The sequence below is a fragment of the Dermochelys coriacea genome, chromosome 8 (genome assembly GCF_009764565.3).
Source record: "Dermochelys coriacea isolate rDerCor1 chromosome 8, rDerCor1.pri.v4, whole genome shotgun sequence".
Lineage (NCBI taxonomy): Eukaryota > Metazoa > Chordata > Testudines > Dermochelyidae > Dermochelys > Dermochelys coriacea.
The window spans coordinates 79,675,738-79,730,104 of NC_050075.1; the positions used below are offsets into that span (position 1 = coordinate 79,675,738).

A 54,367-nucleotide genomic window follows, 5' to 3' on the forward strand; every position below is an offset into this window, starting at 1 on the left:
ATGCACAAAGTCAGTCATCCATCTTACCACTGTCATTAATATATGTACTCTGTACAATCCTGCTTTGGAAGAAGCTAGAATCAACCACATCTCAGCAAATAAAGACTCTGTAGTCTAAAGTCCAAAGTCTTTACAGTGCATCTGATTCATTAAGACATGTCTTTCTGTATTATGAGGAATGATGGACAGGTTCCAAACACCTTTTAAAAAGTGCATGTATGTTTTTTTTTTTCAAGAACATCTACCACTAGTGTCAGTATGTCTGCAAGATCTACACAAAATCAGGGTTACACTTTCTCCCTGGGAAAAATTAACTCCATTTACTAACCTTGCAAAATTATACTTGTCCATTTCCGTGGAGCAAATAACTGTTCTTTGACAAACAAGAAAAATATCTTGAGCTTTTCATCTTGATGGTAATGGGCAAAATTTGTGTCTGGGAGACTTAGGTTTTCATGACAATTTTGTAAAGCTGATCTTGACCTTATCCATGGTTTTGCCATTCTCCAACTGATATTTGAGTATGCTTTATTGAACTAAAAAGGGAATCCAAACACTGTACGTATAGTGGATCACAGATGTGATAGAGTGTAGTACAGCAAAATCTGCGGCAGGAAAACTAAGACGACTCATTTTCTTCAGGGATTCCTTCCTTCCTGACTGTAGAGCCTCACCCTGCCCTCTCTGAATAAATAATCTCCAATGTTGTACAGATTTTTGCTGAAAATGCTGGTGTATAAACAGCTGGTCTATAAAAGAAGCATGTTGCCACCACCTTTATTAGAAACACAGAAAAAGAGCCAGTGTTTGCCAAACTGGGAGAATAACCCCTAATTTACAGACTTGTAAAAGGACATTGTGAGCAAAGAAGTATAAGCTACTCAGTATTAATCTTTTTAATTTTATTTTATGCTGTTGCTTTCACATCTTTGATGCCAAAGTTTTCCTAGTGGTATGATCAATCCTGTACACCATATATTAAGCCTATTTTTTCCTCTCAAAATTGACTCCTCCTGTACCCACCTCTTGTACACTAGCTTTTGACTAATTGGTTAGACTCCTCCCCATCAACCTATCCCTTTATTTAATTAATTAATTAATTTGATTTTGATTATTTTGAGCCCATGACTATTTGTGCATGATCCTTTGACAGAAATACCTTCTCCAAAAGCCGTAAAGGGAGTCCTGAACACAGTAGGTATTGTTTAAGGATAGAAGATTTAAATTGCCAAAGACAAAGTTTAAGAGTAACTCGAAATTAAGATGTCTGCCTGAAAGAGATAAAGAGAGGGTAAATTAAGTATTTAAAATGATAAAGGGCATAGTAAAAACTGATTAGTTCCTCTTGTTTACTTTGCTCAAAAATATGAGGACAAGGAGACTTCAGATAAAGGTCAGCAAATTTAGTATAAATAAACTAAGATATTACTTAATACACATGACCTGCAGAATTCAGTGTTCTTAGATATCAAAATAATTATCTTAAAAATACTTTTGATAGATTAATTAGGAGGTCCTCAAGTCAGATACTGTGGGCTGGGTTTTATAATTATCAGTAGCATTTTTAGATTTACAAGCAATGAAAGCAAAGGTAATTAAAACATGCATCAGGATAGAAGACAATAAATTAAACCTGGAAGGAATGCCTTTCTCTGCTTTGTATTGCACTGCACAATTGGCAAGATAAATTTTAGGTAAGTTACAGCTTCTTCTGACATATTAGGTATGAGTCCCAGTTGGAAGCAGCATACTAGACTAGCTGGACCAATGATCTAATTTGGGAAAGCCTGTTTTTATATCCAACGGCTAAAACAGCTCTGTAAGAGACACGAGGATAGCTATCACTGTTATACTCACAAAACAGAAGTGTAGATAAAAAAAATTAAATTTGTTGAGTATTACATCAGATTAGTATAGAGTTAAAGAAGATAAAAATTTGGGTCAATCACTACTTGAGGGTTCCTTTTAGGTCAGGCGTGGACAAAGAACAGTTAGTGAGCCATATGTGGTCCTCCCATGTAATGGTAGCATAGGATTTCATGATATTACACAGAAGTAGAAAAAGTTTCTTGGATTTGAACTCTCTCCTTTTGTATTGATTCTGGATTTGTCAAGAAAAAAATCAAGCCAAACCAATCTAATTTCCTTCTTTGACAGGTTTACAGGCCTAATGGGCGGGGAGGGGGGCAAGGGGAAGATGTAAATGTGGTATATTTTGATTGTAGTAAGGCTTTTGAAATAGTCCCACATGACATTCTCATAAGCAAACTAGGAAAATGTGGTCTAGATGAATATACTATAAAATGCATGAAAAACTGGTTGAAAGACCATACTCAAAAGAGTTATCAATGGTTTGCTGACGTACTGAAAGGAGATAGCTAGTACGATCCCACACGTGTCAGTCCTGGGTCCAGTATTATTCAATGTTTTCATTAATGACATAGATAATGGAGTGGACAGTATGTTTATAACATTTGCAGATGACACCAGGAGTGGAGAGGAGGGTGCTACGACTTTTGAGGACAGGATTAGAATTAAAAATGATCTTGACAAATTGAAGAATTGGTCTGAAATCACATGATGAAATTCAATAAAGACAAGTGCAAAATCCTTTACTTCGGAAAAATCAAATGCACAACTACACAATGGGGAATAATTGGGTAGGTGGTAGTACTACTGAAAAGAACTGGCAGGTTATAGTGGATCACAAACTGAAGATGAGTCAACAACATGTTGCAGTTGTGAAAAAGGCTAATATCCTTTTGTGGTGTATTAACAGGCATATCATATGTAAGACATGAGATACAATTGTCTCACTGTACTTGGCACTGGTGAGACCTCAGCTGGAATACCGTGCCCAGTTCTGGGTGTCACACTTTAAGAAAGATGTGGACAAATTGGAGAGTCCAGAGGAGAGCAACAAAAATTATAAAAGGCTTTGAAAACATGACCTAAGAGAAAGGTTTGAAAAAAACCCCCCAAAACAGGAATGTTTAATCTTGAGAAAAGAAGACTGAAGGGAGAAACTAGTAAGTCCCAAATACGTTAAGGGGCATTATAAAGAGGACAGTGATCAATTGTTCTCTCTGTCCACTAAAGGTAGGACAAGATATAATCAGATTAATCTGCAGCAAGGGAAATTTAGGTTAGATCAGGGGTCCGCAATGCAGTGCCTGCGGGCACCATGGCGCCGGCCAAACCATTTTTTGTGCGCCCGCAGGACACCCCACCACCGAAATGCTGCCGAGAAGCGTTGCCATTCTTGGCAGCATTTTGGCGGTGACGCTTCTTCCCGCTGCTGCTTTTCGGTGGCAGCATTTCAGCGGCGGGGTGTTTGGCGCCTGCAACAGTCTTCTGGGAATAGCAATATGCTATTCCCACAAGAAAGTTTGGGGACCACTGGGTTAGATATTAGGAAAAACCATAAGGATAGTTAAGCAGCAAGGGCACCATTTAGGGGGGACTGGAGCCCCCCTGAGTTTCATAATAGAATTTACAAACAGGGGCAGGGTGATTAAGATAAGAAAGTGCTGGAAATTAAATTAAGGATCTGGAAGTAAAAACAGAATGCAGGGGACTCAGAAGAAATACAGCCAAGCCCTCAGAATCCAGGTTTAATTCAGAAAAGAGGAAGATGTGAGGGCGGTAGGTGAAAATGGGCCAAAACCCAGGGAAGAGCTAGCAGGGGTATAGAGAAGCTCCCACTCTATCTGTGGTACTATGTGGCCCCATCACCGTAGTATCTGAGCACCTCACAATGTCTAACCTATTTCTCCTCACGGCTCCTCTGAAGTAGAGCAGCGCTGGTATCCCCAGTGTACAGATGGGGGCACTGAGGCACACGCAGACTAACAGCTAGATTTTCAAAGCTTTCTAGGCACCTAGTGGGATTTTCAAAAGTGCCTAGAAGGCTAGCTGCATTGTAAAACCCACCAGATACCTAGCTGCATCTTTGGGAGCCTAAAAACGTTTGAAACTCTGTCCCTAAGGCACTGGCCTGACATCACACAGGAGGTCCAGGGGGAAGTAGAACCCAGGTCTCTGAGAGTTTGCTCCCTATCCACTGGAACAGCCCCTCTCTCTCTGCTGTACGCTGCAAAAAACAACAAACAAACAAAAAAACCAACAGGACTCAGATAGGAACAAAACCAAAAGGCCAGTTCTCTAAGACTCCAGCAAATTGTCCCACGCAACTGGGAAGGATGTCATGGTTGACAAGATGTAAAGCAGCACAGATGTCAGATCACTTAACCCCCAAGGGGTGGCAGGTTCTGCCCCAGGCTGGGCTGTATAGCAACGGCTGCTGTGAAATTTTATATTTTAACTGAATATCATTTTGTTTTGTCATTTTTTGTTCTGAGTTTAAGAAAAAGAAGAAATGACTGTCATACGAGTATCAAAAGTGTTTATGCCTCAAATTCTTAGGGTTTCACCTGTATTCAGGCCAATTCCAGAACAAAGAACAAAAATTGCAGCCATAGAGTCCATAAAGTTGTCATGATTTGTATTATTCATGATATTATAGTATTGTGTCCCTAGCCTCTGTTTGCAGAAGCTGGGAATGGATGACAAAGGATGGATCAGTTGATGATTACCTGTACTGTTCATTCCCTCTAAAGCACTTGGCATGGGCCACTCTTGGAAGACAGGACACTGGGCTAGATGGACCATTGGTCTGACCCAGTATGCACTTTAAAAATTTCAACCTAACCAGTGTCATGACACAAGATGTAAGAACATGTTAGGATTAGAGATTTTTATATATATAGCCTCAGCTAATTTCTAAGTTATTGTCTGCAAAATAAGTAGAGGTTTTAGTTGCCTAAGTAGCCTCTGGAATCACAGTTAAAGTTGCCCTCCCCTATCAGTATCTAAAATGGCACCTCTGTTAAACAGAGGAATAGGCTTGCAAAGGCTGTAAAATCTCCATCATTGGAGTTTTTAAAGAAAAGGTTAAAAAAATACTAGCCAGAGCTGGTCTAGGTTTACTTGTTCCTGCCTCAGCACAGCCAACTGGACTAAATGACCTTGCCAAGCCCTGCGTTTCTTCTCTATAACTCTACTATACTTTGTCACCCCCGTCTTTGTGTTCACTGATTCTATATTTTATTAGTGTTTGCCTGTATTTTTCAGGTTTCATCCTTGTCTGAGCCGTAACTATACACACCATGCGAGAGTGTTGTACAAAATTTCTTGTCCTTTGCCTAAATGAGATCTGAGATATGTATGTAATAAGGACTTTAATTTTCATGCAAGTCTGCACATATTAACACTAGCATGCCGCTCTCCTTCCCCTCCCCCAAACACGACCATTTTTTCACGCACATAACACAAACCTCCCTTGGGGCCAGAAAAGCAACACTTCTCACCACACCCTTCGGCCACAAGCAGGGAGACCGGCACCTTTCCACAGCCCCATTGCACTTTCCTGGAAAAGGTCAGCGCCTCCCCCTTCCAGCGCGGAGACGGGGCTGCTCCCAGCCTCCCTCGCTCCCACACCTAGGACCTACGAGTTTTGGCTACGCGGGCACTACAATGCAGCTGGGTGGGTCCCGCGCTGCTGTACCCACCGCACAGGCCGGATGAGCGCTAACCCGAGGGGCAGAGCCAGTCTGCGGCCCCGCTTCCTACACACGTGCCTAGGGTGACCCGTCAGCAAATGTGTGAAAAATTGGGGTGGGGGTGGGGCACAGTAGGAGAGGATATAAGACAAAGACCCCAAAATCAGGACTGTCCCTATAAAATCCGGACAGCTGGTCAGGCTCCACGTGCCTGACAGCGCCAGGCGCCTCTGCGGGCCCAGCCCTGCTGCCATTTACCCTGGGGCCGCGGACCGCCTGCAGGGAGCAGGCCAAAGCCCGCCCTGGCGCAGGCTGCAGACGGAGCCTTTAGGGCACAGCGCGGGCTCAGGCAGGGCCCGAGGCCCACACGGGACCCCCGCCCCGGGGACTCAGGCAGGCGTGCGGCGCGCAGCCCGGGCCTCACGAGCCGGGCAGGCCCCTCCCTCGCCGCGCGGTTCACAGGCGGGGCCCGGGCAGCCGCGCTTGGCGGGAGGGCCCCGCGGGTGGGGGCGGCGGCTCAGGACTCGGCCCCCCAGGTCTGCGCAGGCCCTTGTTGAAGGGCTCCTAGCAACAGCCCGGCCAATGGGAGCGGCGCCGCGTCGGGGCGGGGCGATGCGATTAACCCTGCGGGGCCCGGGCCGGGGCGCGTAGCGGCGGCGGTTGGGCTCGCTCGGGAGCGGCCCCCCGCCCCGGCAGCGGCAGCGGCAGCGGCAGCAGGTGGTGGTGGTGGTGCCATGCGGGTGAGTGAGCCCGCACCCGGCCATGGCTGCTCGAGTGGAGACGTTGGGGCCGCTGCCTGTGTCTCCAGCGGGGCCGGCCGGCTCGGGGCTGCCGGCGGGGGGCGCTGCTCCTGCACGCACAGGCCGGGGGGCTGGAGCGGTGTGTGTAGCGGGGGTGCTGAGAGCGAGCCAGACGGTGAATGCTGTCGCTGATGGACTCGGCCGCAAGCCCGGGGCTGCGTGGCAGGACCCCTAGTTCCAGCCCTTGTGCCTGGAGGGGGGGAGGGGAGCGGGCGGGGCGGGGCGAGGCGGGGGGGGGGCGGCGCTCTTGCACACACCGACCGCTTGCCGAGTTCGGTTGGATGTAGCCGTGGAGATTTCGTCACGTGACATAATTTTTAATGAAAGGTTAATTCCTGGAGAGTCTAGGACGCTCCTGGAGGGGGACTCTCGTGTGCAAATGGCTGAGCTGAGGGGATGATTGGTCACACACGGGGCGGGGGGGGGAATCTTGTATGCTCAGGAGGGGGGACCTCTCATGCACACATGGAGGGAGTTGGTAGGCCGGGGGGGGGGGAGGTGTCTGTGCACCCATTGTGGGGGATGAGGAGTTTGTGAGGGGGGGCACCCACGCATGCACATACTGGGGCAGGGAGGGGAGTTTGGAGGTAGGGGGAGATGCCCATGCCCAAACCATGGGTGGCGTTTGTAGACCACGGGTGGGGGTGGGGGAGCTGGGAGGAACACGTGTGTATACTTGGGGGGAGTTAGTAGGTGGTGGGCAGCTGGGGGGACATGCTTGTGTACATGGGGGAGATTGCAGGTGGTGGGGGTTGGGAGGATGGGCCTGTGTACGCATGGGGGAGATTGCAGGTGGTGGTGGACATGCTTGTGTACATGGGGGAGATTGCAGGTGGTGGGGGTTGGGAGGATGGGCCTGTGTACGCATGGGGGAGATTGCAGGTGGTGGTGGCTGAGGGATGCCTGTACGTACACGTGGGGAGATTGCAGGTGGTGGTGGGGATGTGCATTCACTCACGGAGTTTGCAAGTGATGAGTGGGATGCACTTGCACTCATGGGAGAATTGCAGGTGGTAGGGGGAGTTAGTATGTGGTGGCAGCTTGTGGGGGATATGTGTGCACAGGGGGAGGAGAGTTTGCTTATGGTGGGGATGTGTGCACATTGTGGGGGGGAGTTTGCAGGCGGGGGGGATGCGTGTACTCCTGGTAGGGGGGAATGCACATGTACTGGGCATGCACATGGGGAGAGTTTGCAGGCATTTGGGTGCACGTGGTTTGTGTTCAGGAGGGCCCTGCAAATTGTCTGCAAACACCGTATTGTAATTGCTTTAGGGAATTAGGCTAGTGTCTGTGTGGACGACTGAACAGCATAACCTCCTAGCAGTAGCGCTGAAGGTGCCAGTGTAGCATCTGTTCTTGTCTCTTTTTTATTTTTTTAAGCTGAGGGGTGGCTAGGAGGGAGGCTGGTAAGTGGTGTGTGAATGTTATTTATACTGTGGGTTTTCCTTGCTGTTCCAAGCTTTATAGCTAAGTACTGTGTTCCAAACCTCTGTATGCCTCTCTGTCAATCATGTTTGGAAGCAGGGTGGAGTGGTAAAGTTATATTCCATGGTGTCCAATTTCTCTGGGGCAGCATTTTGTTGATGCTTTAGGACTCTTAACTACACCAACTGTCAGTGACAATCTTGTAAATCCTGATGTGCACACCCTGTCGGATTCAGGGTAATCTGTAGGGAAGAAGCTGTACTAGATTATCCAGTCTGTGTACAGTTTTCAGGTTGCTAGCTGGACCCCTGCTGTCAGGCCCAACATATTGTTGATCTGTGTGAAGCTGAAAGTAGCGATGCTTCTAGGCTGGTGAAGGTCTTGCATCTGTTTTAAGAGTGCTGTGAATTTTCAGAATTATTCTGGGTTTTGCTGCTAAACTGGTTTAACATTTGAAATCAGGAGTTGTAGGAGGTAAGATGCCATGGTGTTTATATTGCATTATCTTGACCCTTGCTTTGCTTTTAAAAAATAATCAGTTGATCAGGTTTTTCTTTTTATTTGTAGCAAGATACAAAGTAAATTGTTTAAGATAAAATTACAATGCAAGACCATTTTAATATGTTATCTATTTTTGTATAACTTTAGTCATACAGAGCACTTCACAGTTACCAGGCTAGCATGCAAATATAAGTAACTTTGTAGCATCCAGTATGTCCTTCCTGTAGGTATGATGGACACCTTGCTCAAGTTTCAGGGGAATGGTTTGGATATGAATAGAATGGGAGGCCTAAGAAGTAGGATTTGACTTCATTAGATGAGTTCCTTAGTAGTAAACCTGGAGGAAAAGTGGTTGAGACTTTGGAACTTGATTCCATTTGAAGCCATCATCAAACGAGAAGGAGTAGCATGGAAGCAGCATTTTTTTCCACAATGGAGAAATGGGGGATTAAGAGACAGACCCCTCGTATTTGAAGTGAGTAGAACTTGGACTGGAGAATAGAAAAACTTTGGTAGGTGGGAAGATATCTTTTCTGTATCTTGCAAACAAAATTAAAAGGAAAAGGAAAAAAAAACTTTTAAAAAGTTGAATTCAGAAAGAAGGCACAGGGAGTGTTTGCGGACTAAATGGAAAAGTACCAACGCTAAAACCTTGGGGATCGTTAAAGTGAGGTATAGTGGAAGAAGAATGTTTTGTGCTAGTCACATGTAGTGGGTGTCTTGAATACAGAGAAACAAGAAGAATTGGGTACCCAAGATCTCCACAAAATACTTGGTGGCTGGATTTTGTCATGGTCAAATGCAGCATTGAGGATGAGGTAAAAGTCAGAAGAGAAGATTGACTAAATATATCATATCAGATTCAATACCATAAAGCCCATTGTAAACTATTAAAAATGCTAAAATGGCGAGGAAAGGCTGCCTAATAGGGCCAGAAAGAGATGCCTAATAGGGAGATGGTAATGCTCTCATAGTAGAGGGATGCTAATATGGAGGTGAATTGGGTATGGTCAAGGCAGGACGGGGATTTGGGAGCTGGATGGACTATTTCTCCAGTGGCTGAATGAAAAGAAAAGATCAGTCATCTATAAAAGCAGAAGGCATGGTTGAATCTTGCAATAGCAGACAATGTTGTATGAAAAGAGTGTACTTGGTGAATGTATTTGGTGAAGGTGGATGTGGGGGTAATTTTGCAGCTCAGCATTTAATGTTATTTTAACTTCATGGTGTAAGGAGCTAGGAACGTGATGGAGCAATTGTCTAACATTCAGGCATATGAGTAACTTTTACCAGATGTAAGTATGTGTGTTTCTATGTGATTGTAGGTGTATAGCGATCAACTTCAAATAAACACTTTACTTGTTAAATTGCAAGTCGTCTTAAAATGTAAATGAAATTGAGAAATGCAAAATAACATAAAAATGAACCTACTGGCTCAGACCAATGGTCCATCTGGTCCAGTATCCTGTCTTCTGGCCGTGGCCAGTGCTTCAGAGGGAATGAACAAAACATTGCAATTTATCAAGTGATCCATCCCTTGATATCTAGTTCCAGCTTCTAGCAGTCAGGGGTTTAGTAATACCCAGAGTATGGGTTCCTGATCTTCTTGGCTAATAGCCACTAATGGCCTTGTATGCCATGAATTGATCAGATTCTTTTTTTGAACCGACTTATAGTTTTGGCCTTCACAACTTCTCCTGGCAATGAGTTCCACAGGTTGACTGTGTGTTGTTTGAAGTACTTCCTTATGCTTATTTTAAAGCTGCTGCCTGTTAATTTCATTGGGTGACCCCTGGTTCTTGTATTATGTGAAGGGATAAATAACACTTCTCTATTCACTTTCTCCACATCAAGAAAAGGAGTACTTGTGGCACCTTAGAGACTAACAAATTTATTTGAGCATAAGCTTTCTTGAGCTACAGCTCACTTCATCAGATGCATTCGGTGGAAAATGTAGCTCACGAAAGCTTATGCTCAAATAAATTTTAGTCTCTAAGGTGCCACAAGTACTCCTTTTCTTTTTGCGAATACAGACTAACACGGCTGCTACTCTGAAACCTTTCTCCACATCATTAATGGTTTTATAGACCTCTCTCATATCCCACCCCATAGTCTCTCTCTCTGAGCTGAGCGGTCCCAGCCTTGTTAATCTCTTCTTGTATGGGAGCTGTTCTATACCCCCTAATCATTTCTGGTGCCCTTCTCCGTACTTTTCCCAATTCTAGTAGTTTTTTTTTTTTTTTTTTTGAAACGGGGTGACCAGAACTGCATGCAGTATTCAAGGTGTGGGCATAACATGGATTTATATATTGGTATTTTGGTATGGGTACCCAAACTCCAAAATGGGACTGTCTCGCAAGACCATAATACACAGATGCATTGAGTGAATACTACAGTACTGCAGGCTGAAAAATTTGTGATTTGATTTTTTTCAAATTAACTTTGACGAGTTTGAATAGCTTAGATGGACACACAAAACTCCTTTAATTAAAAACTCTGAATGTAGAAAAATGTTGGCAAAATATGACCCATGCATATTTCTATGATTAATATAACTGACAGCACTAAACTAGGTTAAATAGTTACAATCTAGTAAACTAGGGTTTATGAATTTCTGGGGTTCATTTTGACTATCCAATAGTAACTTCTTGTTATAACTATAATGAAAATAGACAACTCTATTTTAAAAGTATTTATATCACTAATTGCAAACTAGATTATTAAAATCTGCAGTAAAATAATGAGCAGCTGTCAAATTTCAAGGCTGGGGACACTTGGCTTTTCAAAAAATAAAGCAAGTTTCTTATGACATTTTTATAGATAGGTATAAAGTTGTAATTTAATGACTTCTGTGTGCCCTAAATTTCCATAGGCTGATATGTTTGTTTCATCTGGATAACAGCCATCTGTGGAGGGGATTACTAGGCAAATGTGAAAGCTTTAAGCAGCTTAACATCTCCTTTTGGAATTTAATCTTAGAGGAAGTAATAGAGTTGTATTTTAAGTAAATATTACCAAATTTTTTGTTTGTTTGTTCTGTCTTATGAACAGCTTTCTGTGTATTTTCTGTGAGGCAGCTTACAAGTCGCAACATACCTGCATTCTGCAAAGTGTAGTGACTAAAATATTTGGGGAGTATTTGTGATACTCAACTTCAACCTGTCAACAAGTATTTTCTTTTTGTAGAATAGTTCTGACATCAGGAAAAATTAAAACTTTCTGAGAGGGAAGAAAACTAATTTTGGAGAGGAATTTTCTGGACAACTTTATATTTTATTTTACTTTTGTGAAACTGCCCATCCGGTGTTGAGCAGCCAGATGGTGTAATGTGATTACATTGCTGTACTATGAAAAGCTATTATGTTCTGACACTAGTTTGCCTGAACTATTTCTGAAAACTCAATTGAGTAGTAGTAGCAGTCTACATAAATTCAAACTTTACATTCAAAAGCTGTGTGCTTCAGACAGCTAGCATTCTATGTTGTATATGGTGAGCCCTGTAATCTAGCTACTATATATAATTTTAAATTGTGCCACAAATTGAACTCATAAAACTAATTTATGACTAGATCTGATTTCCATTTTAAATCACTGTATATAAGAACACAAGAATGGCCATATTGGGTCAGACTAATAGTTCAGCTAGCCCAGTATCCAGTCTTCTGATGGTGGCCAATGCCAGATGCTTCAGAGGGAATGAACAGAACAGGGCAATTTATTGAGTAATCCATCTGTTGTCCACACCCGGCTTCTGGCATTTAGAGGCTAGAGACACAAAGAGTGTGGGATTGTATCCCTGATCATTTTGGCTAATGGCCATTGATGCTCCATGAACTGATCAAATTCTTTTTTTGAACCCACTTACACTTTTGGCCTTCACAACGTGCACCGGCAGCGAGTTCCACGGGTTGACTGAGTGTTGTGTGAAGTACTTCCTTTTGTTTGTTTTAAACCTTCTGCCTATTAATTTCATTGGGTGCCTCTGGTTCTTGTGTTATGTAAAGGAGTAAATAACACTTTCTTATTCACTTTCTCTACACCATTCATGATTTTATAGATCTCTCATATCGCCCCTTGATTGTCTCTTTTCCAAGCTGAAAAGTCCAAGTCTTTGTAATCTCTCCTCATAAAGCTGTTCCATACCCTTACTCATTTTTGTTGCCTACTCTACCTTTTCCAATTCTAATAGATCTTTTTGGAGATTGGGTGACCAGAACTGCACGCAGTATTCAAGGTGTGGGCATACCCAGGATTTATATAGTGGCATTATGATATTTGCTATCTTATTATCTATCCCTTTTCTAATGGTCCCTGATATTTTGTTAGGAATGCATTAGCAAACAAACAAGAAATATTTTTATGAATTCTTTGTCAAAGAAAAAGAAAAAACGGGCACATCTCCAATGTGTCTTTGACATTTTGGGGTTCAACCCAGACCAGTGAGAAATTGTTACTGCCTGCCCTGTAACACTGGGTGCCTTAAATACTCTCCTGCTGTGGCTCACAGCCCAGACACCAACCGCCAGCAAACAGGTATGCAATTCCTTAAGTGTCTGTGTGCTGTGCAGCCCTGGTTCAGCACTCCAACCTCAGCAGCCTGCCTACAGCACAACAGCCCCACCAGCTTTGGCTACTAGTTGCAGGATGACCACAACACGCTTCCAAATTTCCCTCAAACTCTCTGTCCTAAAGTGTCCAGCCTGCTCCTGGAACATTCAGAGAAGTTATAAGGTTCATTGCTCCGATAAAGAGAGAAAAGCACAGCTTGTTACTTTAACTGGTGCTAACAATCGCATCAATTCAAATATAGCACTAGGTTGGTTTAGATTAAAAGTAAAATATTTTTGTTTAATCAAAAAGAGGTTTTAAGTGAGTTCAAGTACAGGGGTAAAGACAAAAATGGTTATAAGCAGATAAAATAGAAAATTTGTTTTTAAATGGCTCAGACCTAACTTAACAATCTACAGTCTTTGTTCAGGATTTCTTACCCATCTTTCTTCTTTCTAGTTATGGCTAACTTTCTCTCAGACAGGACTTTCCACAGAAGTATGAGGTGCTGGTTTCCCTTGTTTTCGTAGGTGAAAGATAAATTAGGAGTTCTCTGCTCCTCTCCTTATAATCCAGCAAACCTTTGACAAGTATCTCTCTTAAAGTTCATTGACCTCTTGCTGTTCTTCCCTTCCTGTGGACTTCCCATCCCTCTGTTGATTTGTATGTAAATGGGGCTTCTGTTGTTTTGATTCTGTAATGCTTACCTTACGTTGGAGCCAGGTAGACATCCCTTCTTCCTGTCTGGGGGAAATCCTGTTTCTCCTTGGGTTTGGTCACAGTCTTTAAAGCAGGGATGGGCAAACTTTCTGGCCCAAGGCCCACACTGGGGTTGCAAAACTGTATGGAGGGCCAGGTAGAGAAGGCTGTGCCTGCCCAAACAGCCTGGCCCCGCCTGCATCCTACCCACCCCCCCATAACCTCCACCCCATCCAACTCCCCTGGTTCCTTGTCCCCTGACCACCCCTGCCAGTACCTCCGCCCCATCCAACCACTCCTGCTCCCTGTCCCCTGATTGCCCCGACCCCTATCCACACCCCTGCCCCCTAACAGGCCCCCCCTGGGACTTCCATGCCTATCCAGTTCTCCATGTCCCCTGACTGGCCCCCCCCCCGAAACTCCACCCCATCCAACCTCTCCTGCTCCTTGTCCCCTGACTGCCCCCCTCCAGAATCTCACCCCCTATTCAACCCCCCCATCCCCTGACTGCCCTGACCCCTATCCACACCCCTGCCAGGCTCACCGGGACTCCCACGCCTATCCAAGCCCCCCCGTGGCTGCCCCCCAGAAGCCCCTGGCCCCCTTACCATGCTGCTCAGAGCAGCATGTCTGGCAGCCGCGCTGCCTTGCAGGAGCGCGCAGCCCCACCACCCAGAGCACTGCCTGTGCGATGGCATGGCTGTAGAGGAGGGGAGACATCAGGGGAGGGGCCAGGGGCTTGCCTCCCTGGCCCGAAGCTCAAGGGCTGGGTAGGATGGTCCCGTGGGCCAGATGTGGCCCGTGGGCCATAGTTTGCCCACCTCTGCTTTAAAGCATAATATTAGTGAGTTTTCATAATGCCTCATATGGTGACATTCATAACCAGTGTGTCACAGGGTTTCATAAAAGACATGGAATCATAGAATATCAGGGTTGGAAGGGACCCAAGGAGGTCATCTACTCCAACCCCCTGCTCAAAGCAGGACCTATCCCCAATTATATCATCCCAGCCAGAGCTTTGTCAAGCCTGACCTTGAAAACCTCTAAGGAAAGAGATTCAGCCACCTCCCTAGGTAACCCAGTCCAGTCCTTCACCACCCTCTTAGTGAAAAAGTTTTTCCTAACATCCAACCTAAATCTCCCCCGCTCAATACACTTTTATAATACAGTAATATTGTACACAACAGTTGATTCAATTGCTTATCATTTGAGGTTCAGACCCTAGCCAGAGGTCTTTCCCCCCACTCACTAAGTTGATGACTTTGTTTGCTTTTTATGTAAATGTGCCTTTATTTTCTTTACCTGATGGCCAAGCTGGTCAGACACACACGTACACATTCCATTGTTTAGTGGAAGCTGGGTTTATGCCTTGCTTACCAAACACTTTTTAAGAACATAAATCTAGCACACATCCATAACGCTTTGTACACAGCTCATACATGTATCACGCAAGAATATTAATGATCAGGATCAGTCAGTTTTTAGTTTTCCAGTGATATTACGTGCCACTTCTTGGGTATATATCATGGCAATAGTGTATTAGGTGTAGTGAGCGTGTCAGGTCTGACAAGAGTTGCTGACACAGAATAGTTAACCACCAATGGACCTCTGCGTCACCGCGCCACTATTAAAGAGGTATTTTTATTTTGGAGAAACGTAATCTGAGTGCAATAGAATATTCAGAAGGTGCTGAATCTGATTTTTTTTTTTTTTGAAGGGAAAATAAACTACACAAGCGAATGCTCAGTGGGTACGAATGCTCAGAGGGTGATTGGGGTGGAAGAATAGGAGGGAATTGGGGGATCAGAGAGAGGATGGGGACCAGTGGGAGAGGAGGGGAGCAGTGGGACACTGGAAAGGAGGACATGGGAGTGCATGACAGAGGCACTGGGGGAGAATAGGGGTGGGACACCTTTCAGCCACACATCTCCCACCGTGTATGTGCCATGATCTAGGGACTCCCTGCCCACCTACAGGGGTGTGACAATCTATTCCTCCGGGAAACCAGGTTCTGAGGGGGCTTGTCTTTTGTGGGGATCTGAATCACTATCCCCCTCGTGATATGAGATCGGGGGGGGTCCCCTTGCCCATTTATGGGGATGTGACCTCCTTGCCTGCCTGCCAGTATAAGCCAGGTTATGGGGGCGTGCCTTGCCTTTCTGAGGTTGTCTGAGATCTCTCTCCCTCCTCCCATGTGAACAAGGACCTGAGGAAGAACCCCTCTGGGGGAGAGTTTAGAACAGGCATGCTCAGAGCATGCACAAAGAACACATTTCTGACATTGGCATTCTATAACTACATTAGGAACAAGAGACAGACAAAGGGAAGTATAGGTCCACTATTTAATGGGGAAGGAGAGCTAATGATGCAATATCAAGAAGGCTGAGGAGTTTAATGTCTATTTTGCTTCAGTCTTCATTAAAAAGATTAATGGTAACCATATTCTCAACACAATTAATATTAACAACAAGGGGGAAGGAGCATATTCCAAAATAGGGAAAGGTTCTAGTGAATCTGAATCTGAATTACCATGTTGCAGTTTTGAAAAAAGCTAATACCCTTCTGGGGTATATTAACAGGAGTGTCATGTGTAAGACATGGGAGGTAATTGTCCCACTGTACTTGGCACTGGTGAGGCTTCAGCTGGAGTACTGTGTCCAGTTCTGGGTGCCACACTTTAAAAAAGATGTGGACAAATTGGAGAGCAATAAAAATGATAAACGGCGACCTCTGAGGAGAGGTTTAAAGAAGGCTGAGGAGGTACTTCATAATAGTCTTCAGATGTGTTAAGGGCTATGATAAAGAGGACAGTGGTCAATTGTTCTCCATATCCACTAATGTAAGACCAGAAGTAATCAGCTTAATCTGCATCAAGAGAGAGATTTAGGTTCGTTATAAGGAAAAACATTCCAACTATAAGGAGAGTTAAATATGGGAATAGGCTTCTAAGGGAGGTTGTGGAATCCCAATCATTTGAGTTTTTTAAGAACCGGTTAGACAAACACCTATAACGGATGGTCTAAGTGTACTTGGTCCTTCCTCAGTGCTTGGGGCTGGACTAGGTGACTTTGAGGGTCCCTTCAGACCGTACATTTCTATGAATGTGAGGAGTAGCAGAAGATGTTGGGTTTTTATGGGTGGTGCGTGTCTGTCAGCCCTGAATTCTCCCCTTGTGTGTGTGTGTGCGTGCGTATGCATATTGGGGTCTAGGGGTGCCCCTCTCTGCTAATTATAAGTTCTGGGGTCTGGGGACCCTCCCCCTCTTTGGGTGCAATCTTCTTACCTCTCCATGTTAACTGGGATGGAGGGACTGATGGTAACACAGATTTAAGCCTCTGTAATCTAGAAAATAGTTAAGATACACAGTGTGGTGGGTGGTGGCCAGTGTGTGTGGGGTTTAATCTTTTGTAACCCTTATGTTGAAATGTTTCCAATTAATATTAGGTTGTTAAAATAAGGGTGCAATAAAACCCAAATGAGTTCATGTTGGAGCCCCTAGGTTGGTTACAGAAAATGTATTTAGTAGAGGACTACACTTTGAATGATACAACCAAACTTTATCAAAAATAAAAATTAGTTAAGCAAACAGTCATGCAATTACTACTTACACAACACTACAGTTATACTTTCACTGTAACATCTTTGAATGTATCACTGGATGATCAGTCCACAAGAGCAAAGTACAGTTTTATAATCCTGGAACCTAATGGTACCCTTTGGAGATTAATTGGAGTTCTCCAATTTAGCAAAACTACTCCTTTTTATAATCCATTATTATACTAATAACATTAAATTGCTTTTTACCATAATTATATTTCTGCCACCTCATTATTATTTCTTTACATTACACATTATTTAAATAAACGTCTGCACCAATGTGCTTCCCATACTATCAATTTAGATTGCATTTTATTAAAACATTCTCAGTTCTTAAAAATGCTTGCTCAGACCAGTTATAACTAAAACATAATGGCAGCATAACCCAGGGTCATGTCCTTGCTAACTTTTACTTTCCTATAATGTTCTGTCTTCAACTTTTCTCTAACTTTCTCACACTAATGTCAATTTTCCATACTCCTCTCCTAAATTCTACTTACTTCTTTACCTAAACTATTCTGTAGGCCAGTGGCTCTCAACCAGGAGTACATGGACCTCTGGGGATACGCAGAGGTCTTCCAGGAGGAGGTACATCAACTCAGCTACATTTTTGCCACAGGCTACATAAAAAGCACTAACGAAGTTAGTACAAATTAAAATTTCATACAGACAACGACTTGTTTATACTGCTCTATATAATGTACACTGAAATATAAGTACAATATTTATATTCCAAATGATTTATGTTGTTGTTATACAGTAAAAATGAGAAAGTAAGCAATTTTTCAGTAATAATGTGCTGTGACACTTTTGTATTTTTATGTCTGATTTTGTAAGCAAGTAGTTTTTAAGTGAAGTGAGACTTGGGGTATGCAAGGCAAATCAGACTTCTGAAAGGGGTACAGTAGTCTGGAAAGATTGAGAGCCACTGCTACAGGCTACAAGAGGAGGGGCCTGGTTTGGAGGAGGCGTAGACTGGGTGGAACTGGGGTATTGCTGGGGAAGCCCCGCTGAAACAGGAATAGGAGTCTTAGCTGGTGGTGGGTAGTCGGAGTGAGGAGCCCAGCTCTGTGTGCAGATCAGGCTACATAACCAAGGTAGCATCCTCCCCTGCAGAAAGCTGCTGCCTGTGATATGTATATGCAGCAGCGTAGGGCAGGAGACAATAAGGAGCAGTTTCTTGCATGCTATGACTTCTGCATTGCCAGCTAATGGCTCAGTAGGATGGGGAGCTGATAATGTCTGCAGGAGGTGGGATATATGTTGCAGGGAATGGTAGTGTGGGGGCAGAGAAGGTAAGAGACACCAGTCTTCTCTTATATGCTTAAAGTTTCTGTAATAAACGTAATAAAACTGCCACGGTTTTGGAAAATAGATTATCCATGAGATTTCTCTTACTGGCCTGTTGGCAACTACACTTGCAAACATTTCAAAGCACAATTATCCTGCATTCTACTATAACAGCGTGTCTAGGAGGGGAAAGGAGCTCTGAGGAATTACATAGCAACCATGTGGCCTAATGGAAAGAACGCTGAACTGGAACTATTCCTAACTCTGCCACTGGCTTGCTGGATGGCCTTGGCCAAGTCATTTCTCTTCTATCCCTCCATTTTCCATCTGTAAAACAGGGATAATGATCTAAAGTTATTTTAGACCTGCTGATGAAAAGCACTATATAAAAGCTAGGTCTTTCGTTATTACCTAGCCACAGTGGCATATCAAGTGCTAACCTAGCTCATTCCACAGCTAAGACACCTCGACCAAGAATGTTTATCTGTGGTTCTTGTATTTAATCCTGGGGATATTGTGAGCTGCGTTGTCCTAGAAGAACATAACTGCCCTGGAGGGTCGTAGATGGAGATATGGTTGCTGGGTCTCAGTCTGTTGATGGCTTTGAAGATCAAGAGCAAGGTCTTGAAGTGGCATTGGGAGTCAATGAAAGGATGTGAGCACATGAATAGTGTGCTCGTGGCATCTCCTCCTGTGCATAGGTGGACTGACACACTCTACTCTTTTGCATTCAGCCCCAAATCCAGTAAAAAGATGAAACTGTACAATGAAGATAATTCTAGTGGCAAAAACACTGGCCATTTTCACAGGTTTCAGAGTAGCAGCCGTGTTAGTCTGTATTCTCAAAAAGAAAAGGAGTACTTGTGGCACCTTAGAGACTAACAAATTTATTAGAGCATAAGCTTTCGTGAGCTACAGCTCACTTCATCGGATGCATTTGGTGGAAAAAACAGAGTAGAGATTTATATACACACACACAGAGAACATGAAACAATGGGTTTATCATACACACTGTAAGGAGAGTGATCACTTAAGATAAGCCATCACCAACAGCAGGGGGGGGAAGGAGGAAAACCTTTCATGGTGACAAGCAGGTAGGCTAATTCCAGCAGTTAACAAGAATATCAGAGGAACAGTGGGGGGTGGGGTGGGAGGGAGAAATACCATGGGGAAATAGTTTTACTTTGTGTAATGACTCATCCATTCCCAGTCTCTATTCAAGCCTAAGTTAATTGTATCCAGTTTGCAAATTAATTCCAATTCAGCAGTCTCTCGTTGGAGTCTGTTTTTGAAGCTTTTTTGTTGAAGTATAGCCACTCTTAGGTCTGTGATCGAGTGACCAGAGAGATTGAAGTGTTCTCCAACTGGTTTTTGCATGTTATAATTCTTGACGTCTGATTTGTGTCCATTCATTCTTTTACGTAGAGACTGTCCAGTTTGGCCAATGTACATGGCAGAGGGGCATTGCTGGCACATGATGGCATATATCACATTGGTAGATGCGCAGGTGAAGGAGCCTCTGATAGTGTGGCTGATGTGATTAGGCCCTATGATGGTATCCCCTGAATAGATATGTGGACAGAGTTGGCAACGGGCTTTGTTGCAAGGATAGGTTCCTGGGTTAGTGGTTCTGTTGTGTGGTGTGTGGTTGCTGGTGAGTATTTGCTTCAGATTGGGGGGCTGTCTGTACGCAAGGACTGGTCTGTCTCCCAAGATCTGAGAGAGCGATGGCTCGTCCTTCAGGATAGGTTGTAGATCCTTGATGATGCGTTGGAGGGGTTTTAGTTGGGGGCTGAAGGTGATGGCTAGTGGCGTTCTGTTGTTTTCTTTGTTGGGCCTGTCCTGTAGTAGGTGACTTCTGGGTACTCTTTGACTCTTTGACTCTTGACTCTGACAGATTGACAGAGCCAGAAGAGTACCCAGAAGTCACCTACTACAGGACAGGCCCAACAAAGAAAACAACAGAACGCCACTAGCCATCACCTTCAGCCCCCAACTAAAACCCCTCCAACGCATCATCAAGGATCTACAACCTATCCTGAAGGACGAGCCATCGCTCTCTCAGATCTTGGGAGACAGACCAGTCCTTGCGTACAGACAGCCCCCCAATCTGAAGCAAATACTCACCAGCAACCACACACCACACAACAGAACCACTAACCCAGGAACCTATCCTTGCAACAAAGCCCGTTGCCAACTCTGTCCACATATCTATTCAGGGGATACCATCATAGGGCCTAATCACATCAGCCACACTATCAGAGGCTCCTTCACCTGCGCATCTACCAATGTGATATATGCCATCATGTGCCAGCAATGCCCCTCTGCCATGTACATTGGCCAAACTGGACAGTCTCTACGTAAAAGAATGAATGGACACAAATCAGACGTCAAGAATTATAACATGCAAAAACCAGTTGGAGAACACTTCAATCTCTCTGGTCACTCGATCACAGACCTAAGAGTGGCTATACTTCAACAAAAAAGCTTCAAAAACAGACTCCAACGAGAGACTGCTGAATTGGAATTAATTTGCAAACTGGATACAATTAACTTAGGCTTGAATAGAGACTGGGAATGGATGAGTCATTACACAAAGTAAAACTATTTCCCCATGGTATTTCTCCCTCCCACCCCACCCCCCACTGTTCCTCTGATATTCTTGTTAACTGCTGGAATTAGCCTACCTGCTTGTCACCATGAAAGGTTTTCCTCCTTCCCCCCCCTGCTGTTGGTGATGGCTTATCTTAAGTGATCACTCTCCTTACAGTGTGTATGATAAACCCATTGTTTCATGTTCTCTGTGTGTGTGTATATAAATCTCTACTCTGTTTTTTCCACCAAATGCATCCGATGAAGTGAGCTGTAGCTCACGAAAGCTTATGCTCTAATAAATTTGTTAGTCTCTAAGGTGCCACAAGTACTCCTTTTCTTTTTGGCCATTTTCAGAGATGGTTACTTTTTGGAGACTTAGTGAGGTTTCCTGATGCTGCACAACAATTTAGGATGCCTTTTGCTGGTGGTTTAGCAATTTTAGGACCTTGAAGTTAGATTGCCCTTTAGTGGGTCTTCAGGTTGCTGTTTTTAAGTCTGGTTTATTATATGCTTCTGGTGGGTTTTCCAAGATACAAGGATCTGACTTCTGTTTCAGCATAGGGAGAAAACAATTGGATTCTCAGGACTTCAGTTTACCACTCTTTTCCATTCCCACGTCTTCCTCCTGGCACCCCCCCTCCCCCATTCTGAAATCCAGGAATAGGAACTCTTGAAAGTGGCTTGCTTCTGATCCCACTGGGTTAGATTTCCTGGGTCTTCCTATCAACGTCACTGTAAGCAATAGTAAGAAAATGACTTGAATGCACTGTGTGGCAGAAGCTGAGTGCCTTTGACCTCCCCCCAAAAAGCACCATTAGCCTATTAATGCACACTGTGACATCATGTAATAGTGTTAATACATATTTTATTTTTAAGAAAACATAAAATTGTGTGTGATGGTATGGCATACATCCTTTCACTGCAGTGTAATTTTTCTCCTAGAAAGTCAGTTATAGTTACAAACTGCTGCTGAAAGGGAATATTGGCGCTTGGCAAGGAGGAGGTATGTTAAAACTTTCTTCCCTCTCCCAAGCTGCCTTTGCAGCTGAAGTCTCTGTATTCTTACATATAACTTAAAAATAGGGGGAAAGGTTTATTTTTTTTAAAAAAATAGGATTTTTGTTGTTGTTTATTGATGAAATCCTAGCTGTGAACCATTGGGGGCTGATGCACTGATATTTCATCAATAAAGCACAGTTGGCCAATCATGGATCATTGTTACGCTCAATATTAATTATCCAAGGTAAATCTCTTGTGCAGGCTGACTTTTGGACTATTCAGGACTTCTGTGAGTGTGTGTATTCCCTTCTCATGAATGAGAGCCTCTGGTATAACTTCTTGATTTTTACCGAGGTAAGGATTGCATAGAATTAAAGGAATTTGATCTTTGTCCATTGCAGATATGCAAATGACAGTAACTTTTATAGCCAGTCTAATAAAATAGATTTATGTTAGTGTTAAAAGACTGCCTTTAAAGTGGAAGGAGTTTTTAGGGATTTTTTAGGCCCCGTTTTCATCAGGGCTAATGATAGACCTGTCTGCCTTTTAAGCAAAGAGGGAAAACTGATTTGGTAAATGAAATTGGTTGTGCTGTGACTTGGATAATAGTCTGTTGCAAGTATTAGAGAAGGTAAGGTGGGTAAGATAATATCTTTTATTGGGCCAACTTCTGTTGGTGAAAGACAAGTTTTTGAACTACACAGAGATTTTCTTTAGGTCATATTGCAAATATTGTAAGGTTGCCCTTTGATTATAAGTAAGGCTACATTTTAGTCATGGGTATTTTTAGTAAAAGTCACAGACTGGTCACGGACAGTAAACAAAAATGCACGGCCCATGACTTTTACTAAAAATACAAGTGAATAATTGAGGAGTGCTGCCCGGGGTCACTGCAGGTGTGGGGGGCGTGGCGCGGGCAGTGGTGCATGGTCTGGGATCCCTGCTGGTACTGCGGGGGGGGGGGCGGGGGCGGGGCGGGAGAGGGAGTTAGTGGGGCCGGCAGGATCCCTACCTGGCTTCGTGCCTCCCCCTCAGCAGCAGTAGAGTTTGGATGTGGGAGGGGGCCAAGGGGTTGTGGCATGGGACGAGGTGAGGCGGGATCTGGGTGGCACTTACCTGGGGGGCTCCCCAGAAGCAGCAACATCCTCCTAAGTCAGCTGCTAAGGAGAGGCGTGGCCAGGCAGTTCTGCACGCTACCTCTGCCTGCAGGCGCCGCCCCTGCAGCTCCCACCGTGTGCGATTCCTGGAAATCACCCTAACTTAATAAGACAGAGGACTTAAGTGGTTGGAATGGCAGTAATGTGAAAATGTCTGTAGTTTGATTCCTGTTTTCTGTTTTATTAACAGGACTGTGATGGGTAATACTCCTGATCTGAATTGATGGATCCAACAGAAGCTAAATGAACATGTAAGAAATGTTTTGTGTGGTCTTTGTATTGTGCATGATTCTGGGTTAATTTGGTAAAGATCTAGTTTATTTCTGTGGGAGAGAGGGAAGGGAAGACGCTCTTCTTAAAGACTCTGCTTCGGAAATCATGGGGGCTACATGAGAATCTCAGCTTTCATTGGAAGTTTCTAGTCCTCGTGGTTTGAGAGATGCTGGAAACATGAACCCCAACAACTTAATATACAGAAGATGATAAAGACCCAGTTCTTTTAAATCTCTTGACTTTTGGGGGCCTGGCTCCTGACTTTTGGGGTTGGCACTACTGCATTTTCTCTCTTTCTCTGTAACATTGTCTCTACTGCTACTCCCCTACACCTAAGTTTTCTGATGGATACAGTTGCATCGGTTGGAATGTATTAGTTTGCTGCAGCTACCGAGTAGCAATTCTGTCCCTTTTACCCTGGTGAACTTGTATCTGTGAAGCATTCTCCCAGTGATGTGTCCTTTTTCCCAACATTGGGCCTGTCCTTATGTGGTTGCACCACAATGCCTGAGAGCTAGGGCAAAGTTGAAAAGGTGATGGGAGCTATGAATGAGGCACTCTCACCCTGTTCTTTGAATGTCTTGAATAATTTCGGGTTTAAATCTCAGCCATGACGCTATGCTATGCTTCCTTTCTTTCTTTTTAAAAATAAAACTTCAGTCTGTAATAATAGCGCTTGCCATGCAAGAGTCTCAGAGCACTTCACAAATACTAATAATTTAATTGAGGCTCACAAAACCCCTGGGCAGTGGTGGTATTAGTTTATTTATTATCCCCATTTTATAAATCAGGAAACAGAGAGAGGCCGAATAACTTGTCCAGGGTAACACAGGAAGTCTGTGACCATAGCAGAAAAGAGAAGCCAGAGCTCCTGAGGGCCAGTCTGAACCTTAAATAAGTCTTAAGTTTTAGGGGAAGGAGGGCTACAGCATACTCCTCCATGTCTCCCAAGCTGCCATTTTAAGTTCCTGAATAAAACACAAATCAAAATAAAAAACCTCTGTACTTCAGTTCCCCATCTTGAAAATAATTCACAGGGATGTCGGCAGGATAAACTTACTGCCATAGTATCTAGTGGTGACACATTTGAGTGCCATAGAAAGGCCTATAAATAAATTTAATCTCCAACCATATTCTAAAGATGGGCTTAAAGGTCACAGACCAGCTAGAGTAAACCTCTGTGTTAAGTATGTATCAAGCAACTATTTTTGAAGGGTAGGTTCTAATTGCTGTAGACGCCTGAAGTCTTAACTGCTCTGCTGTAAGTGGTTTATTGCAACAATATCTGATCAAAATATACCTGTGCTGTAAAAATCCTCAGAGGAAAACATGAAACTCATGTGAGGGTATCATCCAAATTGTTCGTCAGAGAGGCAGGTGTGCCTCCCTGTGGAGTGGAAAGTGGGTCTATTCCTTTAAAGCTGCAGATATCCATGGACCTGTGTGGTTCTTAGCACAGCTGTGAGAAGTAAAGGCCATGCTTGTGGGGGCCCTATGCCACTATGCTGGTTTCTAGATCCAGGGCAGCACGGCATCTGTGGGTCTAATGCTGCTTTCTCTTTCTCCTGGAAGACCCAGCCAGCTTTATCTTACAAGTGCAAGTTCTTTTGGTTTCCAGAAGGCCAATGCTGTGGTCAGTGGCCAGGCCAATAGATTTGTTCCATTCAGATCTTTCCCACCCTATTTTTTTTTTTTTTTTTTTTGCCAATTGTTTCAAATTTTAAAAATATAAAATTAGGCACAGACTTGAACTGATTGCCACGTGGTGGGACTTTTCGTTAAACTTCAAACCTATACGAATTTTTCTCATCAGGTTGATATTCCTCCTTTGCTCCTTTCTATATCACGTATACTAATTTCAGAGCATGGAAGACATTTATTTTTCTCTTGGGTAATAAGCCCACAGAGATGAGTCTATGATGAAACAGTACTTAACCAAGTAATGACTCTTCTATAAATAAAATTATGTTGCTTGGTTATAAAGTCCCTTACGACTTAAGAGAAATGGTCTTACTGTTCCTCTAATGATGTACACCACTATAAAAAACAATTGGATTAGTTTCTCTTCATCGTGATTATTTATCCTCTTTCTGGGATGCTTGGTGACTTAATTTGTAATTTAAGGTTATCTAAATACCGTGCACGAGCACGTGTCGTGTCTGGTCTATCTGTATTTAAATATTGGTTCTATTTATTGTGCTGTAATCACCGGGTTTCATAGATTTGTTTGTAAATAGAAAGTTTATATGGCTTGAGCCCAGTGACATCTCTTGTATGCCTGCTTTAATCTTCTAGATGTGTTAGATACTACTGTTAATCTAAAATGTTCTTGCTATTTTAGGAGCTGCCTATGTAGGAGATTTTACCAGCAATTGTACTAAATACTTCACTGCTGAACCAGTTGCTCAGGTACCTTGGCTGTCTGTTGCTATGGGAGATTGGAAGACTGTTACAGTGCCACTACTGTCATCAGGTAACTATTGTAGTTAGAAGACAAAATTGGGAACAATTTTAATTTATGGGGTTGGAGAATCACTAGTGGTACAATATTTTACAGGCTGCTAACCAGCTAGATTGGAGTTTGTCATAAAATATCTGACTCCTTAAGTGGAAATGTCAAATAATATAATTGTGTTTATACTACAATTTCTACTGGTTAAGGTAGTTTTACAGAATTGTTACCTTTAAAAATTACTCTACGATATGTGAGAGAATTCTAAACATTGATACGTTTTAGTCAGTGAATGTCTCACATTGCTGCAACTTTCGTTTTGTTTTCTGCTTCTCTTTTGTCCTGTGTTTTGATTAACAGTGTATTAAAGGCAAGACATTTTTTTTAATGTATGTGGGATGGTGAGAGAGTAAATTAAAATGTACAATGAAACTTAATGTGTAAGAATCCTCAGTACATATCTTGGGCATGTATGAGAAATAGTAATCTAAGTAAGCAAATGAACTAGTAATTAGAATGATTTTTTTTTTATGAGAATCTTTTTTTGGGAGGGGAAAGGAATTTTTTCATGAAAATGCCTTATTTAAAATCTTATTGATGCTTTACTTTTTGGTAGAAACTCAAATTCCTAGCATTTTGTTTACAGTATTTCCCCCCCAAACTTTTAATAGTTCTAAATGGCACTTCTAAAGTTCCAAAACAATGATGAATAACCCTGTTTTAGTGTCTTGAATTGATTTAAATAATTAGTCCTAAACTTGTTTCATAATATTTTGAATTGTAGCTTGCAAAACCACTTCTCAGAATACCTCAGAAAAAAAGATGTCCCCCTCAAGTTTAAACATGCAACAAGTGCTACGCTCGCCACTGCCTTTGTCCAAAAGTACGCACAGCTTTTTCAGTGCCTTCTGCACAGAAGAGAATGTTGAACAGAGTATCTTCTATCTTAACAGGGTAAGCCACTTTCTCAAGTGGGGTCATTTAATATAATTGTCAATCAGTCGTGGAAATGAGTGTGTGTGTTCTCTGGGGTGAGAGAGTTTATTCCCATGAAGTAGGCTTTTCTTTGGTTACTGATTGGAAGCCAAAGGGTGTTTTTTTTTTTTTTTCTTGCAAAAATGAATGTCTTCTAGTATGCTGTCTGAGAATTTTGTCAAGCACAGAAAGAAATTGGTCCAATTATTGTTCTCTCTGTCCCTTACTAGGAGCTGACAACATTAGGTTTCCCTTCTCTTTATTCGGAGTGCAAAGATAAAGAATTAAATATAGTATCGGTCTTAAATTGTGTGAATGAATTGCTTGTACTCCAACGCAAGAACCTCCGAGCTCAGGAAGAGGTGGAAATCCAGCATCTGAAATTGGGTAGTGATATGGACCACCTGCAGAACTGCTATGCTAAAGTAAAGGTAGAAAATCTATTCTTTCTTACTCCTATTATAAAGCAATGTGGCACTTTCAGCTAACAAATGTTATAAATTCTCAGTAAGGTTATTTTGCTGATTTATTAAGACTTAATTGTCCTACAGGTTTTTTTTTTCTGAGGTGTGTTTTCTAACTAATGGAAAACTCATTAAATGTAATGAAAAATGAGTGAAGAAATAGCTCTCTAATAAAGACATGGATACTTTGTGAACAGTTTAGTGACCAGGTCTTCCTGAAGAAGATTGATTAGGTTAGAGCGTGGTAATTCATTATAGAAATGAAGATCTTGGAAGATTTGGCTGTTTTATCTTTAAATAGGATATTGTGAGTGTTGCTAGATTTTTCAACCTTAGAAAATAAATTACTTCATGTAATCATAATAAGTATAGCAAGCTTACTCATGTTGCTCATCCTGATTCCAAAGGACCATCTCCAAAGGCTATTTTATAGCTCATTCTCCATATTCATTCAGTTCTTGGCTTCCCTGAAAGGCCTGAGGATAACTGTCCTGTCGCAATGTCTATTCAAAAGCAGTCAGCAACACTTTTTTGGTTACTGGTTTGAATTTAGACCGAATTGGTAAATGAGGCTCCATAAATATTACAATCCAGCCCCTCCCAAAATTTTAGGCTAAACTGTAAATGACAGTCAGTTATTGCTAGGGATTTAGATGGCATGAACTGAATGGAAAAATTACATTTGAAAATAGGTATAGTTGCTTTATTAGCAGATTCCGAGTTGTGGCTCAGCTTTAAAATAAGCTTCTTTTCCATGGTAACATTTTAGCAAGGCAGCTGTTACTTTCAGTGCTTTACTTAACCCCTCTTAGTTCTACTTGGCAAGAAGATTGGCTACCCCTACCACTTTTGCTGCTATTTGTGTTGCAATAGCACCCAGAAGTCACAGTTTGAATTAGGATGCCATTTTTCTAGACACAGTGCATGAACCCACAGGCAGACAACAGTTCTATCCTGAGGTGTATGTAATCTGCATTAAAACAACGCTAGTATGTAACATTACAATGCTATTGTACAACTGCACTCCTGCTTTTAAAAACTTAACTTATGTATTGTATTAACCCCTCAGCAAAGTCATCCAAACTACTTACCCCACGTGCAGGTGTGTTCAAAGAGAGAAATTATGCATCTTACTTCCACAGTGCTTTTGTGCTGAAGCAACCCTAATTTGGCCCACAATATGTAAATTTTGTGTGTACCTTCCTTCTCCCTCCAAAAGCGGTGTGATGGAGTGATCCATTGTTACAGAGGTGGTATTGTGCAGGATATTATCTATTGGTGAGCTATTCCTGCATGTATTTATTACTTCCACATGTTTCTTCATCCATAGCCCTTGACATATGCAAAGAAGAGGCCCTATGAACTCTGCTGTTCCATGCTATAGAATTTACTGCAGAGCTCCCTTCTAGCTGCAGCTTTTTTTTTTTTTTTTTTTAAAGCACAAAAATACTTTCCGCCACTTATGGTCATGAAGAAAATCTTCAAAATGTGAACCTACAGTGATGTCTGCTTGAATGTGCACTGAAACAATATCTGTAGGGAAGGTATACTGCCCCATTCGCCTCTGTGATGACAATTCAAAAATCAACATGATTGTAATGATCATTTTAGTAGAAACATCCAGCTAATGTACTTATCCAAGCCAACAAAAGCTCCAACTGCCAAAACATCTAGCTTCTCTTTTGACTTTTATGGAGAAGGCATGCATTGCAGCATATTGAATAATTAATAATTTAATGGCAGAGAAAGAGTAATTGCATTCAGTATCAAACTAAAAGTTGTAATGCTGTGTTGCTTATATTCATTTCCGTATTTAACTCAGGAAAAATCCCCATGAAGTGAAGCTGCTACAGAACTAGCAATCTGCTGCACTGGGGTAATCATATTATCCAGGCCTCTTGCTGTAGAAATAAAGATTAATTTGCCATGGAGGGCCCTTCCCTGTGTATTGAGCTTCTGATATTTCAGCAAGAACAAACTTGTTTCAAATTATTTTTTTTCTTTTGTAATTATTAATTGAGATTGAGTTATGGATACTTTTTTTTTTTTAAAGGAGCAACTGGAAGCTTCTAGAAGGGAAATAGTGGGACTTCAAGAAAGAGACAGACAACAACAATGTAAGAACAGAAATCTGCACCAGTTACTTAAAAATGAAAAAGATGAGGTGAGTCAGCCTGTACAGTCAAAACTGTTTGAAAGATTTGTGTAGATGATCTTACAGAAAACCTCAGGTTTTAGTAACATTTTATTTTAAAAATACATAGTCAGGCTTGCATAGAGAAAGTTAGCAAATTTCATATGTGGTCACTGTGAAGTTTGTCATACTAGCTGCTATGGGATGCAATTCATGTGCAAATCGGGTTGATTGGTTCAGATGATAAAAATGGTGGTCTTATTGTATAAATACACGTGCAGTCTTGTGATGCCTTTTTTAATCAGCTAAAGCCTGGCTGCTAGGCTCTGAGACCCAGCTATTTGCCAAAGCCTTTCTGCTAATGTATAACAAAACCAAAGTAACACTTCAGATATTTGTAGGAGAGCAAACAAACAAAAAATGCAGCCAAAACCTGGAATGGCTCCTTTAACCTTGAAGAGGGAAAGGCTAGAATCCACTTGGAAGTTTATTGTAAACGATATTTTGACTAAATTAACTGTATGGTGCCTAGGGAAAACCTGAGCAGGAGTTCTGTGTACACACACATGTAAATACATTTATTGTTGTTTGGATGACAACAGTGCCTAGGAGCACTAGTCATGGACCTGGACATTTACACAATTAGCTTTTCTGTAGTGCCTATCCCGGTGGTGTCTATATGTAAGTAGCATCTTAATGTTCAACTAAAAATATTGGACAGAGACTGAAAGTTACTAGGCCTTAAAATTTGTATTTTATACAATATTTATACCAAGCTCTCTTATTTTTGTTCTTAAGTTTAAAGGAATGTATGTGCACACACTTCAGTTGAAAATGTATGGGGTTTTGAGTTTTTTTTTTTTTTTTAGGTACAAAAATTACAAAATATTATTGCAAGTCGTGCTACTCAGTACAATCATGATATGAAGAGGAAAGAAAGAGACTACAACAAACTAAAGGAACGCTTACATCAACTAGTCATGAACAAAAAGGATAAAAAAATAGGTAAGTAAAGCCTTCTACATCATAGTGATACAGTAAAGCTGCATGTTCAAGATATTTACTTTAGCATCTAGCATTAACAATGTGCCAAGCTCCTTACTTAGAATGCACTTTGGTATCCAGAATAGTAGGTCACAAAGAAGGTTTTGCATAAAATATGTAGCATTTAATTAAACTTAACTCATAGACTTAAAGAAAACTTTGATCTTTTATTTTTATTAATGTAAGAGTGCCCTGTAAGAGTTTTTGAGTATCTCCCCTTGTTTTGATAGGCACAAACCAAAGAAGGCCAGTTGGCTGCCTGATGAGAATCATGATCAGTTCCTAAATTAAAACATTTCCCCCCTTATTTCTACCTTTGCTAGTACCACTTCAGCTCTGGTGGTGATAGGAACAACTCTGAGTGCTAATGTAGACGGATGTAAAGAGCACTTAAAGTACTATATTTGTGTCTGCCAGCTATGGCAGGTTTCATCAAAACTGCTTAAAATTTTGGCAACCACCTGGAGGCCTGGAACTGCACTAACATTAGCGAAGGTGGGAGATTCTAGACAGGAAATAAAACTAGTGTAGACACAGCCTATGGAGGGGAATGGGGAAGCAGCTCTGTGTCACCTCATTGCAACTTTTATTTAAAAAAACTTAGGGTGCTCTGCCACTTCTAAATAAGACATAAAACAAATAACTATCATTAGGCTGTTCTGTCACACAGTGAGAGTCTTTCTAAAAGATTCGCCATAATTTTAGAAACTCTACAGTCTTTTTCATTTATTAATTTTAGATGTTACTTATAACTTTACCATCAACATTTCCTCTCTTCCTTCCATTATCTATGTTTCTTGTTTTTGTTTTCAGGAGAGTTTGGTCTCATGTGAGTCCAAAGGTTGATTTTTATGTTCAGTCCTGTAAGGCCTCTTAATGTAAAGGCAAATGTAAGGTTACCTGAATATTTAGATATACTTTGGGGATTTTTACTTCACTCTGAAATGTTTATTTAATTTCCCTTCTCATTTGTAGCTATGGATGTTCTAAATTACGTAGGTAGAGTTGATGGAAAGAGAGGTGCTTGGAGAACTGGTAAAACAGAAGCCAGGTAAGTTGATCGCTATATAAATACATACTTTTTAATCAAAGTGTATTTTGCAATTATTTATTTATTGTAAGGCTTCTGCTTTCAGGAATGAAGAAGAAATGTATAAAGTTTTGCTAGGTGGTTATGAACAATGCCAAAAACAGCTTCTAGTGGAAAATGCTGAGCTCAAGAAAGTTCTTCAGCAAATGAAGAAAGAGATGATTTCACTTCTCCCACCACAGAAACAGAAACCCAAGGAAAGAGCTGAAGATGGCATTGGTCCTGTAAGCGTTTTTATTTTTTTTTAAAAAAACAACTTTCCACTGCATGCATCCGATGAAGTGAGCTGTAGCTCACAAAAGTTTATGCTCAAATAAATTTGTTAGTCTCTAAGGTGCCACAAGTACTCCTTTTCTTTTAACAACTATATACTGAACTAGTACTATTCATAGTCATTGGGGCATACAAAAATATTACTCTAGCTTCTTAGAACTTGCCACCTGCACTAGTTACTGTGTTACATGAGGAGTCCATTGTTCAAATGGACCTAAATAGGCTGTCCAAATCCTGCATTTTTCTCGGATCATTATTTGGGTATGGAAAATGGACTTAGGTGCTGATTTTCAATGTCCTAATGTGATTGGACAACCTCTTAAGGTGCTTGTGTTGAAAAATTGTACTTCCAGTATGTACTGTATCTAGAAAAAAATAAGTAGGGTAGGCTCTAAGTCCTACAGGCAAGATGAATCAATGTTTCTGCTAAAAATCTGCAGCTATCAGGAAAACTTATCACTAAATAGAATGGTTTTCAGTTCTGCTAGTAATTCCCTTCCATTGTTCACATTGGGGCCATCACACATTCCTTTATTGCTTGTCGATGTTGTGGCAGAAGTGGGGTATGAAAACGTATGTCATCATAAAGGAATCTTTTAAATGTGCTTTAGAATCACAACTGTTGTGGATGAGATGTCAAACAGAGCTGCTTGATTAAGTGGTGTTTTGGGGGATTCAATAGTTTTAGCCATTTTACTGTAATTGAGATATTACATTGGGCTTGGCGTTCTTGCCACAGGGTATGAGTAATTCTCCTTAACTTCACTGAGAATTACTCGTATATCCTGCAGCAGGCAAAACAGGCCCACAGTGTGTTTAGTGCTCTAATTAGTATGTCAAGTGTCTGACTCCTTCTTTAGGAAGGAATCTTGCTTTAGGTTGAAATTCCACTTTATAATGTAGTACTGCAATTCAGTATTGTGGAACTGTTTCACTGCTAAGGCCCCATTTATACAGAGGATACATGTTACATACTGTGGCTATAGTCCTGTAAATGGATATGCACAAGTGGACTCCCATGCTGGCTGGGATCCAGTGAAGCCAGTGGGGTTCGGCACAAACTCTGTGGGCCAGCCATGCAGATCCAGCTTCAGGACTGAGGGATACGTGTGCTTGCGTACCAAGACAAACTGGAGGAATAACTGGACTTTATGCTTTGCAACAAAATGTTCTTGGGTGACTGCATCAAATTTCTACCGTTCTTTGTTGATCTCTTGGGGTATAACTTTTTTTTTGTAGCAGACTTAAAAAACCAAACACACACATATAAGCCTCATTAAATTTATTGGAGGGGCATTCAGCTATTTTGTAAAATGAATAACTAGCAGAGTCTAAGTAGTGACTGCTAAGTACTTATGGGTAGAGCTCTGTGCGGATACAAAATTTGTATCTGCATCTGATCTGCGATCTGCAAAAATGATCCAAGGATGAGGATATCTGCAGCTATAGAGCTGATACCTGTGGATTTGCAGGGCTCTACTTATGGGGCATATGCATTAGCTGCTCTCCAAATACGAATATTTCAGCAATTTTTTTTTACTTCTGTATATTCTAAAAATCTAGTTGGTCTAATGGATTAACTATTTGCAAATACTCAGTCAAAAGCAGCCCTGGGTTCATTTATGACATAGGTTATAGGCTCAAAGTATTAACTATTTTTTTTTACTTGTCTAGTAAACTCATATGAATATAAAAAGTTGATAAAAATTATTTGTTATGGGGGGGTGGAATAAATGGTGTCTCTATACTGGGCAAAGCTAACTTGTGCTCCTAAGCAAAGACCTCTTAATGTAAAATATGCTCGTTCTGGTTGAAATTTTGGTAAACCTCTAGAAAATGAATTATAATAGTCTCCTGAGACTTCCAACTAAAGCGGTGCTATTTATGATACTTGTGTACAGTAATCCAATGATCAGAAACTTGCTTAAATTACATATGTAAAAAAGGAAAACATAACTATTTGAGATTTTTTTGTTTTGTTTTTAAAGCAGTTATTACTGATTCAAAACAAGCTTGCCTAAATGAACTTTGGTTTAAAACAAAAAGCCTGAACGTCTTTTGCTGCCCTAATGTTCACACTGGTGGCTTGGCTTCTTGTTACTTAGCAACTTTATACTGAGTCATGTGAGGTTATTAGCCTGGAATGCAGAGCTTTGGACTAGGGTACTATTGATATTAATATTTATTACTACAGTAGCAGCCAGAGGCCCAGTCAGGATTGGGCCCTCATTGTGCAAGGCACTATACACATAGGCATCTCAAGAAAAATTGTCTTTATGGAATTAGATAGAATGTTAAAATTCTCTCTGTTCCCTCCTTTGCTGGATTATTGCAGTTTCTAAAACCCCCAGAAGCACTAAATTTCATTTGAGTAAATGTTGCAGCATATTTAGATGAACCATTTTTTCCACCCTTGAATATGTCAATTTTATCTGTCTGAATTAATTTAGGATCCAATCTTTTCTATCTGCTCCTGAGTAGAGAGGATTTACGTTGGGTGCATCAGGCCTACGGATGCAAGAGAGAAGTGGGAGAAGGGAATTCTGGCTCCACAGCATTGTTCACTGTACTTCATCACCTCTTCTCACTCATCTTTCCTTCACCCTCACTGGTGCACTGTGGATAAGAAGGAGGCAGGGCCAGTTACTTGCTGTCCACAGAATAATTCTCTGCCTCTGTCTAGATGAGTAATCCCCACATACAAGATTATACCAACCCCATCCCTATGTTCTTAAGACATGTCATATGCTGCATAGTGAGCTCCTCATTTCCAGAATTGGTGTTTCAAGGGCAGCTGCCAGGCAGATTTAGCAGCATGACTCCTCCCAACCTTAAATCTCTACTTCAGGAAGGGGTATGTGTGTTTGTGTCATCAGTATCTTGCTGGCTCATATTCATTCTGCATATGGGGGTACAAGGGCAGCTAGGAAGTAATGTGGAAGGTCTGCCCTCCAGACCCCCTGAAATCCATGCATTTAGAGAGCCAAACTCCCTGCCGGGTTCAAACTAGGCAAATGCACTTAAATGGAAACTCTCCAAATTTCCTGTTCCCTCATACAGTTAATAAGCCTCATAGAAAAATATAGAGGACTGTTTGTTTCAGCAGATTCTTGTTTTTGCTTTTACAGGTGCTATCAGACATGGAGGAAGATGCTGTAGAATTAAATAAAGAGAATATGTGGGAACTTTCTTGTGAAACTGTGCGAGAACAGCTTACCAACAGCATTAGAAAGCAATGGAGAATGCTGAAAAATCATGTTGAAAAACTGGATAATCAAGGTAAGTGTCATCATAAGCCTGTATTCTGCATCATCATCATGTTTGTGGCAACTCCATTTCCATAGTGGTGTTTGTTATACTCTGACCCATTTGACATAACAATACCCAAGCTAGAAAGAGTTTTTAAAAGAACATTTAAAAAAAATCATGACACAGTATGTTGCCTCAAGTGCCATGCAACAGCAATAAAAATGTGAAAGATTTAATTACAGGAGAGCTGAGAAACTCTCATGTAGCAACGCTGTTATCCCTGACTAAGGGGGCACTTCAATTCTAACCTCCCATTTTCAGGTACTTATCATTCCCTGTATCAAGTTATCATTTGTTGAAGGAAGATAGCTCTCATTGTTGGTTTCAGCAGAAAGGAGGCCTGTGTTAAATTTGACTTCCGTTGTCTGTCATCCTGGCTATTTGAGTTGCCAGTGAAGTGAAAATAAAAGAACTTGAAATAATGAAGCACAAAAAGTATCTAAATCATTTTCAAGGTTTTGGGGCTTCACATGGGTTTCTAGAAAGAAATGGCTGGTGGCATAGTGCTAGTTTCAATTAATTTCCAGCTGCTAAATAGCATTAGAAACAGCTAAAGTACATAAATATTTTTACTTTTTCATTAGCTACCAGAGGGATGTTATGCAATCATGAACAAGCAGGGAGGTCACCCGTGAAACTGTGAATGGGAGGCAGATAGTCCATGAAAAAATGCCTTTGTTAAAACTTATCCACACTGATAATGTTTGAGGACACTTGCTCTGAAGAGTATTGATTTGGTAGGTTTGGGAGCAGAGGAGACACTGGTTGAGACAGCTATACAAAGTAAAAAGATCGTTTTGCACGTTTGCAGTGTTTCTGTTGTCACTTCTTTGGTTTTGTGCATGTGCACCAATGTCCAAATTCTTATCCCATTGAAGTCATTAGTTCTGCCACTGACTTCAATGGGATCAAGATTTGGCTCATAATGTAGCCGTCCAGATATATAAATGGCTATGTCTGTACATTGAAATTAAAGTAACATAACATGTAATAATTTAAAAAATACTATGTATATGCAAGAGGGCGGTTGTTGTAGGAAATAAAACATCTTTCTCCAATCCTCCCCCTTCCTGGGGTAAATATTTGGAAGATTATAACCATAATATTGTATGCATGTTTTTCATTTGATCCGTGCTTCCTTCATAAAACTTATAGAATACATGGAGCCCTTACTTTGCCAATGAAAAATAGGTCTATATTACAGTAACTCCCCTCTAGGGTTTTTATAATAAAATTAATAACTCCAAAAATATGGTGGATTCTGAAGAACTGGATAACTTTCAGTTAAAAGGTTTCCTCAGTTTACCTGATTCAGTACAAATGTAGAAACTGGCTGCTTCTTTTTTTTTTTTTTTTTTTTTCCCTTCCCCTTTTGGTATGATGCTTAGAAATCAGATTTTCTTGAATGGGATTCATTTTGTGCCATGGAGGAAAAAGGCAAATGTTTTTCAATTAAAATGTTAATCCTGCCTTGAAAAGGTCTAAAACCTTATCTTTCAGGGTGAGTTACTATAATATTTTTTTTTCCCTTGCTTTGAGACTCTGATCTAAGCATGGTATTATAAAAATGCCAAACATTTGGATCACTTTGTATTTAAGTGATATTTTTGACCTTTCCACTCACCCACCTCAAATAACATTTTTTGGGGATGGGGAACAGGAACTCCTCCCCCCCCCCCATGGACTTGCACCCTCTTATGCAAAGGACCCGACCGTCCTTGGCCATAATATTGCTATTACGATACTAAATTCATGACCTTTGTATTTAAGGCTTTGCACAAATCCAGCTTTTGATCTCGTATTGAGATTGGTGTAGGCCACTCACGTGTCATACTAATCATTTTATTGTGGTTAAAATATATCTGAATTCTGATTTAATGAGGCACATGTGTTGTGAACGACAATATACTCTCTGAAGTTGAAATGGCAGGTGTCATAGAATGTTCTGGGGGTTACGTGCTGTTTCCGTGGAGATGTAGGATGCAAGTTTCAGAAGCTATCTTGGAGAGACTTTATTAGTAGGCAGAGGGGAGTCTGCTTGTGGTCTAGGCTGCCACCGGAGTCTAATACCTAGCCTAAAAGGACTCTCTCTGTTCCAGAGAGAGAACGGCAGATCAATGTGCACGTCTGTCTATATGCTACCAAATGGTAGCATACCAGGAGTGGGTAGAATAATCCAAAAGTTAAGATGTGTAATAAGGAAATAGTTCCCTGAATTTATTTTGTTGTTGTTGTCTTATCTGAGTGTTGTTTTTCTTAATATTTGTTTTTATTTTGTTCAAAACCTTTTAAACTTGCTTTTCTTTACAGTATCTTCAAACAGCTCAATAACAAGGTTTATACTAAAAATATAATCTTTTTGTTTTCTCCTATATCATGGGGAGTTTGTTTTATTTTAAATGGGCTCTTCCGTCGCTCTTACTATCTGACTTGTCTGAACTGTTTGAATTCAAAGCACACTGCTTGTTTTACAAGTTGGGGTCCAGAGAGACCATTGTTAAGCCCAGAAATTGTAAAATAGTTAAGGGGCAATTCAGTGGCATTGTCTTTTCCTATAATAAAGTGATCCACTGAATTGTATTTTATGTCTGGCTGATTTTGTAGAGATCCAGTATTGTATCTGCTAGAACTTATTCAGTATTTCCTTTGAGTATTCAGACATATCCAGGGTCTTTCAAATTCCAAGGTTGGACAGATGCATATTAAAACGCCTTTTAATTTATTTCATAAACCTTTCTTTATCTTAAATTAGCATCTTTATTGAACAACATTACCAGTGGCTGCCTCTTTTACTTAAAACACCAAAAAACTGTTCTTTTTTTTTCCTTGTGTTTAGTGTCACGTGCGCATTCAGGGGCTTTGAATGGCAGTGATGTAATTTCAAGAGAGGACCATGAATTGGAAACTGAAAAGCTAGAATTAGAAATTCAGCAGTGCAAAGAAATGATCAAAACTCAGCAACAACTATTACAGGTCGGAATCTTTTTTTTAAACTGTGCTTTCTTCTCTTCCTCCCTTCTTCGGGTAGGAATTGAAGCATCACTCTAATGATGCCTTTTTATATTTGGGTGTTCCTGTTTTTGATAACTGTGGAGGCTGGAGCAGAGGGAGAGGGGATGTGACTTTCACCTTGGCAAACAGTATTTTGTTGTGAAGTTAGCACATACAGGGCTTGTCTACATTACGCCCTGGATTGATGGGCAGCAATTGATCCAGTGGGGGTCGATTGATTTATGTCTAGTCTAGACGTGATAAATCAACCGAGTGCTCTCCCGTCGACTCGGGTACTCCACCAGGGCGAAAGGCGCAGGTGGAGTCAACGGAATAGCGCCAGCTGTCGACTTAGCTCAGTGAAGACACTGCAGTAAGTAGATCTAAGTACATTGACTTCAGCTACGTGAATAATGTAGTTGAAGTTGTGTAACTTAGATTGATCTCCGCCCCCTCCCCAGTGTAGACCAGGCCATAGAAGGAGAAACTGCAGAAGGCAACAAAGTTTAGCAACCTATTCAGAAAGTTTATCTCATCTACTTTCCATAGCTTTTTGAATAGGATGCTAAACTTCTTTGTTTGCCTTCTGCAGCTTTTCCTTCCACGCTTCCTAATTCCCTGTGCCAGTGGCCCATTTATGACCAAGCCTGATTGTCTTTCATGTAATAAACTTTTGCTGGCATCTAAATCTAAACGTGTAAAAACATATTTTAAGTCTAAATAGTGATTTCTGAATAACATTTCTGACTTTTGTTCCTTGTATCTGCAGCAGCAGCTTATGTCTCCATGTGATGATGATGATGATGATACCTCTGTGTTACTACAGGACTGTTATTTGTTGGAAGAAAGAGAGCGCCTCCAGGAAGAATGGAAACTATTTAGAGAACAAAAAAAGAACTTTGAGAGAGAGCGAAGAAGTTTTACAGAAGCTGCTATTAGATTAGGACTTGAGGTATTCAAAAGGGATGGTATCTTTATGGGCCTTTGATCTTTAATACTGAAGAGTAGCCAGTCTTGTAATCTTAGTAAGCGGAAAAACTTAGCCAATGTTGAAAGTATGCCTTTGTGAGTATTGTTATCCCTTTGCTATTGTCTTTCTATTGGAAGGATCTCTCTCTCTCCTCTGCCGTATCTTGTAAACCATGTGATGAAGGACTGCTGACAATATGATGGATCACTCTGTTCGCCCATAGTAGAAATGTACTACATTTTGTACACAGACATTGGCAAATACAGTTGCTTGACCTGGGATAACTGATTTTCTATTTCTTTTTATAAGCTTAAGCCAAGATTTTCAAATATCTGCACGTGTGCTTTTGAAAACAAGTTAATTTATTTAGGTATCTAAATAGAGACTTAGGAACCTAACTTTAAGCATTCTATTATTATTATTTATTTATTATTCATTTAGATTTTGGCCTTAGACTTTATCTATAGGTACATACATAGCACTGATTCACATTGCATCAATATTTTTCAGTTCCAGTAAGACTTTATAAAATTCTCCACATTTTCACTTTTCTTAGAAAAATATTTTAATAAGATTGTGAGAGTATATAGGATGTACTCTTAAACTGTCACAGGAATATTGCTAAATTTAACCAGATGTGTCTAAACTTATAGTCCAGATTGCAGCATCACTGTAATTACCCATGTATCAGTTTGCTATTGCTTCTCCTCTTATGCTTTTAATACTGCATCTTTACTTGATCTATGTAGATCTTTGTGAAAAATTTGCAGCAGCCCTTGAGCTTAGAGGCGGGGTTTGTTGTGTCTCCTTTGAACATAAGAGGAAGAATTTCGAACAATGGGGAAACTTGCTCCCTTGCCCTCACATCCTGTCTCTCCCTTCCTTGGTACCTCCTGTTTGTTTGATCTCTTAAGAGGTACAGGGACTGTCTCCTCCCCATCCTGCTGCCATCTGGATTTTTGAGGACTGCCTGACATTGACATCACTTCTCCCCTCCCTTGTTTACAAAGTCACATGAAAGGGAAACCCTCATTCTTCCCTCTTGGATTTGGGTGGGAGTAGTCAGGAGTACTTTCCAGCTCTTTTTTTCTCTTCCCAGAAGGCACTTGGAGTTGCAAGATGATCAGTACCGTAGTATTGTAGTGGAGGGTAAACAGCGTTTACCCACTTCTTGTTGGGGGAATGTGGAGTTGAGTTTAGGTTAGTTTACCAATTTATTTATTTTTACCTTTACGCCACTGAGCCGTAGTCGTGTCTAGCAGCTGCACAGAAGGTCGGTTTAGCGTCTGACTGGTAGTTTCCTGGCCAAAAGCTCTAAGGTAAAGTGAGAGACGCTTGCAAGGACCTTTATACTACATTCTTCTGAGCTAAACAATGGGGTTCAATTTGCAAACACCCTTGCCATTTGATCCTTTCAGGGCTCCTGAATGTTAAACTGCCCACTTTTTCAATATATGAATGAACTTCACTTTATGATTTTTCATGCAAAGCAAATCAATCCGTATAAACCTACCACTTTCTGTACAGAATATAAGTTTACATTTCTCTTTTCAGAGAAAGGCATTTGAAGAAGATAGAGGAGCTTGGCTGAAACAACAGTTTTTGAGCATGACTTCTGATCACAAGAACTCAGAACATGTGAAAACTCAAAGTGCCTACTCAGGAAGCAAGTATTTAACTCGCTAACTTTTTTATGACAGGTTTTAGAGTAGCAGCCGTGTTAGTCTATATTCGCAAAAAGAAAAGGAGTACTTGTGGCACCTTAGAGACTAACAAATTTATTTGAGCATAAGCTTTCGTGAACTACAGCTCACTTCATCGGATGCATTAGGTGGAAAATACAGTGGGGAGATTTATTTACACACACACATACACACACACACACACACACACACACAGAGAGAGAGAGAACATGAAACAATGGGTTTTATCATACACACTGTAAGGAGAGTGATCACTTAAGATGAGCCATCACCAGCAGGAGGGGGGGGAAGAAGGAAAACCTTTCATGGTGACAAGCAAGGTGGGCCATTTCCAGCAGTTAACAAGAACATCTGAGGAACAGTGGGGGGTGGGAGAAATAACATGGGGAAATAGGTTTTCCAAAGTAAAACTTTCATGGTGACAAGCAAGGTGGGCCATTTGAAAGGTTTTCCTCCTCCCCCCCCTCTCCCCCCCCCCCCCCCGCTGGCGATGGCTCATCTTAAGTGATCACTCTCCTTACAGTGTGTATGATAAAACCCATTGTTTCATGTTCTCTGTGTGTGTGTGTGTGTGTATATAAATCTCCCCTCTGTATTTTCCACCAAATGCATCCGATGAAGTGAGCTGTAGCTCACAAAAGCTTATGCTCAAATAAATTTGTTAGTCTCTAAGATGCCACAAGTACTCAACTTTTTTATAAATTTCATAAAACTATTATAACGTTTTATTTTCTCTCTCTCAGCGGGAAGATACATACACAAGGAAATGGAGACTTTCTAAGTATAAAGAGAATTCATGATATCGTATAAAAAACATTAAAAATCTATGTGCAGGTCAGGGTTGCTAGGCTCTCTTGGTAGTTCACCTAAGAAGGGAATCCTGATGATCCAGTCATGGCTACATGATAAACCCCTTTTTGAGAGGGGACCTGTTGAATGTCAATTATATAACAGAACTCTTAGCATTAAATAGCATGTTTAATTAGTGAATCAAATGGGAGGCACTGTGAATATTGATAAGAACAGAAAAATAAGATGACATGTGGACAGCTGAAGAGATTAGAAATAAGGGTAGGAACTGGAAGCATCATCCTGGAAATATTTGTATCTAAGAGAGAACCCAAAACATAGCTATTCAATGGAAAAGAAGCAACTTGGAAAACCATAGTAGTGAAAGCGATGCTAGTGATGGTAATAAAAAGGAAGTTGGCTGAATACGGCCATAATTCCAATGCTATATCATCTGCAGTGTGATTTGGGATGATTATCACTTTCTTTGGAAACCAATTGAAAATATTTGTGGCTATTATGGTACAAAGATTTTTTTTTCTAACATTCATAATTCTGGAATATGTAATTTTCATATCCCATCATAAACACAGAATTAACACTTGAAAACTTGCTTCGTTTCCTGTGATTTTTTTCAGCCTTTTATCAGTGTTAGATACTTTTTTTTTTTTTCACTTCCAAATTTGCACATGCACAGTTTAGTTTGCACCCTTGAGCACAGGTTACTCTGCTTTTTCTCTTTAAAAAAAAAAAAATCGTTAAATGAATCGTGATCCTGGAAGCCAACATTTAAACATAAATATGAGCTAACAACTGGCACCTAAAGATAGACACTTAAGTAAATATGGTCAGAAGATAAAGCGACTTTCCTCCTCCACTCCAGTGCCACTCTGCTGCTCCTTCCAATGTTCAGCACCCCTGGTCTTGCTGTAGACCTCTCTCTACATGGAATTATTTTCCTTAGTATGAAACGTTTTATGTTTAGGGACAGAATTAAGATTATTTGGGTGCTGTCATTAAAAAAAAAATAAAATGTTTTATTGGTGTCAGACTTGTGTGCTATAGCATTTGTGATGTTTTCATACTTGCGGATTTTTGTGTGTGTGTATGTTAAGTGCATTTTAAGAGAGAATGTAGCATTTAACAGCCCAGCCTGCAGCTTAGATTTGATGGTATGTAAGAATATAAAAATTAAAGAATTCCTTTGTCATGTAAAGGATCACCATCTTGATATAATGCCATTTGGATACTTTTACATAATGGTTATCATTAGAATGATTTTTTAAAAATCTATCTATTTTTACTTTAGTTTTATGGCTTTGTTACGTTACACTCCAAAGTACTATAACCTTACAGGAAGTGCCATGTAATACTGAATAATTCTGCTTGCCCACCTTTTTGAAGCCTTTTCAAATCTAAAAATGAAAAGGAATTACAGGGCCCTGATCCAACTCCCATTGTAGTTAATGCAGATCTTCTCATTCACTTAAATGAGGGACTAAAATAGAAAGTGCTAAGCAATGTTATCTATTCAGTTTAATTTCTTTTGGACTTTGGGCTAGTTGATGAGCTTTCATATTGACATAAGTGACTTTTGCATGGGTGTTGCCAGGTTTCCTGGACTCTAAAGTAATTCTTGAATCAATTGAAATAAGGTTTGCTAAACAAGAAGTAAAAACCTGATCCGGAAGACACTCATATGAGTATCTTTAAACACATGAATAGTGCCATTGACTACAGTGTGACTATTTGTATTCAGATTTTTTTGTTTTCAAGTTAAATATTTACAAAAACAAAAGACAGCATCTATACTGATTTCAACATCATTTTTAGTCCAATACATCCAATAATAATGAAGGCTAAGATTATATCGCAGAGGTTGCGGGGACCCTGCAGGTTCCCAGACGCCGCTGGCCTCAGAGAGACCCCAGAGCTGCTCAGTGGCAGCTCCCCACCTGCTGCCACTGGCAAGGGATTCCCCCTTCCCCCTCCATCTCCTAGCCTAACAGGGCAGCGGGGAACCCCTCCCAGCCACTGGGCAATGGGGTCCCTGTAGCTCCCAGCCACAGTGGGGAGAGAGTAGGGGCGCAGCAGGGTGCTGGACTCCCCTCCCTCCCCGTTTTGCCTGGGGATGTTTTTAGTAAAAGTCAGGGACAGGTCACGGCTTCCTTGATTTTTTTTTTGTATACTGCCTGTGACCTGTCCCTGACTTTTACTAAAAACATCCGTGACAGAATTGTAGCCTTAATAATAATGAATGTGCATATTATTTTTTTTATTATTGGGAGACTATAAGAGTCATGGAAGAATTCCTCTCTAGATACTTTTCATAACTACATTGTTGTGTAATAACATACTTGTATGTCTTGCAGGTTCTGACCCAGACAATCAGTTATTGAACTTCAGGTCTCGGCAAAAGAAACCTCACTGTTTGCCTACTGTACCTCCTTCAGAGGAACTTTGCCAGACAATTCAGCATATCCCACATAACAGGTATCTGAAATTATATCACCCATCATTACTTTTATAGTGTGTGTGTGAACTGCTCGGCTGGAGTAGTAGTGATTAGAGAAAGGGACCATAGCTTGTGAAAGTTCTGAACTAAACATTGACAAGAGTTACTGTGGAATATATTATTTAGCATAATTATTATACAACTTTCAACCACTATCAAAACAATTGTTCTACTTATATTTGCAAAGGGCAATATTAGTCACACTTAAACTTTCTCTTTCCAGCAATTCGAGTGTTGTATTGAATAAAACTACTGAAGACAGTAAGCCAAAGCAATGGAAGGGACTCAGCAAAGCAGAAACTGAATAATGCATCAAGACCTCGGTCACAGAAGATTTCTAAAGTTCATGTTCTCTGTTATCTATATAAACTGCCTTAGACTTTCTAGGGTTGTCTGCTGTCTTTTGTTAAATAAATGTGTCCATAAACTTTTCTTTCTAAGGTGAAACAGGGTGTTATGGGTTTGATCATGCTTTCAGTGAGCTAAGAGATGAAATGAGTTGCAGTGTGTGGGTGTGACTTTTTATTTTTTTTTAAACAATTTCTTGCCCCTTCTTTGTCTGCAACTTTTGAAAGATAGGGTTTTTTGTTTTTTTTTAATAAAAAGAAAAAGCTTTGGATATTCTAGTAACACAGTCAGATTCTGTGAATAAAGGAATGTATGAGTTGGGTTGGGTTTTTTCGGGGGTGGGGGTTGTAAATGAAACACTGGAACCTTAATGTTTCTCCATCGCAGACAAAGGTAGCACTTTTAGGAATTGTTAAATTATTGTAAATGTACATTTATATCAAGTGTAGCTAGCATTGAAACTTTTGTCTCAACTTGAATGTACAGTATACTGTAGATTTTTAACAAAGCAAGTTATATATTTATTAAGTCATGTGACTTGGAAGTACCTCTTTCATAGCTTTCCAATGATTAAAGTGCAAGATCTTTATATGTTTGTAAATAGACAATATAAATGATTCTGCTAAGATGCCATAAAATGAAACATGCATCTATTATCATAGTATTTTACATGCCAATTTAAGCTGATTTTATAGTGATATTCTGTTTACAGATGTGTTAGGACTGTAATTGTTTCAGTCAAGAATCAAATTCTTTGAACATAACTGGACAATAAATGTGCAAAGTATATTCTAAGAAATGTATTCCAATATGTTATGTGCATTCAATTTTGGAAGTCCAGCATGATCTTTTTGTATTAACCAATTGTAAGCCGTCATGGACCTACATCAACAAATTTAGATGGTGTGTTTTTCTTTTTAATGGACTTGAGTTACTTTGGCCTTGACTTAAGGAAATCCATTTTGATCATAAGTCCATGAAGAGGCCATATATAAGGGAGAGGTTTTAGCGAAAGGGTAGGTAGAGATAAAAATAAAAATTTTCAGTGTGGAAGGGAGGGTGGAAAAATATAATATGACAGAATTATGAAACTATGTAAGAGATAAAAGGGACAGGATTCAACTTGACCGGGATTCAACTTGACCTTCAACTTGAGGTACCAACAGCAAAACATTTAGTGTCTTCTCTGATTGTTTTCATTTTGTGACCTCACTTCTCCATTTGGAGCTTCCATAGCTCTTTCATATTAAGGTACTTTACTGAGGCATATGCCATAAATACTGCTACAGAACCACAACTGTTATGATCACAGGAAAAAAATTTCTGAGTTAGCTGATTTATTTTGAAGGGACAAACGGAGACAGTCAAGGTTGCTATTGGGTAAAAATGTTTCCATTCCTTCCCGGTACAGTAGTCCAGAGCAGGATAGCATTGTTAAGATGTTAATGGCATTTAGGCTTCTCTGCATAAATAGTTTACCAGTAGAATGTATTGCTTCTAGCCCTGTGCTTTAGGTTCCTATGCCTAAAATCAGCATCTAATGAAACAGATCTATAGATGTTTTGTGAAGGCACTGCTGCTTTGCAGAGTTAAATTGCAGAGTCTTCCTTTTTTGTGCCAAGAAAGCCCTGGGGTCCTTAATTGTCATTTGTCATCTCTCTTCTTTGGACATGGTCTCTGTAATTTTATTCGTTTTGGTTTTTTAAAGTGTGCCTCCTCTTTGGTCCAAGTACAATCAATATATTTCAGCACCAAATTATCATTTATCTAAGTCAAAACCCTTGCACCCCCAAACCAGTATGAATGTAACCACTCTTTGGTCACTGTCGTGTGTATATGTTCATGCACATGTGCCTGCCCAACCCCTTCAGAGAGAGTCTGAGAAAACTGTGCCTCTGTCAGACTAAGGGCTGGGAATGAACTCCAGTATTAAGAGCCCTCAGTGCCACTGTCTCTGTCTCCTTCAAACCTGGGTGCAGTTGGCTCAGGTGACTCAGTTGATCTCAACTGCTGTGGTATCAGGTGGGAAGGGAGGGGAAGAAGAGGTCACTAAAGGAGCCGAGATGAACACCGCTGGAACTTTCCTGGTCAATCCAAAACCTCCAGTTCAACCAGAAATGAATTGGAAGCCAGTATAAACTCCAGAGCTCAGGTATAATATCTCTGGCATGAAGCGCTCTTAAGGATGCAGGCAGCCACATGCATTGTGAATTTTGGTCTTCCTAGAGAAGGTTCAAGGCCTGTTAGCCATTCAGATTGTCTTAATGCCATAGGTATTTCAAAATAACAGCATCTTTAACAATATAGTTCTTGATTTTCTATTCCCAATTAATCAATGTGAGTTTGAGCCATTTCCTCTACTGAAATTGAATAACAGTACCCACTGTTAAACTTTGCTTTAAGCCACTGGATTATGATCAACCGTCATAACTTCAATGGGCAGAACTTGGCCCGGTCAATTTATGCTCTCAGGCATTCCATTAGATAAAGAACATATTCAAAGCTGTAAAAATCTCTCAACAGGGAGGAAGGAATGTGCTAGGAGTTTAAAGTCACAAATAGAATTCTTATTCTATATTCATATAATAGTTTGATTATTCAAGCTCCTTAAGACTGGTGATTCCAGTATGCCACTAGGTGCTGCTGCTGTTTTAAATTAATTAAATGGTGTTCTGTATATGATGATACATTGGGAAGCTTAGTCAGTTTCCTGTTAAAGAACTTCATTGGACTCCCATACTTGATATTACAGATTTTTTGGGGGGTAATAAAATGATTTTGGAGGACTAAAGTGTTGCTCATTCATCAAATTTCTTGTGCTTATTGAATAGTAGTAACTGGAGGCTGTCTGTAGTAATTTGCTTACTAGGGAAAAACCTCTGAACAATGCAAACTTGTAATTTTAATGCCTCCATGAAAGCAGGTTGTGTTGCAAGCATGTATGGCAACTGAGGCACACGGTGGTGAACTGGTAGGCCAATTTTTGAGTTCTGCCAACATGGACAGTATCCTGTAACTGTAAAGCTATAATCAGTCTTGCAGAATCTGGGCTAGTGTATGTGTAATGGTCACAGATCTGCTATGTGTTAATGTACAAATACTGATCTGTAATAAGTGTATGAATATTGGAGGTGACCTGGTCAGTGAGGTAAAGTTGCTGTATATTGATGGTGGTTTATTAGAATTTCCTGTATGGAGGTAACATGGGGGCTGTGGGAAGAGCAAAAGGAAAGCAACACAATAGCTCTAGATAAGGATGTCCCAGCTCATGCTTGAAAGACAATGGACATAAGATCTTAGCTTCAAGAATCCTTTCTCTGGTTTCCAACAAGTTACCAGCCTTGTTTTGCCAAAGCTAGGAGTCTGGAGATGAAGAGAGCACTAAACAGTTAGAAAGTCCTTCTCGCGGCAAAAAGAGTTCACTTGTCAGAAGCTGTCTAGGGAGATGGGCTGACACAGAGAGAGACCCAAAGGAGAGACTCTGAAAAAGCTGGGCCTTCCCAGATCCAGGGATTGGTAAGCCTTAGAGGAAAGATAGCTACAAGTACAGCCTGTTTTGTTCTAAATAGATAACTTTGCTTCAAGGAACTGTCTGGTTGTTATATTAACCACTGTCATTGTTCTCTGAGACAACAGAAGTGGAAGGTTTGATCCTAGGTTAGGCCTGCTGAGGAAATTGAAGTTACGACCAGGGGCCAGCAATCTGGATCCTGGCCTTAGAGTAGGAGAAGCATGTGATTCCATTCCCAGAGTGAGGGGATGGATAGATTGAGGCCTGAAAAACTGAGGCGGTTAGGGGTGCAATTCACCCATTAAGGGTAATAGAATGTACTTTAGCGATGCATGCAGTATACGATTACTACTGGATGAAGTAATATTGCACACGTACAATATTAAGGTGGGCGCTTCTGAGTTTAATACAAGTGGTATGGTGAAATAAGATTGCCACACAATCTTTAATCTGCAGAAAGTAACACTACGGATGCTAGGCTTTTCAATCTTCTTGATAAAAAATGACGCTGCTTTCTCCAAGTATGGGAGGCTGACCAGGTATAAGAGTATTTGCCTGGATTTAGAGTAGCAGCCATGTTAGTCTGTATCCGCAAAAAGAACAGGAGGACTTGTGGCACCTTAGAGACTAACACATTTATTTGAGCATAAGCTTTCATGAATGCATCCGATGAATTGAGCTGTAGCTCACGAAAGCTTATGCTCAAATAAATGTGTTAGTCTCTAAGATGCCACACGTCCTCCTTTTCTCTTTTTGCCTGGATTTAGTTATTCATGGTTCTTGATCTTAGTCTATTACGAGTTCAGCAGTGAAGGGTCATAAAATGGCTAACTAAAATGAACCCTGCTCAAAAAATTAAAAGCTGAACTAGGATTCAGTACTTAGAAGCCCATCTACTTTACACACATGGTGGAATACAATGTTGTATATCCATTACACCATGATAGAAATAGGAATTTCATGATTGTATGCTTGATGTTTGTTAAATCCTGGATTATGTTGAGGCCAACCAGCCCATTTAATATAATGGAGGATTTCTGGTGATTTCCAAAGTGAGGAAATAGATACTTTTACCTTTTGAAGAAAGGCTTCTCCTTATCCATTATCAATCTGGAAATCAGCCAGAAGAGATTAGCCCAAACTTTTAGCATTACAAGACTCCAGCTCCTTGCTCTTGTTCTTATTTTACTAGGTAACCTCATTTGTTCCTGTACTTCATGATTCACCAGAACTGTGTAAAAGACCAGAATTATTACTGTGGTCTGGGAAGTGAACCAACACCAACCAGCAGGAAATAGGGTTAAGTTTTCAAAGGTGTTTGGACACCTGACGATGCAGATGAGTGCCTAGTGTGATTTTTCCAAAAGTGTCTACACTAGTAAGGTGCCTGTCTACTTGGGAGTTAGAGGTGCTTTTGAAAATCTTACTACGTGCCTATTGGCATTTTTAAGTGCCTACCTACTTTTAAAACTCTGGCTTATAGCCTTTCATTAGAAGCAGTTATTTTCTCCAAAGTAAACTACCAGCATTTTAGGGAAACATTCAGACTCATGCTCCAAGCTGACCTACTGTAACCTTAAAAAAAACCAACATAATTTGTAAACCACCTTAAGCCTAATGCACCATGGAACTGTTCTACCTACAGACCTGAAACTTGCAGTAATGGGAGAAAATCATATACCTGTTTATAAGACAATAAGAGATATTAAAAATCACCACGTGCCATGGATTGGTTTCGCTGATGACAAGGATCCCCTCAACTATTCTAGCTAAAAATGTCCACAATGTAAATCAAGTATTCATTAAATTCAGCTGGGAAGGGGAAACCTTCCCACACCTGCTCTTTGCAAATTGGCAGTCACAGTTTCTCAGGTTTTGAGACAAGTCCTGAGTTGCATAAGGACAGTTTTGGTTGGGGGACCAGTACAAAGCTGCCCTAAAGCTAGCATGATCAGCTACAACAGGATCACTTGCCTATGCATTTGTGTAAGCAGGGGTGTCACTTGTTATGGGGCCTGAGGGGACATTGCTCCCCCAACTTTCTATGGGTCTGTATGCTCCATTATGTTTTCCACTCCCTCCACCTGGGCTTTTGCAGGATATAAACTGACACAATTTTCTCTGTGAATTTTTCTGAGAAGGTGCCCTGCCTCTAAAGGGATTCTCCATGTACTAGAGTCTTCAAAGTGGCTCTGATGCTACCTTCTGTCCCTCATAGCATGGTAATCTGTGGATTCCGTAGCAACTCCCTGGGGCCAATAGCTAGCATAATTTAGAGCAGCCCTGAGGCTGCTCCAGTTTGTGCATGGGAAATGAACCAACATAGAGCCAGCCCCAGGACTGGGGTAGTGCATAATTTAAATTGTCTGACTCATGAGCTGTATTAAGTGCTGCTTCTTTACAGCTCAGGCCCTGGAAACTTTTATTACATGATTTACTGGAGATTGCAGAGAGTTCATTTGAAAAAACAAACAAAACACTTTACTCCTATCTGGCTTGCCATTTGAATGGACAAGGCCTGACAGTGCTATTTTGTATATGGAACTCCCTTCCTTACGCTACAAATCTTCCTTTTCCTTAATTAAGTTTTTGGCTCCTCCAGCCCCAATTTTAAACTCATTCTTGACCATACTAAAAAGAACATTAGCTGTTGGTGTATGCCTCTCTATGAAGCAATCCATGCCTTCAAACTGGGAAGAGCTTACAACAGATTTTATGGAGTCTCACTCTGCCTTGGTTAGGATGCATTAAAATAGCTGTGAATTTTCCCATGGATTATACGGGAAGAAATGTGTACCCTTCAGCCAAGCTATTATCAGAAGTATTCCATGTATACTTTAACTGGGCTTGGCTAACTAATCTAATAAACTTGCTGGAAATATCAATTTAAAAGTTTTATTATTGAAAGGAAAATAAGTAATTTACAAAATAAGCAGAATGCTCATCATTTCAGTCCTTAGGCAGATGTGCTGACAGCCTTAAAAATACCTATCTAAATTATAATCCATCATTGCTGCTTGTACTTACTATTTGGAATTTTCAACTAAAGCAGGGATTTTATTATGTTATATGTAGGAGAAAATTACCAACATTTGTGGTATGTGATGTTTTTCTTCTCCCCATCTTCCAGCCCCCCAATGCAGATGTACAGAATTCAAGGCCAGAAGGGCACATTAAGATCCTCTAGTCTGACCTCCTGCATGAGATGGGAGAACTTTTCACCAGTTGGGTTCTGCATTGAACCCAAAACTTGTGGGTAGGCCAGAGCATTGCTGATAGAAAGACATCCAGCCATGATTTAAAGACTTCAAGTGATGCAGAATTCACCAATGGTGGTTAATTACCTTCACATAAAATTTTGTACCTTATTTCTAGTCTGAATGTAACTTGCTCCAGTTTCCAGCCATTGTTATGCCTTTTTCTGCTAAATTACAGAGCCTTTTACTAGCATTTTTTCCCTTTGTAGGTACTTGCAGACTGTGATCAAGTCACCTTTTTAACCTTCTGTCTGGCAAGCTGAATAGACTGAGCTTCTTAAGTCTCTCACTATAAACCAGGTTTTTCAGACATTGAATCATCCTAGTTGCTGTTTTCTGAACCTTTTCCAGCTTGTCAACATCCTTTTTAATGTGCGGACACCAAAACTGGAGACAGTATTCCAGTGATGGTCTAACTAATGTTGTATACAGTGGTAATAACACCTCCCTACTTCTGTGCAGTATTATTCCTCTACTTATGCATCCAAGGATTGCATTTGACCTCTTAGCACTGCATTGTACTGAAAGCTTATGTTCTGTGGGTTATTTGCCATGATCCCTAAATCATTTGCTGAGTTACTGCTTTCCAAAATAGTCTCCCATCTTATAAGTGTGACCCTACATTATTAGTTCCTAAAAATGTGTGACTTTGCATTTGGCTGTATTGAAATGCATGTTGTTCAAGTGAGCTCAACTTGCCATGCTGTCCAGATCCCTCTGTAGAACTGACCTTTCCTTATCATTATTTACTACTCCGCCAATTTTTGTGTTGTCTGCAAACTTTACCAGCAATCATTCATAGATTACAAAGCCAGAAGAGACCATTGCGTTTATCTAGTCTGACCCCTGTATAACACAAGCAATAGAACATCCCCAAAATAATTCCTATTTGAACTAGAGCATATATTTAAAAAAAAAATCCAATCTCTAAAAAAGTTTCCAGTGATGGAGAATCCACCAGGAGTCCTTGGTAAATGTTCCAGTGGTTAATTACTCTCATTGTTAAAAGTTTACATCTTATTTTGAGTCTGAATTTGTCTAGTTTCAATTTCCAACCACTGTATATGTTTGTATAATAGATTCATAGATACTAAGGTCAGAAGGGACCATTTTGATCATCTAGTCCGACCTCCTGCACAGCGCAGGCCACAGAATCTCACCCACCCACTCCTACGAAAAACCTCACCTATGTCTGAGCTATTGAAGTCCTCAAATTGTGGTTTAAAGACTTCAAGAAGCAGAGAAGCCTCCCTCAAGTGACCCAGGCCCCATGCTACAGAGGAAGGCGAAAAACTTCCAGGGCCTCTCCAATCTTCCCTGGAGGAAAATTCCTTCCCGACCCCAAATATGGCAATCAGCTAAACCCTGAGCATATGGACAAGATTCACCAGCCAGATACTACAGAAAATTCTTTCCTGGGTAACTCAGATCCCATCCATCTAATATCCCATCTCAGGGGATTAGTCCTATTTACCCTGAATATTTAAAGATCAATTACTTACCAAAATCACATTATCCCATCATACCATCTCCTCCATAAACTTATCGAGTAGAATCTTAAAACCAGATAGATCTTTTGCCCCCACTGCTTCCCTTGGAAGGCTATTCCAAAACTTCACTCCTCTGATGTTTAGAAACCTTCGTCTAATTTCAAGTCTAAACTTCCTGGTGGCCAGTTTATACCCATTTGTTCTTGTGTCCACATTGGTGCTGAGCTTAAATAATTCCTCTCCCTCTCCTGTATTTATCCCTCTGATATATTTATAGAGAGTAATCATATCTCCCCTCAACCTTCTTTTAGTTAGGCTAAACAAGCCAAGCTCCTTAAGTCTCCTTTCATAAGACAAGTTTTCCATTCCTCGGATCATCCTAGTAGCCCTTCTCTGTACCTGCTCCAGTTTGAATTCATCCTTTTTAAACATGGGAGACTGTTAAACTGAAGCTGTTCCCCAGATTGGTACTTATAGACTGTGATCAGGTCACACTTGTCTTTATAATTTATTTACCACTCCACCAATTCTCAGGTTGTCTCATGTTGCAAACTGTGCCAGTAATGATCTTACGTTTTCTTTCAGCTCATTCATAAAGATATTGAATAGCATTGGGCCACAAACAGATCCCAGCAAGACCCAATTAGAAATGTCCCTAGTGAATGATTCTTCATTTGCAATTACTTTTAGAGAATATATTTAATCTTTCATGTCACCTTCTATTCCCAGCAAGATACTCTTCCAGCAGCCCTACTCTTCTTCCTTTTCCCAAGATCACAGTATTCCAGGGATAGGGAACCAGAATGCATCCTATCAGGAGTGCAACACGAGGGGTAGACATTTACTTTATTTAAAATGAAAGCTTTCAGGAGTCTGGCTGTTCTTAAGTCAGATGGCATTTCTTTACTGTGCAAAGAAACAGAGTATCCAGACTCATGTACTGAACTGGCCATTCAGAAAAAGCGCTGACGAAACTCATGGCTCTTAACTATTTTTTGAAATCTCCAAGTTCACGGGTTTTGTCATGGAAATTACAGCTGTGACAAAACCACCTTCGTAGGAATAATAGGGTCTTATTTAAAGTAATTAAACCTAGGATGGGCTCAGGAATGATTGTTCATGATTTTACCTTTTTCTCTCACATTGGTTACTTTGTCTGCATTGATGTTTTGGGAAATAAACCAGTTCAGTGTATCTTTTATACAAGTATTTAAAGTATTAAGCTAGCAGTTATAAAACAAATATGAGTTTAAGTGAAATATGTCACTAGCTACATTAATTTATAGCTCTCCTAAATTAATCTATAAAAGTATAACACAATGATCAAACTGAGGTTACAATTAAGATATAACCAATAGGTCAATGGTTAAGTTTATCTGGCTCGCCAGTTACTACAGTTAGTTAATCATTACATCAAATTCTAAATTCCTTTTAGAATTTTGCAGGAAGGGCAAGGGGAGACATTGTTCCCTTTGACTTGAGCAGTTAGCTTAGTGTCTGCTAGAGGCAAAGATTGTTCCTTGCCTTGATTTTCAGGAAGTACAACACATTTAATATCTTCCTGTTAGCTTCTTTCTAGCTCATCTTTTCTCCTGTTAACCTCACTA

The 54,367-nt window shown here is 40.7% G+C and overlaps 1 protein-coding gene across 7 annotated transcripts; it reads left to right on the forward strand.

Moving 5' to 3' along the window:
* The first annotated feature begins 6,158 nt into the window (after positions 1 to 6,158).
* On the forward strand, positions 6,159 to 45,304 carry LOC119860637 (SSX family member 2 interacting protein). 7 transcript variants are annotated; one of them, XM_038414622.2, is made up of 15 exons: positions 6,159 to 6,301; positions 23,363 to 23,423; positions 25,787 to 25,918; positions 26,682 to 26,851; positions 27,103 to 27,303; positions 29,390 to 29,500; positions 30,340 to 30,475; positions 31,490 to 31,565; positions 31,651 to 31,828; positions 35,006 to 35,156; positions 38,023 to 38,159; positions 38,950 to 39,129; positions 40,702 to 40,813; positions 44,012 to 44,132; positions 44,378 to 45,304. In XM_038414622.2, exons 3-15 carry the CDS (start codon positions 25,876 to 25,878, stop codon positions 44,460 to 44,462), a joined length of 1,701 nt encoding a protein of 566 aa, XP_038270550.1. In that variant the 5' UTR covers positions 6,159 to 6,301; positions 23,363 to 23,423; positions 25,787 to 25,875; the 3' UTR covers positions 44,463 to 45,304. The 7 variants fall into 7 exon arrangements, with proteins under 7 accessions (XP_038270550.1, XP_038270552.1, XP_043346776.1 ...); XM_038414624.2 differs by having other exon boundaries at positions 39,004 to 39,129; XM_038414620.2 differs by having other exon boundaries at positions 6,162 to 6,301; positions 38,947 to 39,129.
* Positions 45,305 to 54,367: the final 9,063 nt, after the last annotated feature.

Bases quoted from the DNA above. Each gene is read 5' to 3' on its own strand.
- LOC119860637 (XM_038414620.2), top strand. From the start codon at position 25,876: ATGGGAGATTGGAAGACTGTTACAGTGCCACTACTGTCATCAG. The intron at 31,829-35,005 runs GTAAGCGTTTTT...TTGCTTTTACAG, and splicing joins CTGAAGATGGCATTGGTCCT to GTGCTATCAGACATGGAGGA. The intron at 40,814-44,011 runs GCAAGTATTTAA...TATGTCTTGCAG, and splicing joins TCAAAGTGCCTACTCAGGAA to GTTCTGACCCAGACAATCAG.